Source organism: Palaemon carinicauda, chromosome 10 (genome assembly GCF_036898095.1).
Source record: "Palaemon carinicauda isolate YSFRI2023 chromosome 10, ASM3689809v2, whole genome shotgun sequence".
Taxonomy (NCBI): domain Eukaryota; kingdom Metazoa; phylum Arthropoda; class Malacostraca; order Decapoda; family Palaemonidae; genus Palaemon; species Palaemon carinicauda.
Window position 1 is genome coordinate 19,689,902 of NC_090734.1, and position 72,089 is coordinate 19,761,990.

At 45.0% G+C, this 72,089-nt stretch overlaps 1 protein-coding gene and 1 pseudogene across 3 annotated transcripts; both read left to right on the top strand.

Moving 5' to 3' along the window:
* Positions 1 to 2,284: 2,284 nt before the first annotated feature.
* On the top strand, positions 2,285 to 59,913 carry PTPMT1 (protein tyrosine phosphatase, mitochondrial 1). 3 transcript variants are annotated; one of them, XM_068381533.1, is made up of 6 exons: positions 2,286 to 2,493; positions 39,519 to 39,681; positions 39,871 to 39,951; positions 57,967 to 58,161; positions 59,621 to 59,779; positions 59,823 to 59,913. In XM_068381533.1, the coding sequence occupies exons 1-5, from the start codon at positions 2,471 to 2,473 to the stop codon at positions 59,747 to 59,749; spliced, it is 591 nt and encodes a 196-aa protein (XP_068237634.1). In that variant the 5' UTR covers positions 2,286 to 2,470; the 3' UTR covers positions 59,750 to 59,779; positions 59,823 to 59,913. The 3 variants fall into 3 exon arrangements, with proteins under 3 accessions (XP_068237635.1, XP_068237634.1, XP_068237633.1); XM_068381534.1 differs by having other exon boundaries at positions 2,285 to 2,432; positions 59,621 to 59,913; XM_068381532.1 differs by having other exon boundaries at positions 2,287 to 2,493; positions 59,621 to 59,913.
* On the top strand, positions 44,653 to 44,770 carry LOC137648936 (5S ribosomal RNA; annotated as a pseudogene).
* Positions 59,914 to 72,089: the final 12,176 nt, after the last annotated feature.

Sequence of the window (72,089 nt, forward strand, 5' to 3'; positions counted from 1 at the left end):
ATAGATTGCTCGTACATTTACTTATTGAATCCGATTAAATGTGATCGAAATGTTTATCATTATTCTTCATGTGATATAAAAATACGTAGGCTGTTTTTACATAGACTTGTCTGAAATAAATATTAATACAATATTTTCCTTCGGCTTCATCGTCGTTATTAAATTTTGAAAAAAAAGTCATACATTAAAATTGCATCTTCAAAGAATATTTTTCTAAAACATGCTTTATCATTTAGGTGTCTATAGATCATATAAGTTTTCTCATAGCATTGTTTTTTTTTCAACTTTTATGAGCCGTATCAATGAAATAGTTCCACTAAACTGAATTAGAGAAGTGGAGTTTCTTATCAATTAATACTTACAATTTACTTCACTCACATAACCAGCATCGATTCTACACTAATCAATACGTTAATATTCATCCGGTATGTACATGATTAAATAAATAATTCACACGCTAAATTGTTATGAATAATTAGCTTACTTGCTGTTGTGTCCTGACAGAAAACCAGGGGCGGTGAACTTGTATTTGTGTTGCTTTTACTGGTCAAAAGTACAATCTTATTAATAATGCCACATTAAATTTCTAAAATTGATTTAAGGGTAGAATGTGGTAAATTAAAACAAAAGATTTTCATTAATATATATATATATATAATATATATATATAAATATATATATGCGTAAAAATCACAGGAAAACGTGATGCTCAGATGCAGAAGAACCACAGGGAAAATGAAAATACGGAATATACACTTAAGTCCTGACTAGTTTCGTGATACTGCCTAGTCAGGACTTAAGTGTATATCCGTACTTTCATTTTCCCTGTGGTTCTTCTGCATATATATATATATATATATATGTGTGTGTGTGTGTATATATATATATATATATATGTGTGTGTGTGTATATATATATATATATATATATTATTACTTGCTAAGCCATAACCCTAGTTGGAAAAGCAAGATGCTATAAGCCCAGGGGCTCCAACAGGGGAAAATAGCTCAGTGAGGAAAGGAAATAAAAATAAAAATAAAATATTTTAAGAAGAGCAACAAGATTAAAATAAATATCTCCTATATAAACTATAAAAACTTCAACAAAACAAGAGGAGGAGAAATAAGATGGAATAGTGTGCCCGAGTGTACCCTCAAGCAAGAGAACTCTAACCCAAGACAGTGGTAGACCATGATACAGAGGCTATGTCACTACACAAGATTAGAGAACAATGGTTTGATTTTAGAGTGTCCTTCTCCCAGAAGAGCTGCTTACCATAGCTAGAGAGTTTCATCTACCTCAGTAACCTTACAAAGAGGAAAGTTGCCACTGAACAACTACAGTGCAGTAAGATATTGTTTGGTAATCTCAGTGTTGTCAGGTGTATGAAGACAGAGGAGAATATGTAAAGAATAGGCCAGACTATTCGGTGTGTGTGTAGGCAAAGGGAAAATGAACCGTAACCAGAGAGAAGGATCCAATGTACTACTGTCTGGTTAGTCAATATATATATATATATATATATATATATATATATATATATATATATATATATATATATATATTTGAATATGGGGCCCAGCCACCCATTGAGATACTACCGCTAGGGAATTGGGGTCCATTGACTGGCCAAACAGGACTACATTGGATCCTTCTCTCTGGTTACGGTTCAATTTCCCTTTACATACACCGAATAGTCTGCCCTAGTCTTTACAGATTTTCCCTGTCCTCATACACCTGACAACACTGAGATTACCAAACAATTCCTCTTAACCCAAGGGGCTAACTACTGTACTGTAATTGTTCAGTGGAAATTTTCCTCTTAGTAAGCTGCAAGTGACTCTTTAGCTATGATAAGCAGCTCATCTAGGAGAAAATCAAACCATTGTTCTCTAGTCTTGGGTAGTGTCATAGTTTCTATATCATGGTCTTCTACTGTGTCTAGGGTTAGAGTTCTCTTGCTTGAGGGTACACTATTCTATCTAATTTCTCTTCCTCTTGATTTGTTAAAGTTTCTATAGTTTATATATGAAATATTTATTTAAATGTTGTTACTGTTCTTGATATATCTTATTTGAATTGTTAATTAGTTCTCTTATTTCCTTTTCTTCATGGACTATTTTCCCTGTTGGAGCCCCTAGGCTTATAGCATCCTGCTTTTCCAAGGAAGTTATTATTATTATTATTATTATTATTATTATTATTATTATTATTATTTTTATTATTATTATTATTATTATTGTAGATATGTAGATTTGTTAAGTATCTAACACCCGAAGAATAAGACATTTTGGTTGACCGCTAACGCCAAATGTTATTGGCAATCAGCTGATTGTTACCGTCCGAGTGAAACCAAGTAACAATCTCTTGTCTGTCTGTCAGCGGAAATACCATAGACACCGGCTGTGCAATTTACCATTGTGATTTTAGTGGTAGTTAAAATCCTTTAACCTAAGTTATTATTGTCTGCATGATCTGGGACTGGATACAAGAGTAAGTCTTTAAGGTGGAAGCAATTTTTTTTTCTCGGTTTTCTTTTCCATTTTGCGGGTCTTTTCGGTTTGAGTGCCTATCGAATTTTAATGTTTTTTTTATTCCAATGTATGTATTTTGATGTGGAAAACCCAAAAATGATAACCATTTTGTGTAGAAATTATTTATTGATAGATGTGATAGGTAGTGGCTGTAAGGGGGGGGGGTCGCAGGGGCTAGGCCTAGGTAGGGGTACAGGGCCCTAGGTTAGGTGGTTGTATTAGGTTCGGTAGTGTCCCGAAAATCACTGTGGCCTTAAGGTGGGGTCGCAGGGGGGGCGGAGCCCCCCCCCCCCCGGTAGGCCTAGGTAGGGATACAGGGCCCCTATGCTAGGTTAGGTGGGTTTTCTTAGGTTCAGTAGTGCCCTGAAAATCAAGAAAGCGCACAGAGAAATCGCAGCATTTCAGTAAGATATTGATTGATATAAGCCAATTTAAGTGTTAATAAATAATTTCTCCACAAAATGGTTATCATTTTAGGGTTTTCCACATCAAAATACATACTTTGGAATAAAAAAAAACATTTAAATTCGATAGGCACTCAAACCGAAAAGATCCCATTTTGCTTTTAAAGGCGATGCACTGTGCTTTAAGGATGTATGCTTGGTTATTTGGGGATTTGGTTTCTGGGAGCGTTTGTAGGGTGACGGCCAGATCCCGTAGAAAACGGGAATATTCTGAACTGTGGCCGTCATTTTAAAAACGATTTTGGCGGTAGGAGCTAACTTAAAAAACCCACCTAACCTATGCTAAAAGCCATATCCTTATCCAGGGGGGCTTCTCCTCCCTGGACCCCCCCCCCACCCCCCACCCCCGTACACAACAGTTTCCTTACCCACGAGTACGACGGGAGAAGCTAACTTAAAAAACCCACCTAACCTATGCTAGAATCCGTATCCTTACCCAGGGGGGCTGCGCCCCCCGGACCCCCCCTTACACATCATATTTAAGATTCGTAGACCATTTCCAAACGTTTTTATTCTATACAAGATAACAGTCGGAGCGATAATAAGCAAATTAGGAAGCTTGGCCATAGCGCTACAAACTACCCCATAGTAAATTATGCCTAGATAAGTTCTCCTGGGTCTAAAATATTGAGTCTCACAATGTATTTATAGGGAAGTTCAATTATGGGTATATACTGGATATTATTGTAGTGTATTACAGGGCAATGTAACCTAGGAAAAAACTACTTTTTCTTATAGAAAAAAATTACGCTCTTTTCGAAAATGACACTGGGTCCCGTTGCAAATGAATAGTTTCAGAAATATATATATCTATATCCTACGATAATAAGGGACACCGAGTGATGTCATATCCATAACTATAATTTTACCAAGTATTCTTAATCTGTAATAATTTGGTTTAGGGAGTTGTTACACTTATATTTTTATCCATTTAATAGTCCCAATCCGTCAAGGAATTGCTGCAAGACCCCATACATTGATTTCTTTGTAGAAATGCCAAACAATAACTCACGTGGTACAAGAGAAGTGTTGCCTGAGGATTTGTGGGGCTGTTGTGTATGTTAGAAACTGCAAAAACATGGTGGTGGGAGTAATGCTGGTTTCACAAACTTTGGAGCCTTTGTATATCAGCAGTGAGTTCCTCCCATTTGCATAGAAATTGGGAATTTTCTTCCCATTTTCTAGTCCCTTTTTCTGGAATACCTCTACACAAGAACATCACCTAACCTAAGCTTCCCCCTCCTAACCTAACTTACAAGTCGTGTCTTTACCTACTTACCTAACGGGTGGCTAACACTCCCATTGACCACCCTTACACTGCCGTATTCTTAGCCGGTGTGACGGTCTGAACGATCCCCCGGTCTCAGAATTCTCCTTGATAATCTGCGCATGCGCGAACATTACCGTTTGCCAGTGCATACGAGGTTGATGTTTTATTTTCCCGTAATGTTAGCGTGCGCAGCTCAACATTACTGCTTGCCAGTACATACGAGCTTGATGTTTTATTTTCATGCGAGCGAAGCGAGCTAATGGCGGAAAATAACCATTATACAATGTCAAGGAGAATTCTGGGACCGGGGGATCGTTCAGACCGTCACACCGGGCATCATCTCACACACAGGTGGCCGCTATCATACATACACCACATTTTCTCTGCTGTCTTTCAGTCGTGTTTGTCTGTCCGGTTGGTTGCACCTGCTTGAATTTTACAAAATCAAAAGAAATAATGCAACCTATGGTGCCGCCCTAACTTTACCTACTATGGGGTGCCATGGTGACCGAACAGGTTAGCCCATATCAAGACAGTCGGCCCATGACGATTTTGCCCTGTTATTTTATTTCTTTTATTTTTTCTCTAAACATTCTGTGCACAATAAATGTGTACAGACTTTACATCATAATCTTTACTCAAGTAAACATAACATTTATTTACACCAGTAACGTTCAAATCAGAATTATTTACAAATAGGTGCGATAGTTTGTTATTATTATTATTATTATTATTATTATTATTATTATTATTACTAGCCAAACTAAAACCCTAGTTGGAAAAGCAGGATGCTATAAGCTCAAGGGCTTTAACATGGAAAAATAGCCCAGTGAAGAAAGGAAATAAGGCAGTAAATTAACTGTAGGAAAAGTAATGAAAAATTAAAATAAAGTATTTTAAGAATAGTAACAACTTTAAAACAATAAAATATTTTAAGAACAGTAACAACACGAAAAAATTTTTCATATATAAACTATAATGAGAGACTTATGTCAGCCTATTCAACCTAAATACGTTTGCTGCAAGTTTGAACTCTTGAAGTTCTACAGATTCATTATTACACTTGTACAGTATAATATAATGGTAGAAGCTAAAATATTTTCAAAGTTGACAAAGAATTAAGGTTTCATTAACAAAGAATTAAATGTTTAAACTGTTGTTTTGGTGAAATTACAGTTTCAACCATTATGGGGAAACTGGAATAAAAATATATTTGTTGCATCAGAAATAGTGTAGTTACAACGGATTTAACGTTTATTTTGACCGCAAACCATCCGATTTAGAGATTAACTATGTAATTGGAGTTAAAACAACAAGTTGTTCCAGCATGCAGAAAGACCCTACTTCATCCCAACAATTATGGGGGACACCAGGTGGGAACCGGGGTGGGGGGGGGGGTCAAATGATATTTGCAATAAATGAATACTTATCCTTCCACCACCCCTCCCCCTATACCCCTACCTAACCCTACCGGGGGGGGGGGGGCTGCGACCCCCCCCTGCGACCCCCCCCCCCTTAAGGCCACAGTGATTTTCAGGCCACTACTGAACCTAATAAACCCACCTAACCTAGCCTAGGGGCCCTATACCCCTACCTAGGTCTACCGGGGGAGGGGGGGTCTGCCCCCCCCCCTGCGATCCCCCCCTTAAGGCCACAGTGATTTTTGGGACACTACCGAACCTAATACAACCACCTAACCTAGGGCCCTGTACCCCTACCTAGGCCTAGCCCCTGCGACCCCCCCCTTACGGCCACTACCTAATACATCCATCAAACCAAATCCAAAGTGATGGTACTGCTGTATACATCGTTATACTATCACCATTATGATATACTCTATAAATTAATGAAGCTTACCTTAAACTGTTGGTTCATAAAGATGTGCTGGTGCTTTGAGGAAAACGTGAAGCCGTTGCGAAGGTTCCTTGACATGCAGAACAATTTTTATTTTGTAAAATTAAATTGTGTCTCTGCCACAAATCCACTGGTTTTTCAATATTCCCTGAATAAGTTACAACAAATTCATTGTAAGTTAGGAAACAGTCAGGACAAGAAGATGGAATTTCAACTTCTTGTGCAACATGAGATGACGTGCTTGCTATGGCCTCTATGTCTAAGAACGAAATGAAATGCCTGGGTAAGATAATGTATTGTCGCGCTATGATCGGCCAAACATGTATGACGTCATAGTGGATAGGCGCTGTGATTGGCAAAATGTGTAAGACTTCATAGTGGACGAGTTTGTCTGCGGATTATAGTGGTTACAGGGCTCATTTGAGCAAATACAAGACACAGTCAACAATAACAACAGACTTAGAAAAAATCTGGGAGGAAGACATGAGTAGCGTGAGTTTGATCGTCGATATATAAAGAACTAGGCATTTGCGACAGATAATATTATACAAAAATACTACAAAAGACTTGCTTTACTTGGGAAATATATTATTATAATAGATTTCCCATAATGGTTGAAACTGTAATAATACCGTTGTTTTTTATTTCGTAGAATGAATCAAAGTTATATTAGCAAAAAATTCAATTTTTAATTATAGCATTCTATTACTTGTACTAGGTATTCAGTTTTAGTTCAGTAACAGCTTCTAGGCAAATTGAAGTAACAGTAATGAATTACTGTACTAGTAAGTCACTAACGGGCAATTATGTTTTGATGTATCCCCAAGTGATGTTTTCTAAATGTAGGTCATAACTGATGGTGGTATATCATATTCAATGAAAGTATGAGGCCCAGCATAAAGGATATAAAGTCTGCATGTAGTCATTGTTAATAGACTGCCATTTTATTGTTATATACAGATTTATGTTTCTGATATTTAATTAAATGCTATAAAGTCTTAAAGCACAATGTTTACATATAGAAAATAGAATAACAAAATATATTGGTGGCAGACCAAGTTGTCTCATTGTGAGTCAATTTGTCTCAATGTGGTCGATTTGTGTAGGATTCGCGTTTATTAGTGGGGTAACACCTTCCTGCGATTCCTCATTTACCCCTACTAGGACTTTAAATACTTTATTCATCATTGTATAGTATTGTACATACTTGAGCTTTAGTTCAAGGGAAACCACAGGGATCTCTATGAAATAAGTACATATCAACGGCTGCCCTCCCCCTACCATATCAGAAAAGCAGTTTTTGAGGTTTGAAGTGAAATATTTAGGATTAGGTTGATAGGAAGTAGGCCATTTATTTTTCATATCATACATCAAACTAATTGAAATGTGTAACCTTTCTTGGATAAGTTATTCACTGTTTACCTCCACTTTCTGAAAGCGTAACATGTTAAAAAAAGGGCTGTATGTAGTGTCTTTTTTTTTTTTTTATTATGTACAGTGTTTTTACTTAATAATTCCCCCCTGAGTTTTAAATACAGTACAGCATTTTGATAGTGGGAAAAAATAGGGACTTGACCCTATAACAATGGTCAGAAATACATAAAAAACTAAGATAAGTTTGAGAAATACATTGTCTATGTGTATACTAAGATGTTGGCAAATTTTATTCAATGTGCATGTTTTGGAAATATCATTGTGTCAAGTCATTCACTTTCTGACATTTTAAAAAGATTGAATCTTTAGTGAATTATGTTACATGAATAGTGTCTTTAGGAGAAGCTTTGGCTAGTTTTATTTTGTAGCCCTAAATTTTTCGTTTAGTATTTTGTAGTCTATTTTTCATGCTGAAATTGGCTTTGACTTAGATTTGTAATGCCTGCGTACACCCACATTGCTTAATAGTCATGTAAGGACACCGATCCCTTCGTCGTCCAGAAAATCGACAAACTACTTATTTATTTGAATTCTCTTTTCGCCACACTGTGGTTTCTCATGTATATATATTCCGCTCTACCAGAGCTACATTTTGATATATGTATCATTTCATAACATGTTTCTGTTTACTCATAATTCATATATTTGTAAGTGTAAGAAAACACATATATTTTGGCGGCACTTCAATCTGATTTGGCGCCAGCGTCATCCTACCTTTCTGTCCGCACCTTGTAATATACTCCGTGCACATTCGAATAAAGTATCAGTTGATCTTGGTGACGCTTGTCTCACTGTCCTTACAACTGGTGACCCCGGAGTTGAAAGTAGCATCAGCGGTTTTGGCTTTGCCATTAACGGACTTATTACGGCCGTGCTACCTTCTCTATACTCCGTTACCTTAGGCACGAGCCTGCCTTTGGTTCTCCCGCACTTCGGTGAACATAAGGCAGTAGGATGAGCTTAACCGACATATTAACTTCCCACCTCTTACCCGACTCATCGTCTGGCCACGATGCAGGAAGCAACACGCCCATTGCACCCAACGGCCTCGCCGCCACGCCCAAAGTCAAACTGCCGCCCTTTTCTCAACACAACACCGCTTCTTGGTTCCTGAGAGTGGACGTACTCTTCTGCGTCGCTAGACTCAGCGACTCCTGTGCCAAGGCTGACATCGTTCTCACCTCCATACCTGAAGAGGTATTCGACAAGATTTCCCCATAGCTCGACGCCCAGGCCGACCAAGTTTCATACGACGACCTGAGAACGAAACTCATAGGTATCTACTCCCTTTCCGTCTCAGTAAGGGCACAGAAAGTACTGGACCTCGCCGGCAAGCCCATGGGTGACACCTCTCCTGTCGAGGCGTGGGACGAGCTAACCGGCCTGCTTATGCTCCCCGAAACAAACAGCAATGGCCGACGACGTGAGATTAGCTTATCTCGCGAAATCTTTCTTCGACGCTTACCACAGGACGTACGGGCCCAATTGACAGACGCCGACACGCTCCCGATGAACGAACTCCTGTCGAAGGCTCAGAAGCTCCATGAGGCCTCCAAAGCATCTCGCTTCGGAGCATCATCGTCAACACCGCCTCCGTTCTCCTCCTTCAGCAGCTGCTCTTCCATAGACTCCTCGGCAATGGCCCTTGAGGACGACGAGATCAACATTCTATCAAGAAAGAAACCATTGCAACCGACGCGACCGAATCCTAGGCCTAACCCAGCTTGGTGCTTCTACCACCAACAGTTCGGCAGTGACGCCAAGAAATGTAGAGCACCATGCAGTTTCCCTAGAAGATGACGCCAGAAGCATCCACCTGCCACCATCGCAGCCGCAGTTAACCAAAACAAGAATGGTTTCTATATCCTCGATACCATTTCCAACCGTAGACTCATGGTGGACACCGGCGCAATGCAGTCAACGTTCCCACCTTCCAAGTCCGACCTAGACCGTGGTCCCGACAAAAACGCTCCCTCACTCATCGCCGCCAACGGATCTCCCATACGGTGCTATGGGATCAAGACCCTCAAGATATCTATCATGGGCTGTTCGTACTCTTGGCCCTTCGCCATCGCTGACGTCAATCGCCCCCTCCTCGGTGCGGATTTCCTCGCCCACCATGGACTCCTCGTCGATGTCGCTAACAGACGTCTCATCGACACGGGAACCTGCCAGTCCCGCGCCCTAGAACACGGCCCTGCAACAATGTCCGTATCCGCCGTAACGACGCACCCCTACGCCGACCTCCTACGAGAATTTGCCGAGGTTTTCAAGCCCGAGCTCCGACACTCGCCAGGTTCCCCGTCCAAGCATGGTATCTACCACCACATCAGAACGACAGGACCTCCCACTCATGCCAAATTCCGCCGCCTCCCGCCCCAGAAACTGAAGGAAAAGCAAAAAAACTCGAGTGGGGTTTGCCCCAGCAACAGGCATTCGCTCGGAGGAAGGATGCCCTTGCGAATGCCACCACCCTGGCTCATTTCGACGACAACGCGCCCCTGCGACTAACGACCGACGCCAGCAACGTCGCCTGTGGGGCTGTGCTGGAGCAACTCGTCGATGGTTCTCCTCGATCGCTGGCATTCTTCAGCAAGAAATTGAAACCCGCCGAAAAAAGATACAGCACCTTCGATAGGGAACTCCTCGCCGTCTACCTCGCCGTCCGCCACTTCAGGCACATCTTGGAGGGTACCCCCTTCACAATCGCGACGGACCATCAACCCCTCGTACACATACATACATACATATACCAAAGGCACTTCCCCCAATTTTGGGGGGTAGCCGACATCAACTTCACGAAATCGACGGACGCATGGTCCTCCCGACAACAACGTCATCTCGCATCAATCGCCGAATTCGGGTGCACCATACGTTACGTCCCAGGAAAGAAAAACCCAGTCGCGGACGCCCTTTCAAGGATTGAAATTGACGCGATCCACCTGGGAATCGACTACGCCAATCTCGCAACCGAACAACGCACCGACCGAGAAGCACAGGATCACCTGACGGGGCCATCCGCGCTCAAGATAAGTGCGATTCCCCTCGGACCAGCAGGAGTAACTATTCTTTGCGACACCAGCACGGGCCGCCCACGTCCCTGGGTACCAGCCTCCTGCAGAAGGAAAATATTCGATATCATCCATGTACTTTCACACCCCTCAGGACGCAACACCGCTCGCCTTCTGTCTGAAAAGTTTGTCTGGCCAGGGATAAAAAAGGACGCCCGGGAATGGGCAAAGTCATGCATCAACTGCCAGTCAAGCAAGGTCAGCCGTCACACCGAATCGGGGGTAGGCGATTTTCCCCAGCCAAAAAGACGTTTCGGCCATATACACATCGACGTCGTGGGACCATTCCCCCCTTCTGGATCTGCTCGCTACCTACTTACGATCATCGATCTCTCCACGAGGTGGTTGGAGGCATCGCCGATGACCGAAGCTACGACTCAAGCATGCGCCGAAGCCCTCCTGTCAAGCTGGGTGAGCAGGTTTGGCGTTCCTGACGACATCACGACAGAGGCCCCGCTTTCCTCTCAGAAATATGGCTTGCTTTGGCGAACCTGATGGGGACGACGCTCTACAGCACCACAGCATACAACCCCGCGGCAAACGGCATGGTCGAAAGAACTCACCGCGCCCTCAAGGCATCCCTGATGGCGAGCTGCACCGACGGGGACTGGAAATCACGACTTCCTTGGGTACTCCTCGGCCTTCGCACCGCCCCTCGCGCAGACGGCGAACCTTCGCCCACCGAAAAGGTTTACGGGGAAGCGCTCGCAGTTCCTGGCGAATTCTTTCCCTCATCAACCGACGACACGCAGCTGGATCACCTAAGGGACATCGCCAGGAAGTTCAGGCCGTGTCTCTAAACTTACCAGGACAAAACCAAGCACTTCAAGCCAAAAAGCCTGGATGACTGTAGGTACGTTTTCGTCCGTGTCGACGCTCATCGACAACCACTGACTAGACTTTATCGAGGCCCCTACCGGGTAATTAAAAAGACAACGAAAGCCTTCCTTCTCGACGTCCATAGCCAAGAGGACTGGGTCTCAATAGACCGCGTGAAACCAGCGTTTCTCGAAGGAAGCGACACCGCCTCCGCCGGACCTGGTAGATCCAGAGTTCCACCTCAAAACAAGCCGCCCAATGAAAGAAAAATCATCAAACGACGACAAGAGGAAGAGATCCTTACACCGACCGCCAGCGCGCCCCTCCGTTCAAAAACAAGAGGAACCCTCCGACGCCCGAAAAGATACGAAGATTGATCATCAGCCCTCTACGCCGCCCGATGTCTTGGGGGGGGAGTACTTGTAAGGACACCGATCCCTTCGTCGTCCAGAAAATCGACAAGCTACTTATTTATTTGAATTCTCTTTTCGCCACACTGTGGTTTCTCATGTATATATATTCTGCTCTACCAGAGCTACATTTTGATATATGTATCATTTCATAACATGTTTCTGTTTACTCATAATTCATATATTTGTAAGTGTAAGAAAACACATATATTTTGGCGGCACTTCAATCTGATTTGGCGCCAGCGTCATCCTACCTTTCTGTCCGCACCTTGTAATATACTCCTGTGCACATTCGAATAAAGTATCAGTTGATCTTGGTGACGTTGTCTCACTGTCCTTACAGTCAAACCTGTACATTTGTAAGCTAGCAGGCCAAGCCATAGTCCTATGGCCTAGGCTGCTTTGTATCTTGATTTAGCCTTCATGTTTATTTCTGCTTAAAGCATATGGTTTTCACGATTGTTATTGAGAAGGAATTAATTTTTACATAAATTTATAATAGCCTAGATACTACAGTATTACAATTCGATTGGAACATAACTTATATTTAATTTCTTACCAGCAATATTATAATAATGAGTAGGGTCTTTCTTTTTTTTTTTTTTTACAAAATTTCTGGATGACTTCTGCAAAGTACACCCTAGGCTAGGACAAAGTTAAATTACGGATGACCGGGGGGATATCTGGAAATCTCAAGTGAAGGCTGCCTTTGTTTTGTTCCAGAATGCTTCCAGAACTTGTGATGAGTGGAAGGATTACATATTGTCCTTAAGTACAGTATGAGGTTTTTTAATATGTTTTACATTCTAGAAAAAGCTATGGTTTCAACTATTACACATCAAATTGCTCAGCCTACTGATTAACCTTTATTATTATAAACACAGAATCATTTACCTATTGAAGTGTAAAGTAGCTAGTTAAACCAAAATGCTACATTATATTTTTAGACTCCCAGAGATCTGTAGCAAAGAATTATGTCATGAATAGGAAGTTGTAGAGTTGGGTTAGGACATGGGTGTTCAATAAACTAAGGGAGAAGACACTGAGGGAATAGATGAAAAGCAAAGGGGTGAAAGCAAACGTTTCCTCACAATGGATTCTGTAGGCCATGCTACCTACAGTTCTTCTCACATTAGTCATAGTAGGTCATACACACTATAGTACTTATAATGAATGCTTTAGGCCATGCCTCTTACTTCATGCTTAATTATCTGATAATCCTTGAGAGTTGAGAAAGTTTGACTGGACCCTTGGGCATTTTATATTTGACCAAACGAATAGCTTGTCAATAGAACCTTTCTATAGACTTTAGACTGAATCCTTATCCAATGAAATTAATTTCTTCCTTCGCCGATAAAACTTCCAAGTCATGTAAATGGGTTACACTGTCTCATTTTCTACGACTAGACAAGATAAAATTGTTTGATTGCATCATAATACGGTTGCTAAGTAACCCCAGTTTATGACAGCGCGGGGTGCTATAGCATGATACACTTCACTACGGTACCTTTCTGGTCATCTTTTTAAGGGGACATATCCCTTCCTCTCTCTACAATGTTCATGGAATCACCATGGGAGTACTGTAGGGAGTTGTCATCCTCCCAGTGAGAGAGATATCGTTCTCTTCGCAAAAGACGAACTAAGCAAGATTGCTGTCCTTTTTTATCGTCATCCAACAATGGTAAGAATTGAAAGTTAGTTTCTGCGGAGAAAGTTATCCCCCAACCTGGTCCTTCATGTCGGGACCCCCGTCACGAATGACGATGGCTATAATTCTGTTAATGTTTCGTCATCCAGTGTTGATAATGTGTAGTATGAGCTTGAGCTGATACTTGTACCAGATCCTTTGGCTACAGCTAACGCACTCCCTGAGTCAAAATCCGATCTCTGAACCCTCAGTCCTTGATTATCATATGAATAGATCTCCCTCACCGCCCATGAGTGTTTTGAGTGTAAACTTTATATGGCTGATTATCCAGAGAAGATATCTCCCCTCTTGGAAGCATCTCCAATTCGAGCATTGAAAGTCTCTGTGTTCCTGTTCACGGACCCTTAGAGTAGAGCCTGCAATTTCCCCTCATACAGTGTCAGCCTTATTACCAGTTTCCAGTTCGTTCCATCGAGCCAGGCTTGCCTTGCACACCCAGGGGTCCTCGGCATTGATCTCTTCTAAAGAGTTCCCAGGAATCTCCATCCCTTTACCTGTATTACAAGGGTGGTCAGACTGTTTCGTCTGTGTCCACAACCCTAGGATAGGCAAGGCCAAGCTACTCTAAACAATTGTCTTCTTCTCTTTCTAAGCCTACTAATGCTAAGAAGTCAAGTGTGACAAAAGCCTCTTTTAAATATTTAACTTAGCCGGTGAATATATAATAGCTGAGCCTCCGGCGGCTCGACAGAAAAACACACAAAAAATCGCGAGCGATCGCTATGAAGGTTGCGGGTGTGCCCACTAGCGCCAACTATCGGCCAGATACCGCATATACATGTAAACAGACCCAATTTTTCTCTGTCGGCCTTAACGACAAGACGTATCAATACTCGCTGTATAACCTGGAGTTTTCTCAACATATTTGGTGAAGTACTTCCTTTTGGTTTGAGCTTTCGCAGTGCAGGTGTTTTATCTTCAACTTAAATCTTGAACTCGTTTTTGGATAGATTTAATTTTTGATGACTTTGGATTGTTTTTTGGACTTTCTTTGACTTTTAAATGGCCGACCCTTCCCTTAGTACGGAAGTGTGTTTTAGGCTTTTAGCAATTATCTTATCACGTTATAAATTGTTGTTGTTAATTATAGATTTTCCTCTATATATTTTATATCTCAACCGCCTTTATTAGGCCTCTTCGATTAGCTTTCCATTTATAATAAACATCAAGATAAATTTTAATGATTTGTTTATATGCGACCTTTCCTATTCCTCCTCTAATCCGAGAGTAGGCGGTCCTAACTTGGAAACCGAAGTTAAACAATGTTGAGCCCTTTCAATCGTAAATAACTTTTACAGAGCAAATGATTTAAAACTTACTAAATGAATATTTTTTAGTAGATATTTTATGAAAGATTTTCTTTGAATAGTCTTCGTACTGTTTCAAAGATGAACTAACGTTTAGTTTATTTATGCTACGCAGTTTGCGCTCTATCGTTACGATAGAGAGAGAGAGAATCACGGTTTCACTTTGCAGAAAGAGTAAATCGATTCTGACGTTTTGTTCATTCTTCTTTCAAACTTAAATGTTTTAAATACTATTTTAAAGGAACTTGTTAATTGAAAAACCTTTCAGTTTTTTCCTTTGGTCAAATAACCTGTTTATTGACGAAAGGTAAGTGGGCTCTTCTCTTCGGTGCGAAATCAAGAGAGAGAGAGAGAGAGAGAGAGAGAGAGAGAGAGAGAGGAAGAGAGAACGTTCCGATCTTTATTCTCATCCCAAGCGAGTAACGTTGTTCTCGAGTCAGTTTTTTACTCTCGTCCCTAGTCTCTGTACGGGGAGAAAGGATAAAACGTTTTTAGTTTTTATTCTCGTCCCAAGGCACTGTACGGTGAGAGATTGAAAACGTAGTTTTGAATGAACTAGTGTTTAGTCTCCTTCCCAGCCACTGATCTTTTTATCTTAATATATGTTTACTGTTTTTTGCTTGTATTAATGTGCTTACATTATACGACTGATTTTGCAATTATAACCTTTTGATGAGGGTAGAATAGTGTGCTTCAGGTAGAAATCAGTTTTATTCATACCTAATGTGAATTGTTGAAAAATTCGATTTCAGTGAAGTAAGTGCAAAACAGAAAATCGTAGTGATAAAGTGATAATTGCGCAAAGTGTTATCAGTGTTGCGACCGAGGGTTCGTCTGTTCGTGCCTGTCGTTCGCCTAGTCCGAGACCTCTTGCAAGCTCCCAAGCCCAGGGGAGAAGTAATGTCGTACGACTTATGGATTCGAGAGGACTTGATCAGCGAACAGACGTTCCCTCTATGGTTTCAGTTGTGTCTCATCAACACCGCCCCTACCATAAGACGAGCGAGACGATTTTCTCCTCGTCATCCGAAGGCTTTTCGCATAAGAAACCGTGGAACAAGGTTTCGAGGCCCTTTAAGCGAAAGTCAGTCCTTTCAGGACAGGTCCAGCGTCCTGGTTGTAACCATTAGGACAGCTCTGACCCTATGCAGTCATCGGAAGTCTGCTCGCCGCCTAAACAAAAGCGTAACACAGGCTCCGAGAGTCTTTTTGTAGGCAAGGTTTTGCAGTCACAGACGTTACCCTCGTCTCTTACCGCAACCATTCCCGTTGATCCTAAATGGGTTGTACGGCAAGACATGCAGAATAAGCTTGCCTCTCTTATGGAGGACTATTCTGTTGAGCAGGTTCACGATGATCCTCGCCGCTTAGCTGATCGAGATCTTGGCCGTCAGCCGCCCAAACGAGCCTTTGCTCGTCCTGTTGACATTGACGTTACAAAGTCACGTCAAACGTGTTTTGTAGAGCCTCACTCGATGCAGTCCCGTGTTGACTCTCAGCCGCTTGTGGACGTTCAGCCGCTGCCACTTGCTCTTGTTGACGTTCAGGACGTTCACCAACCAGCATAGTTGACTTGTTTTGACGTTGAGCGTCAAGCACCGCAGTCAAGAGTTGTTTTGACTGCTCAGTCTAAGCAGTCAAGGCAGTCTCGAGTTGACGTCGAACGTCCTCCCGCACCTGTTGTTGTTACTGGTTAGTCCTTTAAGCAGTTACATGACTTAGCGTCCTTGACTGCTACTGTTGCTCCTTTGCGTGTGGACTCTGCTTGTCAAGCATTGCCACCACGGCAGGTCTCTCCCTTGCTTGAGACTCGGCTATTGTCGGACAAGGTTCCTTCAGATGAGGAAGTTGCTGATCCCCCTCCTACTGATATTCCCTTGAGGACTCTGTCAGACGGAGAGGAGCCTAAAGCTGCTCAGCCCTCTATGGACTTTAAATAAATCATGCTGATTTTTAAGGATCTTTGTCCGGATCTTTTTGTAACTGCTGCTCCTCGTTCGCCTAAACGTCAGAGTTTACACTAGGCCTAGCTACTTCGAAGCCGTTGTTTTATAAGCTAGTGCTCTCTCGCTCTTCTAAGAGAGCTTTACGTTTGCTAGGCGACTGGTTAGTCACCAGGAGGAGTTTGGGGGAGACAGCCTTTGCTTTCCCTACTTTTAAGCTGGCTTATAGAGCGAGAGTCTGATATGACACGGGAGAAGTTCTCGGCTTGGGAGTTCCTGCCTCTGCCCAGATAGACTTCTCAAACCTCATAGACTCTCCCTGGCGCCTGGCCATGAGACGCTCCAAGATTTTATGGTCGACTTCAGAGCTAGACCATTTCCTGTTAGGAGTTTTTTCGAGCGTTTGAAGTTTTGCTGTACAATTATGTCATGCATAAACAAGGCTTTCAGGGATGGCTCCATGATCTGACAGCCACGTTCTCTGCAGGAACAAGTCCCTCAGGGATGGCTCCAATGATCTGGCAGCCATGTTCACTGCAGGAGTACGTAAGAGGCAAGTGGTGCTCAATGTGTTCATTGTCAAGACAAACTTCACAATGAAGTCTACCAGGCTGTCTTGACAGCATTAATGGAAGGCGACTGGATGGTCTCTCTCGACCTTCAGGAGGCATACTTCCACATTCCTATACACCCGGATTCCCAACCGTTTCTGAGGTTTGTTTACAGGAATGTGGGGTACCAGTTTCGAGCCCTGTGCTTTGGCCTCAGTCCTGCTCCTCTCGTGTTTACGAGGCTCATGAGGAATGTGGCAAAATCCCTCCATCTATCGGGGATCCGAGCCTCCCTGTACTTGGACGACTGGCTTCTCAGAGCATCGTCCAGTCTTCGCTGTCTGCAGGATCTACATTGGACGTTGAGTCTTGCCAGGGAGTTGGGACTTTTGGTCAACCTAAAAGTCCCAACTGATCCCATCCCAGATTATTCTATATTTGGGGATGGAGATTTGCAGTCCAGTTTTTTTTCGGGCTTTTCCGTCTGCCACCCGAATAGAACAAGCCCTGCTCGAAGTCCAACTAATGCTGAAAAGAGAACGTTTGTTCAGTCAGGAGTTGGAACAGTCTCGTAGGGACTCTCTCATCCCTGGAGCAGTTTGTCTCACTAGGGAGACTACACCTTCTGCCTCTCCGGTTCCATCTAGCCTCTCACTGGAACAAGGACAAGACGTTAGAGACGGTATCATTCCCAGTCTCCGAACCAGTAAAGGCATGCCTGAAATGGTGGGACAGCAATATCAGTCTGAGAGAGGGACTATCCCTAGCAGTCAAGAACCCAAACCACGTGTTGTTCTCAGACGCGTCGGATTTGGGTTGGGGTGCGACCCTGGACGGTCGGGAATGCTCGGGTCTGTGGACCTCAAGTCAGAAGAGCATGCACATCAACAGCAAGGAGCTATTAGCAGTCCACTTGGCCTTGATGATATTCGAAAGCTTCTTCGAAACTAAGTGGTAGAGGTCAACTCAGACAACACCACAGCTTTGGCGTACATCTCCAAGCAAGGAGGCACACACTCCTTCACGCTGCTCGAGATCGCAAGGGACCTTTTCTTATGGTCAAGAAATCGAGGCATCTCCCTGTTGACGAGATTCATCCAGGGGGACTTGAACGTCTTGGCAGACTGTCTCAGTCGGAGGGGTCAGGTGATACCCACGGAATGGACCCTCCACAAGGACGTGGGCAAGAGTCTTTGGGCTACTTGGGGTCAACCCACCATAGACCTCTTTGCCTCCTCGTTGACCAAAAGGTTACCAATCTATTGCTCTCCAGTCCTAGATACAGAAGCAATCCACATAGACGCGTTTCTACTGGATTGGTCTCTTCTGGACTTATATGCATTCCCACCATTCAAGATAGTCAACAAGGTACTGCAGAAGTTCGCCTCTCACGAAGGGACAAGGTTGACGTTGGTTGCTACCCTCTGGCCCGCGAGAGAGTGGTTCACCGAGGTACTTCAATGGCTGGTAGACTTTCCAAGAAGTCTTCCTCTAAGGGTAGATCTGTTACGTCAGCCCCACGTAAAGAATGTCCATCAAGGCCTCCCCGCTCTTCGTCTGACTTCCTTCAGACTATCGAAAGACTCTCAAGAGCTAAGCTCGAGGCTTTTCGAAGGAGGCAGCCAGTGCGATTGCAAGAGCGAGGAGAGCTTCCACCATTAGAGTATACCAGTCGAAGTGGGAAGTCTTTCGAGACTGGTGCAAGTCAGCATCTGTGTCCTCGTCCAGTACCTCTGTAGCCCAAATCGCAGATTTTCTTTTACATCTGAGAAAGGTTCGCTCCCTTTCAGCTCCCACGATTAAGGGCTACAGGAGCATGTTGGCTTCGGTCTTTCGACATAGAGGCTTAGATCTTTCCAACAATAAAGATCTCCAAGATCTCCTTAAGTCTTTCGAGACCTCTAAGGAACGTCGTTTGGCAACTCCTGGATGGAACTTAGACGTGGTCCTAAGGTTCCTCATGTCAGACAGGTTTGAGCCATTACATTCAGCCTCCCTGAAGGATCTCACCCTCAAGACACTTTTCCTAGTGTGCTTGGCTTCGGCTAAAAGGGGCAGTGAACTTCATGCCTTCAGTAAGAACATCGGCTTTTCTACAGAAAAAGCCACTTGTTCACTTCAACTTGGTTTCCTGGCCAAAAATGAACTGCCTTCTCGTCTTTGGCCTAAATCTTTTGATATTCCTTGCTTATCAGAGATCGTAGGCAACGAACTGGAAAGAGTATTATGTCCTGTTAGAGGTCTTAAGTTCTATTTAGCTCGTACTAAGTCATTACGAGGTAAATCTGAGGCATTATGGTGCTCAGTTTAGAAACCATCATTGCCTATGTCAAAGAATGCTTTGTCATATTTTATCAGATTTTTAATACGAGAAGCTCATTCTCACTTGAATGAGAAAGACCGATGTTTGCTTAAGGTTAAGACGCACGAAGTTAGAGCTATAGCAACCTCCGTGGCCTTCAAGCAAAATAAATCTCTGCAAAGTATTATGGACGCGACTTTTTGGAGAAGCAAGTCAGTGTTCGCGTCATTTTACTTAAAAGATGTCCAGACTCTTTACGAGGACTGCTACACACTGGGTCCATTCGTTGCAGCGAGTGCAGTAGTGGGTGAGGGTTCTACCACTACATTACCCTAATTCCAATATCCTTTTTAATCTGTCTCTTGAAATGTTTTTAATATTGTTTTTTGGGTTGTACGGAAGGCTAAGAAGCCTTTCGCATCCTGGTTGATTTGGCGGGTGGTCAAAGTCATTTCTTGAGAGCGCCCAGATTAGGGGTTTGATGAGGTCCTGTTGTATGGGTTGCAGCCCTTAATACTTCAGCTCCTGGGAGTCTTTCAGCATCCTAAGAGGATCGCTGGGCTTCGTGAGGAAGACAGACTAATAAGGCAGAGTAATCGTCTAAGTCAACTTCCTTACCAGGTACCTTTATATATTTGGGTTTGGTATGATATAACTGTCAAAAACTCTAAGCATATACGCTGTAAACTTAATTAACTCTGGTCTCTACCCACCACCATGGGTGTGAATCAGCTATTATATATTCACCGGCTAAGTTAAATATTTAAAAATGATATTTTAATTATAAAATAAATTTTTGAATATACTTACCCGGTGAATATATAAATTAAAGGCCCCCCCTTCCTCCCCGATAGAGACCCAGCGGGATGAGAAAAATTGGGTCTGTTTACATGTATATGCGGTATCTGGCCGATAGTTGGCGCTAGTGGGCACACCCGCAACCTTCATAGCGATCGCTCGCGAGTTTTTGTGTGTTTTTCTGTCGAGCCGCCGGAGGCTCAGCTATTATATATTCACCGGGTAAGTATATTCAAAAATTTATTTTATAATTAAAATATCATATTTATGCCCTGGGTATTGTCGTTTCACGGTTCAGCCAGGCCAAACGTTCAACTTAACAAAGTCCGTATGCACTGTTGTAGCTACACTGGATGTCATCACCCCACGCGCCACCATTCCTACGCGTGATGAAATTCATCCGCGTGTTGGTCAGGCCTACAAGTCCCCATGAGTTGTTAAGCCCACACGAGTTGTTAAGCCCACACGTGATTATGTCAGTCCACGCATTTTCATTTTGATGTGTGAGGATATTCCTCCGCAAAGCAGCCGTGTTTACACTCACCATGAGCTTGCTACCACTTCTCAAGCCCGTTTACAAACGACACACCCTAGAAGATGTGCTACATCGATACCTCATTATTTTATTTAAAGTTTGTGGAATTATATAAACCACTGGCTAGATCTTGTGATCCTAAAGCCATAAGTAATGCAAGAAACAGACTTGCTTTACCTGAGCAACCACAATAGTTCCTTGCCTAACGTGCGCAATGCTTCAAATGTTACGTATTCTTCGGAACTGCGACAATATTATCTTTCAAACGAATCTTCTTTTCAGGTACTGGGAGTGGAAAGGGTGTCGGAAGCTTTTCCCATTTCGCAAGAGTTACATCCCCATCCGATACAATTGATGTCACTTTTGTTAAGCATTGTGGGCGAGGTCCACATCGTAGACGCTTCAGATAGCAAGCCACGGAGAAGTCTGTTTAAAATAGATCAAGTTCATAAAAGGAATTCAATACTTCTGCCTTCCACTCTGCCTTTAGAGGTGAACACACTTTCAACAGGAGTGAGCTGGAGTCTCATCCGGTGTTTGAATGGCCTAGATTAGCCTCCTCACACAAATCGTTTGCAGACAGTGTGCTATTGATTCTATATATCTGCAATCACAAAGTCCTAGGCATAGGTTTGATGTGGCGCGCTCTAACCAAATTAAAGACAAGCTGGATTTGTCTAACACGCAAGTCTCAGTGCCTAATAATTCCCTTAAGGCCAGCAGGGCCCTAAAGGTACCGCCCTTAGCCCTTTCTAGAACACCAGAGAAGATTGTATGTTCACTCTGGCACTTTTCAGAGCCCACTCCCTATTGACACTGACGTTTCTAACCTGGTATCGTTTGTACTAGTTAATAGACTATCCAACCTCCCCTCCATCTTTTTGGGTTATGAAATAACAAACATGAAGGTATGGGCCATGTCCACAATCCAAGCTTGTTCTTGGCTTGATCACTGGTCTGGAGCAGTCTCCCACTATACAGTCACAGAAAACCTTAAAGGTGAACACACCCTTAAACAGTTTGAGGAACTGTCACAATCAAGGGCCAAAGCCCTAGAATTCCTATTGCATCGAACTGTTTCCCTTTGGGGAAATTGTATCGTAAAGAGACGCGATTCAGTCTTAGCCAGATACCCTAAGCAGCTGTCCCCCAGGGATGCGTTATACCCGAGAAACTTAGATTTGGCGAGTTCTCCTTCTTTGTTCCCTCCTTTGGATGTGGCTACGGCTATAGAAAAGGTCGAGAGGTTTGGGCAAACTTCTCCGATGAGGAGAGCAATGGCACCAATGATGCCTGCCCCTCAACAGCAGCAAAGACTCGCCTTTCAAACAAGTTCCTCTTGCCTCCAACAGAGTTGCGACAATCAGGGAGGCAAGCCACCAAACCCACCTCATGTAGAGGATATCCCTCTGGACCCAGAGGTCGCAATCGCAAAGGCACCCGCTGGAGAGGCATGTCCCCCAACTTAATATCTATGGGAAATGCCTACAAAGCTATTGGCTCAGGTGGCAGTCTTTCGGAGCCAATCCGGGACAGTAGAAGCCCTTCGTTCAGGATATTAAGTCCCTTTCATAGATTGTCTGCGGCCTCTGACCAGGACTCTGATGATCCACCCATTTTATTTGAAAGGCTCATTAAAGGACCTACTCTTTCTAGAGGAGGTATCCAAGATGTTGGCCGAAGGAGCTGTGGAAGAAGTCTTAAACGATTCACCAGGCTTCCTCAGCAATCTATTCTTTGTAGAAGAGCTGACGGGAAGTTGGAGACCTGTCATATACCTTTCCCATTTGAATCTGTTTGTTCTACTGCCTTGCAAGTCCTAGGTTAAGGTCAAAGTGGCAGCTTAGTGGATTTTAAAGTGGGTGGGGCTTACCACCACCACGTTGAAAATTTTAACAGCAGTTCCAGCTTTGTTGATATCATTCTCCTATTAAAAGCCTCATATCTGTATACTGTAGTTAGGAAAAATATAATTTTATGAATAGAACTTACCTGGCAGTTATATATACATAGCTAATTATCTCTATTTCGGCAGAATTTTTCTAAAACTAGGCAACCGCCTTGTGGTGGTTGGGTGGTAACACCCGTTAAAGGGTGGTAGGAGGAATCATTCCCGTTTTCTGTTCTTCAGTTCATCTATGCCCGACCTGTCTCCTGAGGGGAGGTGGGTGGGCCTTCGAATGTATATATAACTGCCAGGTAAGTATTCATAAAACTTTGTTTTATCATAAAAACTCCATTTTTATGAATAGAACTTACCTGGCAGTTATATATACATAGCTGATTAACACACTTGGAGGAGGGTGATAGACAGTAACATCGTTGGGGAAACAACCAAAAAAGTTGTAGGATAAATAAACACCTTGATTCCTTACCTGCTAAGGTAGCTGACTTCAATGGTTCCTGCCTCTTGAGTCGCTTTCCCTTAGGAGTGTCAGCCAGGATGTGACCTGCAGTGCTGAAAACACTCAATCGAGTCTGTCAACGGGGTGAGACCAACAATCTGACTAGACTTCAGGACTACCTATTGCCCAAAATAAAAAACCGCAACTTTTCCAAACCAACCACCTAACATTTGCAAAGTAGATAAAAATGATCTAACTAGACTAAGGTGACTGTACACAAGTCGAAGTCCTCAGACAACCAATAAAAAATACACCAACCTATGTACAAGTAGACAAAACTAAGGTTGAGGGGAGGTAGTAACTCCTTTGCCTAATACAGAAGCCGTAGCTACGTATGTTTTTCTTCGCTTTCCCTGCTTGGTGTACCAGTCTGCTTATTTGGTGAAGTACTCTGATTTGGGGTTTTGGCGATCGTTGTATTTTGTTTTCTCTTAGCTTTTTTTGCTGTTTTTCATTATGAGTGAAAAGAGTCATTACCGTATCTGTGCGAATGAGGAATGTAAGGTGAGACTACCGAAAATGGCGGTAGATCCTCACACCGTTTGTTCTAATTGTAGGGGTTTTGTTTGTGCCCTTGATAATAGGTGCGGGGAATGTAAGGTTTTGGATGAGAAAGATTGGTTAATTATGAAGCGCTATGTGCGTAAGCTAGAGCTCGATAGAGTTAGGAGAGCTTCTAGGTCTAAGTCTAAGTCTGTTAGTGGTAAGGAAGACGAACTTAGCGTAGATTTATCTATTGATCCTATTATTGATTCCTCTTTGGAAGTTGATCCTTCCCTTGAGGTAGTAACTCCTGCACCTCCTACAGGTTCCGTATCTACGGATGACCCTCGGTACGCTAGCCTGGCGGCCGAGTTGAAGGCCATTAAAGAACAACTGGAGGCCTTTAAAGGTAAGGAAAGTGAAAGTGCTTGTGTTAGTGCAGTGGAGGTGGCGACTGACCGAATCTGTCATACCCCTAGGCCTAGACCTCTACCAAGCTCCCAGGACCAAGGGAGAAGGTACGTCGATGACCGAAAGGGGGTGAGAGGTATGTACCCTCGGTCAGCCGTCGCCTCAGACAGTCCTGTTGTCGATTCCCAGGCTGCTCTTGACCGTCACGGGAAAGACATGTCGGATGTGTTGTTTTCTTCTCCGAATTCGTCCAGACGTAAATGGAAGTATGAAGCTTCAAGACCTACTAAGAGGAGATGGAACTGCGACGAACGGTCTCGTTCTTTCTCTCCCGGTTCTAGCAGTTATGAACCTTGTCCGTGGGAGGATGATTTCGACTCCGTGCCTGTGAAAAGGGCGAAGCCTGCTGCCGAAGATCCTCCCCCTTCTACGAGTGTTATTCGTCAGCCCCCCCCCCTTCGAGTCCGCAAGACCCAGCTGATGTTGCTAAATCCTTTATGTCTGTCATGCAGGAACAACTTTTGACTTTAGTACAAGCCTTTAGAAGCCCTCACGCCCAGTCTGACAGACGTTAAGACGACTCGTTGCCGATTAAGAAGTCTGCTTCTAAGAGAGAACGGAGTTCTTCTTTAAAGAAAACTTCTCCCTCTCTACGCCAGGATGAGGAATGTGTGCTTTCGCCAGGCGATACTTCTTCGCGATACCAGGGCGATACGTTTTCTCGTTCTCGATACCGGGACGATACCTTATCGAACGACGCTGCTTCTCGTTCTCGATACCAAGACGATACCGCCTCCCGTTCGCTTCGCCACGACGATACCTCCTCTCGTTCGCTTCGCCACGACGATACCTCCTCCCGTTCGGTTCGCCACGACGATACCTCCTCTCGTTCACGACGCCACGACGATACCGACCCTAGTTCTCGACGCCACGACGATACCGCCTCTCGTTCACGACGCCACGACGATACCGCCTCTCATTCTCGCCGCCACGACGATACCGCCTCTCGCTCTCGACGACAGAACGACTCTGCCTCTCGTTCTCGGTCCCAGGGCGATACCACCCTGCCTCTTCGGGACGATACTGCCTCTCGTCCCAAGGATTCTTCTAGCGCGGGACTCCAGGATGCAACCCGTCTTTTGCAGGATGATGCCTTTGATTTGCCCTTGTCGGGTTCTAAGGATCCTTCTTCTCTTTCGAAGGATATTGCAGATGTGGATCAGGACCTCGAGGATGTTTCTGATGACGATGATAATCCTGCCGACGCTGTGGGAGATTACAAAGTTCTCTCTCGCTCCCTTCTTGAACTTTTTGGAGAGGAATTCCAACCTGCTGCCCCTCAATCTCCTCAGTCCCAATTTAACAGAAAGAAGGCCAAGAAACAGTCGGCCTTCATCAAGATGAAGCTGTCTATCTCCGCAAAGAAGGCTCTCACGAAGATTGATGACTGGATGATGGAGCGGAGACAAACAGTTAAGACTTCCTTCTCGTTTCCACCAGCTCGTCTTGCTTCAAGAGCGGGTATGTGGTATGCAACTGGAGAACCTTTGGGTCTGGGAGTGCCTTCCTCCTCCAAGGGTGACTTCTCTGGTTTAGTGGACTCTGCTAGAAGGCATGCTCTCAACTCAGCCAAGGTCATGTGGTCGATGTCGGAGCTGGATCATCTCGTCAAAGGTATTTTTAGAGCCTTTGAGGTTTTTAGTTTCCTAGACTGGTTGCTTGGGACTCTCGCAAGGAAAACTGAACAGATGGAAGGATCTAGGGACCTTACCAGTATTATGTCCTGTATGGATAAGGCCCTCAGAGATGGGGCGAATGAGTTGGCTGCTCTGTTCTCAGCTGGGGTCCTAAAGAAGAGAGCTCTGCTTTGCTCTTTTGCTTCTAGGTCTGTTACCAATGCACAAAAGTCTGAGCTTCTTTACGCCCCCCTCTCTCAACATCTTTTTCCCGAGTCCCTGGTTAATGACATTACGCGTTCTCTGGCTCAAAAAGCCACCCAAGACCTATTATCTCGTTCTGCTCGTAAGCCCTTGGCAGCCCCTCCTTCTTCTTTGAAACGGGAGGAAAGGAGATTCCAGCAGCCCTTTCGGGGCAGGACTACTTCAAGACCAGATTTTAGAGGGAGAAGGCAAGATTCAGGACCAAGATCTACCAGGGGTTCTTTCAGACCTCGCTCCAGAAAATGAAGTTCGTCTCCTCCAGACAGTAGGCGCAAGACTGTCAGGTTTTTGGCAGTCTTGGAAGAGGAGAGGGGCGGACACCTGGTCCCTCTCAGTCATCAAGGAAGGATATAAGATCCCCTTTCTGAAAAAACCTCCTCTCGCAGATGCTCCGCTGGCCTTAGTAGCCCGGTACTCAGATCCGGGGAAACAGAAGGCCCTAGTAGACCTTGTCAACCAAATGCTAGACAAGGGGGCGGTAGAACCGGTTCGGGATCTATCCTCCCCAGGCTTTTACAATCGCCTGTTTCTGGTCCCCAAGAACTCGGGCGGATGGAGACCCGTCCTGGATGTCAGCGCTCTCAACGTATTTGTGGAGAAGACAAAGTTCTCCATGGAGACGACTCAGTCGGTGCTGGCGTCAGTACGTCCAGGGGACTGGATGGTGTCCCTCGACTTGCAGGACGCATATTTCCATGTCCCCATCCATCCGACTTCGAGGAAGTACCTGAGATTTGTAATGGAGGGCAAGTGCTTCCAATTCAGAGCTCTTTGCTTCGGTCTCAGCACGGCTCCTCAAGTCTTCACCAGGGTAATGGCGAATGTGTCAGGTTGGCTGCATCAGGAGGGGATAAGGATATCCTTCTATCTGGACGATTGGCTGATTCGTTCACGATCGAGGGAGAAATGTCTGGAGGATTTACGGAAGACTTTTATGATGGCTCAAGATCTAGGCCTGGTCATCAACAGGGAGAAGTCTCAGATCAGACCGAATCAGACTATTCTCTATTTGGGGATAGTTCTGAATTCAGTTCTTTTTCGGGCTTCTCCCTCAGGAAAGACAGACCAAGTGTCTCGTAAAAGTCAGAACTTTCCTGGACAAGAAGAGATGCACAGCGAAGGAGTGGATGAGTTTGCTGGGGACTCTATCCTCCCTCGAACAGTTTGTCTCTCTGGGGAGACTCCACCTAAGGCCTCTTCAGCACTTTCTTTCGAAGACATGGAACAGAAAGATGCAGGAAGACTCCTTTTCCTTCCCCATTCCAATAGAAGTCAAGACTCTTCTGAAGTGGTGGCTGGACCCAACCTTGTTAGGGGAAGGGATCTCCTTACACAAGAAGAACCCAGACCTAGTGTTGTTTTCAGACGCATCAGAGTCAGGCTGGGGGGCAACACTAGGAAGCAAGGAGGTCTCAGGCTATTGGGAAGGAATTCAGCTGGGATGGCACATCAACAACAAGGAGCTGATGGCCATTTTTCTGGGGCTAAAGGCCTTCAAGGACTTGGTGTCTGGGAAGATTGTGGAGGTCAACTCAGACAACACCACAGCTCTTGCTTACATCAGGAAGCAAGGAGGGACTCACTCTCTGTCTCTCTTCGAGACAGCAAGAGAGCTCCTCCTTTGGGCGAAGGAGAACAGGATAAACCTGCTGACGAGGTTTGTTCAGGGACAGAAGAATGTGAGGGCGGACATGCTCAGCAGGAAAGGGCAGGTCCTACCCACAGAATGGACCCTCAACCAACAGGTCTGTCAGAGTCTCTGGAGGCTGTGGGGGAGACCCCTCATCGATCTTTTTGCCTCCAACTTATCCAAGAGGATCCCCATCTATTGCTCCCTAGTTCCGGACAGAGAGGCAATAGCAGTAGACGCCTTTTTGATGGATTGGACGGGGATGGACACTTATGCTTTTCCCCCGTTCAAGATCATCAATCTGGTAGTCAGGAAATTCGCCCTCCTCGATTCGGGACGGATGATCCTGATAGCTCCGTTCTGGCCGATGAGGGAATGGTTCACGGAGGGGGTGGACTTGTTGATGGACTTTCCAAGAAGCCTCCCTGCAAGTCCAAATCTGCTCAGACAACCCCACTTCGAGAGATATCATCAAAACCCCCTCGCTCTCAATCTGACTGCCTTCAGACTATCGAGAAGCTCGTCAGATCGAGAGGCTTTTCAGCGCAAGCTGCGAAAGCTATCGCCAGAGCGAGGAGGGTCTCTTCGCAGAGGGTCTACCAGTCCAAGTGGGAGACTTTTAGGGCTTGGTGTAGGAAGCACAAGATTTCCTCATCCACTACCTCTGTGAGCCAGATTGCGGATTTCTTGTTGTACCTCAGACAGGACGCTAAGCTAGCTGTGTCCACTATCAAAGGGTACAAAAGTATGCTCTCTTCCGTCTGTCGGCATAGAGGCTTGGACTTGTCTCGCGATAAGGACTTACATGACCTCTTGAAGTCTTTTGAGACGACCAAGCAGACCCAGTTAAAGCCCCCTTCTTGGAACCTTGATGTGGTTCTTAAATTTCTGTGCACCAAGAGATTTGAGCCCATCTCACAGGCTCCCCTTAAGGAGGTTACCAAGAAGACCCTCTTTCTTTTGGCCTTAGCAACAGCTAAAAGAGTTAGTGAAGTCCATGCAATTGAAAAACAGGTAGGCTTCAATCTGAATGGGGCAGTTTGTGCCTTGAGATTAGACTTTCTCGCTAAGAAGGAGAACCCTTCTAAGCCCTGGCCGAGGACCTTTGAGGTTCCTAACTTGACCAACCTAGTGGGTCAAGAGCAAGAGAGGCTGCTCTGTCCAGTACGAGCCCTCAAGACCTACTTGTCTCGCACGAAAAGTGTGAGAGGCTCTTCTAGCTCCCTGTGGTGTTCTGTGAAAGATCCTCAAAAGCCCCTTTCCAAGAACGCTTTGTCCTTTTTCCTGAGGGAAGTGATAAGAGAAGCGCATCTCTTGTGTGAGGAGGAACACTTCGGACGTTTAAAAGTGCAAGCTCACGAAGTGAGGGCCATTGCGACCTCGCTTGCTTACCGCAAGAACATGTCGCTCCGTCAAATTATGGATGCGACATTCTGGAGGAGCAACTCTGTGTTCGCCTCTCATTACCTCAGAGAGGTGAGGGTGGATTATGAGAAATGTTATACCTTGGGACCATACGTAGCTACGGCTTCTGTATTAGGCAAAGGAGTTACTACCTCCCCTCAACCTTAGTTTTGTCTACTTGTACATAGGTTGGTGTATTTTTTATTGGTTGTCTGAGGACTTCGACTTGTGTACAGTCACCTTAGTCTAGTTAGATCATTTTTATCTACTTTGCAAATGTTAGGTGGTTGGTTTGGAAAAGTTGCGGTTTTTTATTTTGGGCAATAGGTAGTCCTGAAGTCTAGTCAGATTGTTGGTCTCACCCCGTTGACAGACTCGATTGAGTGTTTTCAGCACTGCAGGTCACATCCTGGCTGACACTCCTAAGGGAAAGCGACTCAAGAGGCAGGAACCATTGAAGTCAGCTACCTTAGCAGGTAAGGAATCAAGGTGTTTATTTATCCTACAACTTTTTTGGTTGTTTCCCCAACGATGTTACTGTCTATCACCCTCCTCCAAGTGTGTTAATCAGCTATGTATATATAACTGCCAGGTAAGTTCTATTCATAAAAATGGAGTTTTTATGATAAAACAAAGTTTTATGAATACTTACCTGGCAGTTATATATACATTCGAAGGCCCACCCACCTCCCCTCAGGAGACAGGTCGGGCATAGATGAACTGAAGAACAGAAAACGGGAATGATTCCTCCTACCACCCTTTAACGGGTGTTACCACCCAACCACCACAAGGCGGTTGCCTAGTTTTAGAAAAATTCTGCCGAAATAGAGATAATTAGCTATGTATATATAACTGCCAGGTAAGTATTCACAAAACTTTGTTTTATCATAAAAACTCCATATTACTTTTGAGAATATGATTTTGCTTATTCTGTACTGGGAGCTTCATGCTATTGTTCCTGACAGAACTAAGTTGAATGTATAGTAAATATGATAAATGCCTAAAATTCTATCCATGCTGGTCATCCATTAATCAAACATGGTGGTCTTTTTATAGTTGTGGGTTTCATTAACAATTTACACAGTTTGGTCTATCCTATATTAAACCTTTTTCATATAATTGAAAAGAATTGCTTATTTATAGAAGTACAGTAGTTAACTTGTAATGACTACCTATCTCCGTGGATCTTGCCTAAGTGTGCATGCAAGGGGAGGTTTAGTTGTTGATATAGAAGAATCCAGTTGAAAACTATTTGATCAATGCAGAGGTGAATATGTTGCATTCTCACCATGTGTAGAAATTCTGGGTGTAATCATAGGATTATGGGTAAAGAATTTACTTTTAGTTATAAGGAAGGATTTTTTTGTCATTACTATACCATTGATCTGGAAGAGTAAGGGACTATTCTTACAGTTATGATATTTTTTTTTCACAGCTGAAGTGATTTTTATCTTTCGTAGAAATTACTGTATTGTTCTTTTGAGTTTTTTTCTTGGACTCTAACATTACTTTTGTCTTTTCTTATCCTTTTTTTTTATTTTATTTTATTTTTTTTTATTCATGCATTTGGCCACTGTATTATGTACTATATAAGATCTGTAATTAGAGCATATGACATTTTGGCTTGGTCAATAAGAATTTTTTGTGAATGTATTTCATTTGGTGAGAGGTGCTTTCCTTTGAATTATTTTTTTGAGGGTGGAATCTTAATTTTTCAATATTAATCTTACCCGATGATCATGTAGCTGTCAACTCCGTTGCCCGACAGAAATCTACGGTCGGGATACGCCAGCGATCGCTATCCAGGTGGGGGTGTACTCAACAGCGCCATCTGTGGTCAGGTACTCAAGTACTTCTTGTCAACAAGAACTCAATTTTTCCTCTGTCGTGCCGCCGGCAAGACCTACTTGGATACGCTGTTGATTTTGGAGTCTTTTGTTCACGTTTTGGTGATGTATTTGCTCTAAAGTTTAGCCTTCGCTGTTCAGGAAGCTTTATCCTTAGCTTAGCAAGCTTTTGGTATTAATTTGATTTATTGGTTAACGAACTTTGCTTAATTTTGGAATTCCCCCTTGACTACTTCTAAATTCAAGATGTCTGACCATTCCCAAGTTCCTAAATACAGGCAGTGTAGTGTTAGGACTTGTACTAGGCGTCTTCCGAAGGCCTCTATAGATCCTCACACCGTATGTTCCAATTGTAGGGGTAAATCCTGTCAATTGGAAGATCGATGTGGGGAATGTGCTGGGCTTTCGGAATTCGATTTTAACGAATTCCTCAGATATGCACGTAGGTTAGAGAAGGAGAGAGATAGGAGGAGTTCTTCTCGCTCTGTGGATTTTTCCTCTCCCCATGCCCCTCAACCTTTTCCTTCCCCTGTGGTGGTGACTCCCGAACCTGCTACGAGTGCTCAGCCTGCAATGGCTGATATGTTGCGTGCCATTCAGGCTCTCGGTGATAAGGTGGAGTCGTTGGTTAGTGACCTCAATCAGCTCTTGGCAGATGTCAGAGAGCTGAAAGCGAAGAGTGCAGTGGGAAGTGTTAGTGCTAGTGATGTGCATAGTGTCAGTGTCAGTGTTGCGCATGAGGGTACATCTGTGCGTGCCAGTCGTCCTCCCAGTCCGGGACCTCTTGCAAGCTCCCAAGCCCAGGGGAGAAGCAATGTCGAAGGACCAAAGGGTTCGGCAGGCCTTGATCGGCGCACGGATGTATCCTCAGTGGTTGCGGACGTATCTGTTAAGGATCGTCCCATCCACATAGACGAATGAGCCCTTACATTCCTCGTCTGTGGAAGAAGTTTCCAGGAGGAAACGGTGGACCAAGGTCTCACGACCGCTCAAACGTAAGGTCCCTTCCGAGCTTGTCCAACGGCCCAGGTGTAGCCACTGGGTCAGTTCGGACTCGCCACAGTCATCTGATGACTGCACACCTCCCAAGAGAGGTAGAGTGGTCCCTCAACAGGCTACTGCTCCGTCTGTTGTTGCTCCAACCACAGTAGACCCTAAGTGGTCCATGCTGCAGACTATGCAGTCTCAGCTTGCGGCATTCATGCAGGAGTATCATGCCGAGAAGGTTAACACCTCTCCTGTTAGCCTACAACCCGCAGAGGTTGTGCGCTCAGCAGATACTGCGGCTGCCTGCTCCCACACCCCACCTGTGAGAGCTCCTCCACCGATGCGCAGTCCTCCCTGCCAGACGCATGTTCTTGCTGCACCATCTGCTAACATGCGTGAGCTGCCGCATCAGGAGTTGCCGGGTTCCAGCACTATGCGGCATTCTCCTCAGCCCATGCAGCATGCTCTGCAGACCTTACAGCATGCTCCGCATACCATGCAGCATGAGCCGCATACCTTACAGCATGCTCTGCATACCATACCGCATGCTCCTCAGCCCACCGCAGACCCTCCCTCACACCAGCCCTCTGCTTTTGTTGTTGCCAGCTCGCAGACTGTCCAGCAGAGGCATGATGTTGGATCCGCAGGTACGCATGCACCCGTTCTGCAGGATTCAGCCGGTCAGCTTGCTGCTCTGCCTTTGCCACTCACAACTCAACTTTCGGATGATGATGTATCGGATGATGAAGCTGCTCATCTGGATGAACCTCACTCTGATGTTGAAGGACACAAGTCTTCGCCACCCTCCTTAGACTTTCGCAAGGTCCTTGCTTTGTTCAGGGACTTGTATCCTGAACATTTTGTGTCTGCAACCCCTCGTTCTCCTCCCTCCGAGTTTGCTCTGGGCATGCAGTCTGCTGCGCCTGCCTTCACCAAGCTTGTTCTCGCCAGATCATCTAGGAGAGCTTTGAGGGTTATGGGGGACTGGTTGCATTCCAAGAAGCAACTGGGAAGGACCTCTTTTGTGTTTCCTCCTCCCAAGCTTGCTTCTAAGTCGAGCGTCTGGTATGCCACGGGAGAGGAACCTGGCTTGGGGGTTCCTGCCTCTGCCCAGGCCGACTTCTCAAGTCTGGTTGACTCTCCCCGCAGGTTGGCTATGAGACGTTCGAAGATCTGCTGGTCCTTTTCAGATCTAGATCATCTGTTGAAGGGAGTCTTTCGTGCCTTCGAGATATTCAACTTCCTCGATTGGTGTTTGGGAGCCTTAAGCAGGAAGACTTCCCCTTCTGATAAGGACTCGGCCATGCTGATCATGTCTAGCATGGACAAGGCAATTCGGGATGGGTCTGGTGAACTTGCGGCTTCATATGTATCAGGAGTCCTCAAGAAGAGAGAACATCTTTGCTCCTTCTTATCTGCTGGTATCACTCCTTGCCAGAAGTCAGAGTTGTTGTTTGCTCCTCTCTCCAAGTGTCTGTTTCCGGAGGAGTTGATTAAGGGGATGGCTGCCTCACTTATCCAGAAGGATACTCATGATCTGATGGCTTCTTCTGCACGTAAGGCTAAAACCTTACCTTCCGTGCCTAGACCCTTCCGCCCTGCAGCAGTTGATACACCTGCTTCTAGGTTCATCCCGCCCTTTCGTGGCAGAACCTCCAGCAGAGGAGGTACCCGTGCAGACAGTCACCGTGGCAAGTCCAAGAAGGGTTCCAAGTCCGCAAAAGGCAAGTTTTGACTGCCTTCCTCTCCAGACAGCAGTAGGAGCCAGACTCAAGACCTTCTGGCAAGCTTGGGAGAGCAGAGGTGCAGACGCTCAGTCTGTGAAGTGGCTAAGGGAGGGATACAGAATTCCGTTCTGCCGCAATCCCCCTCTAGCTACATCTCCCATCAACCTCTCTCCCAACTACAAGGAGAAGGACAAGAGGCTAGCGTTGCAACAAGAGGTGTCGCTCTTGCTACAAAAGGAAGCAGTGGTCATAGTCCGGGATCATCAATCCCCGGGCTTTTACAACCGTCTCTTCCTGGTAGCCAAGAAGACAGGAGGTTGGAGACCGGTGCTGGACGTCAGTGCTCTCAATGCTTTTGTCACCAAGCAGACGTTCACGATGGAGACGACGAAGTCGGTCCTAGCAGCGGTCAGGCAGGAGGACTGGATGGTCTCGTTAGACCTGAAAGACGCATACTTTCACGTCCCCATCCATCCAGACTCCCAACCTTTCCTGAGATTCGTCTTTGGAAAGGTTGTGTACCAGTTCCAAGCCCTGTGCTTTGGCCTAAGCACGGCACCTCTTGTGTTTACCAGACTGATGAGGAATATTGCGAAATTCCTTCACTTGGCAGACATCAGAGCCTCCCTCTATTTAGACGACTGGCTTTTAAGAGCTCCCACAAGTCGTCGCTGTCTGGAGAATCTCAGATGGACTATGGATCTGACCAAGGAACTGGGCCTCCTGGTCAATTTAGAGAAGTCCCAGCTCGTCCCATCCCAGACCATTGTCTACCTGGGTATGGAGATTCAGAGTCGAGCTTTTCGGGCTTTTCCGTCGGCCCCAAGGATCAACCAAGCCCTAGAATGCATCCAGAGCATGCTGAGAAGGAACCGATGCTCAGTCAGGCAGTGGATGAGTCTAACAGGGACACTTTCATCGCTGGCCCTGTTCATCGAGTTAGGGAGACTCCACCTCCGCCCCCTTCAGTATCATCTAGCTGCTCACTGGATAAAGGACATGACGCTAGAGACGGTCTCAGTTCCTGTTTCCGAAGAGATGAGGTCTACTCTAACGTGGTGGAAGAACAGCATTCTTCTCAAGGAAGGTCTACCTTTGGCTGTTCAGACCCCCGACCACCGTCTCTTCTCGGACGCATCAGACACGGGCTGGGGTGCGACATTGGACGGACAGGAATGCTCGGGAACATGGAATCAGGAGCAAAGGACACTTCACATCAATTGCAAGGAGTTGTTGGCGGTTCATCTGGCCTTGATAAACTTCAAGTCCCTCCAGCTAAACAAGGTGGTGGAGGTGAACTCCGACAACACCACAGCCTTGGCTTACATCTCCAAGCAGGGAGGGACTCATTCGAGGAAGTTGTTCGAGATCGCAAGGGACCTCCTCATCTGGTCAAAAGATCGAAAGCTCACGCTGGTAACGAGGTTCATTCAGGGCGATATGAATGTCATGGCAGATCGCCTCAGCCGGAAGGGTCAGGTCATCCCCACAGAGTGGACCCTTCACAAGAATGTTTGCAGCAGACTTTGGGCCCTGTGGGGTCAGCCAACCATAGATCTGTTCGCTACCTCGATGACCAAGAGGCTCCCGTTGTATTGTTCTCCGATTCCAGACCCAGCAGCAGTTCACGTGGATGCTTTTCTGCTGGATTGGTCCCATCTCGACCTGTATGCATTCCCGCCGTTCAAGATTGTCAACAGGGTACTTCAGAAGTTCGCCTCTCACAAAGGGACACGGCTGACGTTGGTTGCTCCCCTCTGGCCCGCGAGAGAATGGTTCACAGAGGTACTGCAATGGCTGGTCGACGTTCCCAGGACTCTTCCTCTAAGAGTGGACCTTCTACGTCAACCTCACGTAAAGAAGGTACACCCAAACCTCCACGCTCTTCGTCTGACTGCCTTCAGACTATCGAAAGACTCTCAAGAGCTAGAGGCTTTTCGAAGGAGGCAGCCAGAGCGATTGCCAGAGCAAGGAGGACATCCACTCTCAGAGTCTATCAGTCTAAATGGGAAGTCTTCCGAAGCTGGTGCAAGGCCAATGCAGTTTCCTCAACCAGTACCACTGTAACCCAGATTGCTGACTTCCTGTTACATCTAAGGAACGCAAGATCCCTTTCAGCTCCTACGATCAAGGGTTACAGAAGTATGTTGGCAGCGGTTTTCCGCCACAGAGGCTTGGATCTTTCCACCAACAAAGATCTACAGGACCTCCTTAGGTCTTTTGAGACCTCAAAGGAACGTCGGTTGTCCACTCCAGGCTGGAATCTAGACGTGGTCCTAAGGTTCCTTATGTCATCAAGATTTGAACCTCTCCAATCAGCCTCTTTTAAGGACCTCACATTAAAAACTCTTTTCCTCGTGTGCTTGGCAACAGCTAAAAGAGTAAGTGAGATCCACGCCTTCAGCAGGAACATAGGTTTCACATCTGAAACGGCTACATGTTCCTTGCAGCTCGGTTTTTTGGCTAAAAACGAGCTTCCTTCACGTCCTTGGCCTAAGTCGTTCGAGATCCCAAGCCTGTCCAACTTGGTGGGGAAAGAACTGGAGAGAGTACTTTGCCCAGTTAGAGCTCTTAGGTACTATCTAAGAAGGTCAAAACCTTTACGAGGACAATCAGAAGCCTTATGGTGTGCTATCAAGAAGCCTTGTCTACCAATGTCTAAGAACTCAGTTTCTTACTACATCAGGCTTCTGATTAGAGAAGCACATTCTCATCTGAAGGAAGAAGACCTTGCTTTGCTGAAGGTAAGGACACATGAAGTGAGAGCTGTGGCTACTTCAGTGGCCTTCAAACAGAACCGTTCTCTGCAGAGTGTTATGGATGCAACCTATTGGAGAAGCAAGTCAGTGTTCGCATCATTCTATCTCAAAGATGTCCAGTCTCTTTACGAGAACTGCTACACCCTGGGACCATTCGTAGCAGCGAGTGCAGTAGTAGGTGAGGGCTCAGCCACTACATTCCCATAATCCCATAACCTTTTTAACCTTTCTCTTGAATACTTTTTATTGTTGTTTTTGGGTTGTACGGTCGGCTAAGAAGCCTTCCGCATCCTTGTTGATTTGGCGGGTGGTCAATTCTTTCTTGAGAAGCGCCTAGGTTAGAGGTTGTGATGAGGTCCTTTAGTATGGGTTGCAGCCCTTTATACTTCAGCACCTAAGAGTCGTTCAGCATCCTAAGAGGACCGCTACGCTCAGTAAGGAAGACGTACTTAATAAAGGCAGAGTAATGGTTCAAGTCGACTTCCTTACCAGGTACTTATTTATTTTATGTTATTTTTGAATAACTAATAAAATGAAATACGGGATACTTAGCTTCTTTGTTAACATGTATGCTGGTCTCCACCCACCACCCTGGGTGTGAATCAGCTACATGATCATCGGGTAAGATTAATATTGAAAAATGTTATTTTCATTAGTAAAATAAATGTTCGAATATACTTACCCGATGATCATGAATTAAAGAACCCGCCCTTCCTCCCCATAGAGAACCAGTGGACCGAGGAGAAAATTGAGTTCTTGTTGACAAGAAGTACTTGAGTACCTGACCACAGATGGCGCTGTTGAGTACACCCCCACCTGGATAGCGATCGCTGGCGTATCCCGACCGTAGATTTCTGTCGGGCAACGGAGTTGACAGCTACATGATCATCGGGTAAGTATATTCAAAAATTTATTTTACTAATGAAAATAACATTTTCTTTTTCTACACAGTAGATACTGTAATTTAACAAGACACATTATAGGAAGTATAGTACTGCAAATTCTTGTTTTGTATTGAACAAGAAGGTGTGAATGGCAACAGGCAATTTTATCTCGAGTATTGATTGTGTTTTGCATGATGGAGCATGGCTTGATATACAATACTTTACAGGGAACAAGATTTTATTATGCTTTTGTCTCCGATTGCTTAGCTTTTACATTACCTTGAAATTTTTCTCTTTGGCTTAACTTCTCACAATTGATGTTATCATGATCTCTCTTGTAGAGGTAACTTTAATCAATATGTTCATGTGAATGCTTTGCAAAATATGTTTATAGTTAGTGTTCAAGAAAACTCACTTTTGTAGAGACTAGAAAAATATAATGAGGAAATCAAAAGAAGTGGCAGGAAATGGATTATTATAATGATATTGGGGAAGTGATACAAGGAACAATACATGATAAAAGGCAATTGATGAGAAAAAGAGAGCTTATAAGCTTCAACTGAGGAAATGCAAGAAAGATGACCGAGATCTCTACAGGGTGAAAGAGGGGAAAGTAAATGGAAGGTGGCCAAGATATAGAAATGGAATTGATGGAAATTAAATCCATCTCATTACAGTGGAGAGAGAACGAGAGAATAAGCTGGATAGCAAAAGGGCCAAGGAAACTTTGAAAAGTATTGAAAGAGAAATTAAAGAGGAGAAAATTTGAAAAAGATAAGATACTTTAATGATTCAGTAGTGTACATGAAGTTGTCTAATGGCTGTTGATGGTGTTTTAGATTAACTGACTATTACTTAAATGAAGCCTGTAGATGTAGTAGGATATTGAATGGCAGTGTTTGTATAGACCTCTGTACAATGCGTAACTAACCAAAAGGAAACATGGGAGTGAATATTAACTGGATGATTATTTCATAGTAGTGGTACCTATTGAGAGTCTAACATTTTGAAAGGTTGAAATAGAATTTGGAAAGATGAAAAGTAGAAAAATTCCTGGATTTTCAGGAATTCGGTAGGAAGCAGTTTGGTAATTAGCAGCTGGAGATCCATTCATTAATGAATTGATCAGATTATAGAATTACAGTATAGGAAATACTTACAAAAGAAGTTGCTAGTAAAAAAACATAGTAGTTATATAGAGAGAAAAATTGTTTTATAGTACATCACAGTACAAATTACGGAAGACTGAAATTGTGTGACAGCTATGAAAATATTGGAGCAAGTGTTAGTGGAGAGGATAAAGAAACTTTAGATTATATGTTGGTTAGCTTTGTTCCAGAAAGTTTAACATCAGTGGCAGCCACAGGAAGAATAACATGAAAAAAGAATGAGGTCTTATCGCATAAATTTCCAATGTCCATCAAAGAATGCTTCACTTTTTGTCATAGTAAAGTATGAAGCTACAAAGATTTACTTATAGGGAGGCCCATAGGAGCGGTCACATGTAGATGATATGATGTTATCGTTGATAGCAGAATCAGATAGAGGTTGTAGGAGTTTTAGTAAAATGAAAGATTGGAATGGAGAGGTTACTGTAATTGGCATATGCAAAGCAAAACTTTTAGTTACTGGAGAAATACAAGGGAAAGCTAACATTGGGGAAATAAACCGTGAAATCTTTTAAACCAGATCGGACTTAGTGCAGTGAGTGAATAAAACATAAATCAATTGAGAGTTCATTCATGTCCATCCCCAAAAAGCTTATAGAAATGTTAATAATGATGATTATTCTTCTAAAGTTTTGACAAAGTACAATTACACTGTATAACTTGAATAGCAATGCTGACTGCAGTTGTTCAGTCCTTCACTATATTTATCCTAGATAGCTATCACAATGCCATTGTATTTATCCAACTTGTATTCAATTTTCATACAATAGGGGGCTTGGTACACGTCTCAAGGCTGATTTTCATCTTTCATGCTATTTATATTGCGTACAGTATTTTACATGGTAAGCTAATGGCCATCTTATTCATTATAGTATGGTTAGTGGTACCATGGGCAAGATCTTTGCAAGAGTAACGTTTCTACCATCACTCGTCTTCACGGTTGCCATGGAGAAAATGACCACCAGGCGGTGGTATGATCCCATTGACAACCGTGTGATCTTGGGCGCTCTTCCCTTCAGAAGCATGACAAAACAGGTATAGTTTATCAAGTTCTTATTTTTTTTTTATTAAGACATCTTAATAAAGTGTTGTATACAAGTGTTGTCTTTCCTTGTGAATAGATACTGTAGTCTGCAGAAATAACACCTTGTTTTACTCTTGTATTGCTCATTATTTATTCTATGAATTACAATTCATTATTTTGATTTCATTAATTTTTTTCAGTTAGTTGAGAAGGAAGGTGTTCGTGGAGTGATTTCAATGAATGAAGACTATGAATTGAAGTTCCTGTCAAATATGAAAGAGGTAAGTTAGCCTGGATTCAGTAATTTACATTTCTGTAATGTTAAATAATGAATTCTGTTTGTGTTCATTTGCCAGTGAAATTGGGCTAAAGTTCCTGTTAAATGTTATTTGTTCCGTAACCGAAATACAAACCACGCTATTTACATTGGGTTTGCCTTTTAGCGTAGCTGAAATGGCGAGCCATTAGAATTTAACGAGGGTGTATTACCCCCACGCTAGTTAGCGGGGGGGGGGGGTGGTAGCTAGCTACCCCTCCCCCCTCACACACCGGTGAACTGCTTCACTTTCACTTATGGCTCGGACATGGACAGACGTCTCTGTCTTTGTCCTCGCTTGGCAGCCATTGTTGTTTTGTCTTTACTTAATCACTTACTTTTCTTTTACTCAATATATATGTAAACATTTTTTCGTGTTTATGTATATATTTGAGTATAGGAATCAGTAAGTTTCCTTTTCAGAGGTTGTGCTTGTGTGTGTAGTGTACGATATCTCCGTGGAGCCCTCGGCAGTTAGGCCACCATGGTGTAATTTCATGGGTCGCGATCGAGTTTGACTTCGGTCTTTCTCTCTCTCTCTCTTTGAGGTCGTTCACCCTTCTACTAGGTTACTTTTACTACGTCTGAGTAGCTTCCTTCCCGTAAGGGTGGGGTTGCTACGCCGTATGTTTTGTCTCAATTAGTTTATGAATCTAATTGTATTTGTTGATTTTTCAGCTTTGTAGAACGATTCCTTTCGGGGTTTTCGTTCTTTCTTTAGTGTTCATTCATTTTTAAATTACATAATTACATAGTTACATAATGTAAGTGGATGTGAGAGCACGTGCCTATTGTGTAATTCTTGTGTTCCTTTCCCTCGGGATTCCTCTTCGGAGCCTTCCCGGGGGAATGAATGTTAACTAATGATTTTTGTTTTTATTTTTCACAGTTACCGATCTAGTTCGTTTCTGTAATGTGACAACGGAGTGAGCTGTCTTGTTGAGGCCTGGGGATTCGGCTGTTGCTGCCTCCCCTATAGATCGTCAGGGGCTTGTCTCCTTCTCCTGGAAGTACTCCCGTGACGATTGACAGCTCTCCAGTTCATTTTAGAACACTCGGTAGCTTTCCTTCCGAGGGAAGTTTTCCGGTCCAGGCTTGAGTTTTTTCACCTTTGGGGGGTTCTTCTCTTGCCTTTTTTTCGTGCGACTATGCTCTTGGTGCTGAGCGGTCGCACCTGCAGTTACGCTCAAGGGGCTGGGCAACTGCAGGAGCCCCTCTTCGGAGGATTGCTCTTTTTAGGTCACTGGCTGACCCGTCTCTTCTACGAAGTGTTTCTCTTTCGTTCGCGAGAGAGTACACTCATAGAGACTCCTCTTCGGAGGACTCTTCTGCAGTTGTTGCTGTTGGTCGCCTTCGCCGTAAGGCTCACCATCCGCTACGTCGTAAGGGCCTCCCATCTCCCTATAAGGGTGCTAAGAGGCGCCCTTTTTGAATCTCCGTATGCAGCCTGCAACTCCTTCTTATTGACCTTCCGCCCCTGGTGCAGATGGACAGCAGTCTGACCTCGTCTTTCGACGGGCAACGGTCTTTCGACGGACAATGGTCTTTCGACGGACAACAGTCTTCCGACGGACAACGGTCTTCCGACGGACATTGGTCTTCCGACGGACATTGGTCTTTCGACGGACAACGGTCCCTTCGGGGCAAAGGGTTGCCTCCCACGGGGGTGCTTCCCTTGCGTATCAGGGTTCCCCTGCGCGCCCTTCTGCAGTGTTCTCTCCTGCTCAGTGTTAGTGCACAGGCGCTCTCCTGCTCAGTGTTAGCGCACAGGCGCTCTCCTGCTCATCAGCGTTTTCCGGATCGCCAGCGCTCTCCTGTTCGCCAGCGCTCTCCTGTTCGCCAGCGCTCTCCTGTTCGTCAGCGCTCTCCTGATGATCGTCGCTGCTGTTCCTGTTGGTTCCTGTTATGCGCCCACGTTCGCCCGCGCAATCTAGAACTTCGGTTCAGGTCTTGGACAAGGACTCTTCTTCTACGCACAGGATTCCACGCGTTGCCTTCTGCTCGCGAGCGATCACCAGCTCGCCAGCGACCACAGACGCGTCAATGTTCGCCTGCTCGTCAGCGATCTCCTGCGCGTCAACGATCGCCATTGATCTGCCACGCGTGTCAGGTCCCCTGGACACCATCAGTAGCGGTCTAGCCCTCGGTCTGCTGTGGACCACGATCTCCGGCAGCTGAGTCTTGCCGTAGATCTTCCTACTGCTCACCAGCGCTCACCTTTACTTCTGTCCATCTGTGCGCCAGCTTTCTTCAATCGCCAGCGCACATTTGCACGCCCTTTCCTGCCACGCACCAATGCGCGCCAACGGTTTTTCCTGACCGTCCAGGATCACCTGATTAACAGCTTGCTTCAGCGCTCACCTTCCTGATGCACCTGCGCGCCTTCTGTTTAGCGCGATGCGCGCTAACCATCCCTAGTCTCTTACGCGTTAGCGATCGCCTACGCGCCCGCGCAATTCTCGCCTGCGCGCTAGCGTTTTGTTAACGCACCACCGCTCGCCAACGCGCCGTTGCTTGCCAACACGCCATTGCTTGCCAACGCGCCGTCGCTTGCCAACGCGCCATCGCTTGCCAACGCGCCATCGCTTGCCAACGCGCCATCGCTTGCCAACGCGCCATCGCTTGCCAACGCGCCTTCACTCGCCTACGGGCCATCGCTCGCCAAGACGCGCCATCGCTCGTCAACGCGCCATCGGCCGCCTACGCGCCATCGGTCTCCCGACCGCCTGCGCTCACCCGCGCGCCCACGTGCCTGCGCGACCACACGCCCACGTGCCCGCGCACATGCGCTCCAATGTTCGCCCGCGCGCGGACCAACGGTATTCCGTTGTGCGACCCAACGGTGTTCCGTCGCGCGAACCGACGGTGTTCCATCACGCGAACCGACGGTGTTCCATCGCGCGAACCGACGGTGTTCCATCGCGCGAACGTCGGCTCGATTCCTGCAGTATCCATTGTGAACTTTCGGATTCCGACCACCAGCTCTCGCCCTTCCTACCACGCTCGCCCTCCTTCTGCGCTCCCTCGCGCACTTTCGTCTGCGCTCCTGCGTGCCCGCGCATGGGTGCTTCCACGTTCGGCCACGCACAAACCATTGATTTACCATCGCGCGAGCGCCAGGGCGATTGCGACCGCGATTCCCGTCGGGGTTTCGCAACATGGCCAGACTGGCGAGTCTTCTGGAGCGTATTTCCAGAACACGGTCTTCACCCCGTAAACGCAGAGCATGGCACATGCAAGAGCAGGAAGAATCTTCAGGGAGGTCTGAGCAACATTCTTCTTTCCAGAACCTGGGTTAGCCCTTCCTCGTCATTCCCTGGAAGGGTCTTGCCAGGGAGCTTTCCGTTCGAGATTTCTCCGTCGGGCAAGGGGTGTCTGGTTTACCCCCTCCTCTTCTCCATCTCGTGGAAGGGGCTTACCAGGTCCTTTCCCTCCTCGGTTGCGACCCGAGGTTTTGTACAAGGAAGCTCCAGGAAGATCATGGGTACTTTCCGCCTCTCGGGCTCAAGCACCTTGGCGTTTCGTCGCCAAGTTTCTAACTTGCGGGTAAGCTCGAGGTTGGACCATCTAGACGCAGTGACCGAGGGCTTCCTTTCGAGTGTCTCCTCCGTGGATGTCGACAAGCTCAGACACTCTTCCATCCTTGGGAAGAGCTTGTTTGTGCCCAAGGACAGGGACATGGACAGCGGTTGTGCGGAGGAAGTCGACTTCCGTTTTCACTCCTCCAAGGCGCTTTCTTCCAGACCCTGCAGGCCTCCAGCGCCTCTTCTTTCAGCCTTGTCGGCCTGAGTTATCGGACCGGCTACAGCAGATAAGACAAGGTGTCCAATAGCAGTCCCCTCCTGTCAGGGACAGGTAGCACGGGAAGCTCTCCTGGGGAGGCATAATCCTAGAGGGAGCGGCAGAGTTCACAAACTCTAGGATTGGCAACCCCCCCTTGCAGGTCTCACGCTGGGAGGATGCCTAAGGTTACTCATCCGGATAACAGCTTCCTGATGCCGATTCCTGCACGATCTCCGTGATCAGCCAAGGATATCGCGCCTCGCTCTTAAATTCAGTATCACTGAACCTCTATGCCATGGGGCTGGCAAGAGTTTTGCCCGTTTGGGCAGAATGATCCATGCCTTAGGAGAAGGTCCTCCATAGGATCGTCGACGGCTTCACCCCCCGGCTTCTTCAGTCGATCCTTTCTCGTAGGAAAGCATCTGAGACGGGAATTCCGTAGTTGACCTCTCAGCTCTGTTCAAGTTTGTCGAACAAACTTCGTCCAGAGTGGAACAGCAGAATCGATCAGACTGGTAACGAGGCGGCGGGACTCCTTAGGCCCTGGATCGGAAGGATGGGTACTTCCAGTTTCCATTCCATCCATCTTCCAGGAAGCTCTTGGAATTCAGCCTAGACTTAAGATGCGGTGTGGCGATCCTGCCGTGGCATCGCAGGTTTTTCCCCAAAGAACTCTCCCTGCTTTCCTCATGGCCGCTCAGGAACAGGCTTCCACCTCCTTTGCCTTTTGGAGGTCTGGTCAACTCCGGTAGGCTCGGGTTCGACCTTCTTCAACGCCGGGACAAGCTTCCGGGTCCTTACCATGAGTGAGGGATCATGGTAATTTGCTAGGAGCCTTCTCTACTTCTGCCTCAACATCTGGGGTATCTAGCCATGATATTGAGCCAACGGCCTTACCACGTTGGAAACACCGCTTCTCGTTCGATCAGCGAAGTTAAGCAACGTTGGGCTGGTCAGTACTTGGATGGGTGACCGCCTGGGTACGCCAGATGCTGTTGCCTCCTTCTCCGAGCCTTCCCTTCAGTTGACTGTGGCAAGGCTGAGGAGAGTCGCAGTACCTGTTCTCAGTCAAGCAGAGCTTTCAGCCCTACCTTGGAACGTTTCCTGGGTCTCTTTTCCTCATTGACCCGTCTAAAGTCCCGAACGGTCGCCTCAGGATAAGTTCCCTGTGGGGCGGCCCAAGTTCCGGTGGTATCAAAGCAACGATTAACCGGACTTTCTGGCCCCTAGGGGACCAGCGGAACGTTTAGACCTGCAACGGGTTTATGGAACCTCTTCTCGTCCTTTCCCCACATTTTGATGCTGTTCTCGGACTCGTCAAAGAAAAGGGGGGGGGGGCGCATGTTCTGGTTCAGACCTATGGTCAGGACCTGAAGGATACCTCCCCATCATTCAGGCAGGCTTAGGGGCCGTAGTCTGGCCCCTCTACAGATCCTACAGTTCCTGCCAAGTCGCTCCGTGCGCGACAACTTCATGGTACTGGCGTATTCCAACCAGCAAAGGACGCATTTTCATACCTTCGCATCTTGCAGTAGAGATACTAGGATGATCCGAGGTCCTCTCTATACCACTATCGGCTCGCTCACTCCGGGCAGAGGAATGTTCTCTCCGACTATCTGGGCAGAGCCTCGCAGATAAAGGGTACCTGGGGGTCTTTGGCCTTTAGTAGCCGGCAAGTCCTGGCCTGGGGGACCTGATCGCGACAGCCTGGAACTTCAAGCTTCCGCTGTTCTTCCCCCCAGTCTCAGACCCCAAGACTCTTTGGCAAGATGCTTTCTGGAGATGGTGGGACAACATCGACGCCTGCGTCTTGCCACCATTGTTGTCTGTTGAGAATGGGTCTCAACAAGACCAGGTTGTCTGTCAACCTTTCAATGGCCCTGAGAGCTCCACTGTGACTATACGCGGAACGGTTTCCGGACCCTCTGCTTCCCCTGACGGAATCCCGGGAGAGCTTCTCCCACGGCACAGGCTACTCTAAGAACCACACTACAACATCTTTCACGAGCCGTGGCATTGCTTCGGCTTCACGCCTGGAGACACTACGCCGCCGCCTCAAGAAGAGACAACCCGCTACAGTCGCGAAGCGGAGGTCGCATCACCTGCGATAGTCATCTGCAGGGATCTACCAGGCAAAGTGGAGAGTCTTCTGTGGTTGGTGTCGTGGGAGAGATACCTCTTCCCTTGAGGCCTCTTCTCCAGCAATAACGGACTTATTGCTTTTCGGCGGGAGGAAACTCCTTTCCGCTCTCGGCAATGAAGCCTGTCGCTCAGCCTTTCTCTGGCCTTCAGGCTGAAAGGAAGAGACTTTTTCCTTCCCGCTGGACCTTTCTTCACTCATGCGAAGCTGCGAACGTCCCTGCCCCCAGTCGGAGTGAAACCTCCTCCATGGAGCATGGTTCGGACTTTTAGTCCCTTAAGAGATCTTCTCAAGAACCATTACGTCAGGCCCCTGATCGTATTCCGTCTTGGGGGACGGTGCTCCTGCTCACTCTGGCCTCGGCCAGTGTGTAAGCAATCTTCTTGGTCTCGTACGACTCCGCCCTTCCTAAGGAATAGGGGAAGGCAACATTCAGGTTCGCTCCTGAGTTGTTAGCTAGACTCAGAATCTTGGGGTCCCGGCCCTTCGATCCAGCTCCTTCAAGATTTCGAGGCACCATTCTGTATCAGATGACCCAAACCTTCTCCTTCCTGCCAGTAAAGGAATCGAGGGGTTATCTTTGGGAACAGCTGCAGTTTGTCCTCACGTGCAGCCGGGTTGGGAGCACAGGAAGGACACAGGGGAGAGTCTCCAGTATTCCTCTTCAGCTTGGTCTCAAGGACATTCATCTCGACCTGAATCCAGACCCTCCTCCGTCACGTCGCCCTACAGCAAGATGTCGGGTACATCGCAACGTCCCTCGCCTTCGAGTAGTATTACTCTGTGACGCAGGTGCTACAAGCTGGAGTCTGGAAGCTTCTAATGACCTTCGCAGCCCGCTTCCTGCAGGACGTGACCCACAGGAGTATCGATACGTTTCTATCGCTCTGTGGTGGCTACACAACAGCTGGTCTAACCTCAGGCTCCTTTTTGGACAGGTAGCAGAAGGTTGAGGGCATTGTTATCAGGTTTTAGTCTGCATGAACGAAAGAAGTTTGTCTGGCCTTACTTCTTTCTTCATCGTCCCCTCTACTGGGGAAGCAGCATCCTGGTCTCTGCAAAGCTGACCTCAAACCTCTGCAGGTAAACCATGCTTCCTTGTGTTCCGAGTATTGAGTCAATACTGTCGCGTCCCCCATACCCTGACGAGGTGGTATTGGGAACGTCCTAACCCAGAGTTCCTTCTGGAACTCTAGGTCAACTGCCTAGGACGGGTCACAGAACAGTTTGAAAGTGTTGATGATGCCATAGACCTACTGAATGGAACTCTTCATACAGCAGGAGTCAATTCAATTCCCAAAACAACAGGGTTATTCAAACGACGACCAGTCCCGTGGTGGTCTTCAGAACTAACTGCACTCCACAGAGCCACAAGAAGATCTCTAACACGATTGCGTAGACGCAGAACTGATGAGAATTTAACTATGTACAAGAAATGTAGAGCACAGTTCCGTCGTGCCATGAAAGAAGCAAGGCGCCAGTCATGGATGTCTTTTGTTTCCTCCATTAACAGTAGAACACCACCATCTTCTGTGTGGAGGAAAGTAAAAAAGATAGCTGGCAAATTCACCCCCAACCCACCACCAGTGTTGAAGGTGAATGGCCAGTATGTAACTGAAGCAAGTGAAGTTAGCAATGCCCTGGCTAATCATTTTTTAAATGTATCCAGCAAGTGTGAAGGAGCCCCTGGTCACCAGTATAGGAGCACTGAAGAAAAGAAAATTTTAAATTTTGCAACAAGAAGGGAAGAGTCGTATAATTCTCCTTTCACTGAAAGAGAATTTGATTCCGCACTTGCTCATTGCAACGATACAGCCCCTGGACCCGATGGAATTCCATATGCAATGATTAAACATGTACATTTTAATACAAAGCTATTTATTTTAAGCATTATTAATAGAATATGGCATGATCATAGTTACCCAAGTGTTTGGGAACTAGCCATTATTTTAGCCTTTTTAAAACCCGGTAAAGACAAGTTTTTAGCAGCAAACTATCGTCCTATTGCATTGACATCTTGTTTATGTAAAATCATGGAGAAGATGGTCAATGCAAGGCTGATATGGTACCTTGAAAAGAAAGGTATTTTATCACCGATTCAATGTGGATTCCGAAAAATGCACTCAACGACTGATGTGTTGATACGACTTGAGTCTTCTATTTGTGAAGCCTTTGCTTCCAAACAGCACCATGTTACAGTATTTTTTTACCTTGAAAAGGCTTATGATACCACATGGAGATATGGTATTCTTAAAACCATTCATGAATTGGGATTGAGAGGAGAGCTGCCACTATTTATTCAGGCATTTCTTTCACGTAGAGTTTTTCAAGTGAGAGTGGGGGAAACTCTATCAGAGAGTAAGTGCCAGGAAGAAGGAGTTCCTCAGGGTAGTGTGCTGAGTGTAACCCTTTTTGCACTAGCAATTAATGGGATATCCTCAGCCATTCCCCAGGATGTTCTCTCAACATTATTTGTGGATGATTTCTCAATATCATTTGCTGGCACTAGAATGGCAATGGTTGAGAGAAAAATCCAACTCTCTATTGATAAAATTATCCAGTGGGCTGACATGAATGGATTTAAGTTCTCGACAAGTAAAACTACCATTGTCCATTTTTGTCGTATCCGGGGAGTACATCCAGACCCGGATATATACATTAAAGGTCAACGGATACCATGTGTATCGGAAACCAAATTTTTAGGTTTGATATTTGACTGTAGACTTACATGGGTTTCTCACCTAAAAGCGCTAAAAGCTAAATGTGTTGAAGCTCTGAATATCTTAAAAGTATTATCCCATATATCATGGGGGGCAGACCGCAATACTATTTTAAAATTATACAAGGCCTTGATTTTTTTCCAAAATTAGTTATGGTTGTGAGGTATATTCTTCAGCCACCCCAAGCCGGTTAGAAATATTAGACTCGATACATCATGCAGGTATTAGATTGTCTACTGGAGCTTTTAAAACCTCGCCTATCCCAAGTCTCCTTGTTGATGCTGGAGAGTTACCTCTAGACCTTTACCGAATGTCTTCCATTCTTCGGTATTGGTTTAGATTGCAAAGACTCCCTAACTCTCTAGCCTTTCAGACTGCAAGCCTTGTAAGACACGCATCATACTTTGAGTTGCACCCAAAATCTCCTCAACCTTATGGCTTTCGGGTGAAACTATCATTAAATAGTCTGGATATAATTAGAAATAAGGTACTTCCATTTAAGGTATCATCAACGCCTCCATGGAAGTTACCAGAGATATCTTTTTGTAAATATTTTATTGGAGATAAGAAGAATATGTCAGACCTAGAAGCCAGGTCTCTTTTTAATGAACATGTTAAAGAACATAGAGGATCAACTTTTATCTATACTGATGGCTCCAAATCTGATGCTGGCGTTGGATTTGGGAGTACATAGTACTGTAATGGTTTTAATTGTAGAGGTGCACTTCCTCTGACCGCTTCCATATTTTCTGCCGAACTGTATGGCATATTAACCGCTATTGAGAAAATAGCGTTGGAGAAGGAGGGTAATTTTACAATTTTTAGTGATGCAAGGAGTGTCCTTCAAGCTATGGAAGTTTTTAATTCTAATAACCCTCTAGTTTTAAAGATTTTAGAATGGCTCTTCCTTATTGGACGGAGAGGTATAACAGTTCAATTTTGTTGGGTTCCAGCACATGTAGGTGTGTCCGGGAATGAGAAGACAGATTCACTGGCTAAGGAGGCTGCATCCGAGTTGCTGCCAAGAAGGTATCCCATTCCCTGTAATGATTTCTTACCTGACATCAAGAAATTGGTTTGCAATAAATGGCAACAGCAATTGGATAGTCAAGATGGCAATAAAATGAGGGAAGTAACAAATGACATATATCCTTGGAGGTATAATATGATGCCCCGAAAATGGGAGACGTCTCTTTGTCGTCTCCGTATTGGTCACACTCGGTTGACACATGAGTTTCTGCTGAAGGGCCAACACCAACCGTATTGTGACAATTGTTTAGTACCTCTAACAGTAAGGCATTTGTTGACCGAATGCCCCAATTATAACAACTTGCGGAATAGATATTTGTTTGAGGCTCGAGGTGAGGGTGGCAGGTTCATCCTTGCCAAGATTCTTGGAAATGATGTGTCCTACATGCAAGTGGCATTTTTAGATTTCTTTCAGAAGCAGGTCTTCTGAAAAATATTTAACTTTTATGACATTCAATTTTTATGATTTTAATTGAATACTCTTTAATTTTTTATTTTATTTCATTTTTTATTTTTGTATACATAAGTTAAATGTTACCGGCGTCAATGACCTTAGATGTCAGGATGGCTGAAAACTTTAAATCATTCATTCATTCATTCTTCTTCCGTCTCCCGACCCTCCTCCGAAGCTCCTACTCATTCGGTCTCTTACGAGAGACCGTCGAGTAGTAGCGTAGACCAAGTTAATATCAGCCAACCCCGGTTCTCGAGAGATGATGTTGCTTCCCCTCCCCACCTCTCCCCCTGGGTGAGGCCTTGTCACTAACTCCCCTTTTACAGATTTGGTCTTCCTTGGGACTTACGGGTCCGCCTTCCAAGGAAGCTTTGCTACAGTTCATCTGCATGAGTGCTTCTGTTAAGCAATCATCGTCGCCGTCAGAGGTAGATCCCCTAACCCTTGTCGACGTTGTTGTGTCTGAGGTGTCTCATGCGGTATCATCCATCTCCTCTGCCACTCCAGACTCTACAGCGGTTGCTGCGACTTAGTTTCCCCCGTTCCTGAACATCCTTCGAGGAGGAAACTAAGTTCAACGTCTGTCTCTCCTGCAAGTGTTCTCCCCCTCGGGGGAGTTGACTTGTATAGACTCCTCTTTGGAGGACTGCTGCGGCGCACAGTCATCTTGCTGATCTAACGGCCCCCAGAGGGCACATTCATCAGAAGGCACGCCTTCCACTTCGCCTTAGAGGTCTCTCTTCACCAGCGGTGAAGAGGCGCCTCTTTGGTTCATCGCCGTTGCAGCCGTCCCCTGCAGAGGAGCCTCCGCTGCATTCTGACCTTCATTCATCGATCGTCACTGCTCCTGCAACTAGTCTTGTGACTTCGGTTCTGGACCTCTCTGCCGATCGTTCTCGATCTCCTTCGGTTGATGGTCGCCCTTACATTGGGCACCCCGACCATCCACCCTCCAGACCTGCCGACCTGCCATCACCTTTCCTGTCACCGGTAGAGCCTATTGTAGCTTTATCAAAGTGCGCAGCTGCGCGCCATCACCCTGCAGCTCGCAATCCGACAGAACTTCAGCGCTCATCAGCAGCTCGTCACGCTACAGCACTTTGGCGCGCCCCTTCACCTGCTCGCCCTCATGGAAGGCAGCAAATTCATGCGCCTGCGCACTAACGTTCTCCTGCGCGCCAAGCGCCCATGTTCACCTGCGCAGCAATCCAACAGAACTTCAGCGCTCATCAGCAGATCGTCACGCTACAGCGCTTTGGCGCGCCCCTTCACTTGCTCGCCCTCATAGAAGGCAGCAAATTCATGCACCTGTGCACCAACATTCTCTTGCGCGCCAAGTACCCACGTTCAACTGCGCTCACACGCCCAGGGTTGCCCACGCGCCAGCGTCCAACAGCACGCTTGCGCTCCTGCACTCCCATAATCTCCTGCACTAATGCGCCCACGATCTCCTACGCGCCAGCGCCCACCTGCACGCCAGCGCCCACCTGCACGCCAGGGGTCTCCTACGCGCCAGCCTGTGCACCATTTATCTCCCACGCACCAGCGCTCCCCCACGTGCCAACGAATGCCTGCGCGCCATTATTCTCCAGTGCTCAAACACACTGTAGGTGAGACAACAGGTACATTGCAGCCCTCACCTATGCGCCAACTCTTACCGGTGTGCCGGCATTCTCCTGGACATTCGCGCTTTCCTGTGCGCCAAATATCTCCCACGCGCGCTCTACCACGTGTCCGCGCGCCAACTCTCACCTGCACGCACGCGCCAATACTCTCCCGCGCACGGGGCTAAAATTCTCCTGTGCGCCCGCGCGCCAATATTCTCTCGCATACCAACAGGCACAGGCGCAGGATCTACATCCGGCAAGGTTGCCATCGCCTCATTCCCCTAGCCGCAAACGCATTCTAGCACGCCCTGCGGGAGAAGGGAAACAGGTACAAGAAGAGGAGTTCAGGATCCCTAAACTGCCTTGTAAGAAGGACCCACCTATTACGGTGACTCCTCGTAGGGAACCTTCGGTCCCTTTCCCTTCAGAGGATCTGTCTGACAGTGTATCAGTCAGTCAGCAGCCTGGGTTCAGTGCCTTAGATAGAGCTGTAACACAGGCATTCAAGCCCGTCCTGTGTGACCGCTCAACGGAGCAACCTATAGCTCTGGACTCAAGATACGGAACCATGGCTTCCTCTACCCCTTTAAAGAGAAAAAGAGGAGTTTCCGACGCGGTCACTTCACCGAGGGTGAAGCTGACTCCGTGCAGACCATCAAGGCTAGTCCCTCCAGTTTTTCCCCAGGGATACTCTCCCTCCCTGTCGGATGAAGACCATCCGTCACCAAGGGAACTGCGCGAGGAGAGAGACTCTTCCATCGCACCAATGGAGGAAACCTCCCTTCATGCGGAGAGTTCCCCTCAATCTGAGATCAGGAGGGACATGACACTCAGACCTTCGATGTTGGAGTCTTACCTCCTTCCCCGGAAGGAGTCCAAAGACTACAAAACTCTGCCAAAGCCTCCACTAGGGCTAGAACGGAGACAGCCAGCCACTCAAGGAATGTCCACGACTCACCCCAAGAAGAGCTCTTGGGGATAGAAGGAGACTTCGCTGCGAATCCTACATCAGGAGGAGACCAACAAGAATCAAAACATGCAGTCTGGCAGGTTCTGACTCTAATGAGGGTTCTCAATGGGTTTTCCGACCCAGAGATACCCCCTCGAGAGGGCAAAGTCACTGTCTTAGACTGCGTCTTCAGCGCTCAGAAACCCTCAAAGACCAATGCAGCCCTGCCTCGGTATCAAGGGTTGAAGAGTACCAGGGACAAGATCTCCCAACAGCTCTCCGAGTTTGCCTCTTCCAACCGTGCCGGCTCTACGAACAAGCTCCTCCCACCTCCTCACGTACAGCAAAGGAGGTACTTTTGAGATACTGGAGGAACCCAGTTCAGCTCTTCCTCTTCACCACTCTCTGGAAGAGCTAACCAGGGGAGTCCCTCTTGAGAGTCTCTCCAGCCGGCAGGTCTCGTTCTCGGCAACCGAAGTCCTTAACCAGGAAAAGGTCACTAAGTATGCTATGCAAGCTACTTCGTGGCTGGACATCTGGTTAGGGACCTTAGGTATCCTGATATGATCCGAGGATTTTTCCAAGGAGCGTACCAGGAAGGCAATGGAGACCTTTTTACTCTCAGGCACTCGCACGATCGAGTTTCTTGCCCACCAGGCCTCGAACTTGTGGGCAAACACTATCTTGAAACGTTGAGATGCAGTGTCTGAGAGGTTCCACCAACAGGTCCTAAGCGTCGAGATAAATAGGCTCAGACATTCCTCCCTAGAGGGGGCCCATCTGTTTGAGCCTAAGGATTTGGAACTTGCTGCTGAAAGGTGGAGGAAGTCTCATCGAGACTCCCTCCTCCATAGGGCTTTAACAACAAAGCCCAATTAACCTCCAGCACCGCGGCAGTCCCGTCCAACCAAGACCATAGTGTCTGAAACCAGCAGCGAAGACAGTGGTGTCTAATAAGCCCTTTCTTGTCAAGGACAGGAAAGGCAAAAAGTCCTCCAGGGGAGGAAAGAATCCTAGAGGGAGCAGCCGAGGCTGCAAACGCTAGGACAGGCACTCCCCCTGCGTTTCCACCAGTGGGGGGATGCCTACAAAGTTTCTCAGACAGGTGAAAGCAACTCGGGGCCGATTCCTGGACAATCTCCGTGATCCGTCTAGGATATCACGTCCTATTCATAACATCTCTACCTCCCCTGACGACGAATCCAGTGTCAATAGATTCCCTTGCCATGGGATCGGCAAGGGGAGTAGGCCCTTTAGGCAGAAATCCAGACCCTGTTAAAGAAGGACGCTCTCCAGGAGGTCCTCGACGAGTCCCCAGGCTTCTTCAGTCGACTTTTTTTTGTAAGAAAGACGTCTTGAGGCTGGAGATCAGTCATCGACCTCTCAGTCCTGAACAAGTTTGTCAAGCAAACTCCGTTCAGCATGGAGACGGCAGACACGGTCAGACTAGCAGTAAGACCTCAGGACTTCATGTGTACACTGGACCTAAAGGACGCATACTTCCAGATCCCAGTCTATCCGTCTTCAAGGCAGTACTTAAGATTCAGCCTAGACAACAGGAAGTACCAGTTCAAGGTGCTGTGCTTCGTTCTTTCCACCGCACCCCAAGTTTTCACCAGAGTGTTTGCCCTAGTGTCATCTTGGGCACACAGGATTGGCATCCGTCTCCTCCGTTGTCTGGACGACTGGCTAATCCTAGCAGACTGGGTGTCAACCCTTCTTCAACACTTGAGACAAACTTCTGAGACTTTGCCAAGATCTGGGGATCATGGTAAATCTCAAGAAGTCTTCTCTGCTTCCTACACAGAGACTGGTATGCTTAAGCATGATCATAGACACCAATCTCCATAAAGCCTTCCCATCAGACGACAGGATAACAAGGCTGAGAGAGGTCGCAAGACCCTTTCTTTGACAAGAAGAACTCACTGTCTAAACGTGGTTACGTCTTCTTGGTCACCTTTCATCGCTGGCCCGTCTAATTCCCAATGGTTGCCTCAGGATGAGATCCCTCCAGTGGCAACTCTAGTCCCTGTGGAATCAAAGTCGTGATTCCCCGGACATCCGGATCCCCATGGGATCTGCTGAACTGACAGACCTCCAGTGGTGGGTGATAGACGAGAACCTACGAAAAGGAGTGGACCTTCTCGTCCTCCCCCGGGATTTGATACTGTTCTCAGACGCTTCAAAGAAAGGGTGGGGGCCCCACATGCTGCACCACACGACCTCAGGCCTCTGGTCAGAGTCAGAAAAGTACCTCCACTTGAAGAGATGAAGGGCATCTTTCTGGCCCTTCAACAGTTCCAACAGTTCCTGGCAGGCCACTTAGTGGTGGTGACGAGCGACAACACCAGAGTAGTGGCTTACATCAACAAGCAAGGAGGTACTTTTTCACAGCAGCTATCCTATCTAGTAGTAGAGATACTGAGATGGGCCGAAATCCACTCGATACCACTATCGGCACGCTTCATTCCGGGCAAAAGGAATGTGCTCGCCGACAACCTGAGCAGAGCATCTCAGATAGTGAGTACTGAGTGGTCTTTGGATCATGTAGTAGCCAACAAAGTCCTGACTTTGTGGGGTTCTCCGACTGTGGACCTCTTCGCAACGGCCCTGAACTTCAGACTCCCGATGCATTGTTCCCCAGTCCCAGACCCCAAGGCTCTCTGGCAAGATGCTTTCCAACAATGGTGGGACAACATCGACGTTTACGCCTTTCCCCCGTTCTGTCTGATGAGGATGGTACTCAACAAGACCAGAACATCGGTCAATCTTTCAATGACCCTCATAGCTCCACTATGGCATCACGCAGAATGGTTTCCAGACCTTCTGCAGCTCTTAACGGAGCCCCCAAGAGAACTCCCTCCACAACACAATCTACTCAAACCACCACACGCCAACATATTCCACAAAGCCGTAGCTTCACTACGACTTCACACCTGGAGACTATCCAGCATCTCCTCTCTCAGAGAGGATTTTTGCAACAAGTTGAGACTAGGATGGCTGGATATCTGCGTAAGTCATCAACAGCTGTCTACCAGGCAAGGTGGAAAGTCTTCTGTGGTTGGTGTTGTGGAGGGGGTATCTCTCCACTCGATGCCGCTATTCCAGCAATAGCAGAGTTCCTCGTGTATTTGCGTAAAGAAATGGGCCTGTCAGTCTTGGCAGTAAAAGGCTATCGCTCAGCCTTAAGCCTCGCCTTCAGACTGAAAAGAATGGACATTTCTTCATCGCTAGAATTTTCCTTACTCATACGGAGTTATGAACTTACCTGCTCTCTGTCAGAAGTGAGACCTCCCCCATGGAACATGGTTCGAGTTCTCAGGTCTCTTAAGAGACCTCCCTATGAACCATTACGCCAGGCAACCGATCGCCACCTGACTTGGAAGACGGTGTTCCTACTAGCTTTGGCTTCGGCCAAGCGAATCTGTGAACTACATGGACTCTCATACGAAATCACCCATTCAAGGGGATGGCAATAGGTAACGTTCAGCTTCGTCTCTGAGTTTATTGCTACGACTCAGAACCTGGGAGTAGCGGATCCACGATTCGACTCGTTCCAGATTTCTAGTCTCCATACTGTAACAGATGACCCAGACCATCTCTTACTATGCCCAGTGAGGAGTTTGAGGCTGTACCTTAAGAGAACAGCCGCAGCCTGTCCTCGTGTGCCTGCACTATTTGTCAGTACAGAAAGGACCAAAAGGAGGGTCGCCAAGAACACCATCTCAGCTTGGATTCGCAAGGTCATAGACCATGCACTGAATCCAGACCCCCCTCTGTCATGTCACCCCAGAGCTCATGATGTCTGGGGCGTAGCTACGTCCCTGGCATTCAAGAGAAACTTCTCAGTGACGCAGGTTCTTCAAGCTGGGGTGTGGAATCGTCTGATCACATTCACATCTCAATATACCTGCAATACGTGACCCACAGGAGACTCGATACGTTCTCTATCGGTCCTGTGGTGGCTGCACAACAGCTGGTTTAAAACCTCAAGCTCCTTATTGGACAAGTAGCAGAAGGTTGAGGGCATTGTTACCCGGTTTTAGTCTGCATGAATGAAAAGGTTTGACTGGCCCTTATTCTTTTCTGCATTCTCCCCTCTCTTGGGGAAAGCAGCATCCTGGGTTCTCTGCATAGCTGACCTCAAACCACTGCAGGTAAACCATGCTCCCTTGTGTACCTAGTATTAAGACTAATACTGTTGCATCCCCATACCCTGATGAGGTAGTATTGGGAAAGTCCTAGTTACACAGTTTTTCCTTCTAAAGAACTCGGAATAACTTTACCAGGACAGTCACACTTCTACATACCTCAACACACAGCTTGCGTAGGCCGCGGACCTTATGTAGCAAGGTTTTAGCAAGGTGCAGGAACTCCTTATTTCTTGAGTACTGATACACTCAGATAAGAAGCCCCCGGGTAAAACCCAAAAGCCCGATTGGCTGGGACATCCATCCTTCCTAATGGGTGAGTCACCCCTATTAAATAGCGTTGTTTGTATTCTAGTTACGGAGCAAATGACAAATTCGTAGATAATTTGTATTTTTCCTAACTATACAAACCTTAGCTATTTAAGCAAACTTACCCGCCAGCCCTATCCCCCTTGAAGTCTTACCACCAAGCAAAGTGAGCTCAATCATAGGTGTGTGAGGGTGAGCGGTAGCAAGCTACCCTCCCCCACCCCTGCTAACCAGCAGTATAGTTAACCCTCGTTAAAAATTAATGGCTTGTCATTTCAGCTACGCCGAAAGTAATACCCCTATTAAATAGGTAAGGTTTGTATAGTAAGGAAAAATACAATTATCTACGAATTTGTCATATTGAATAGGAATACTGTACCATAGTTTTCATAGTCAGTCTATCAAAGAGCTTCTCTCATATAATAATCAGGGTACAGTACATAGTTGTTCAGTCACAGGGAGAGGATGTACAGTAGATCGTAATCTCCAGAATTACCCTCCAAGTTATGAGCAACTGGAAGATTTGAAGAGTTCAGTATGAAATTTTAACAAGTCCATTATTTCTTGGGCAGGATGTGTTACACTATGCTAGCAGTATTTTTCAATTTATTTCACAAGCAGGTCTTCTGAAAGCTGTTTAGATTTTATATGGACATCTTTGCTTTTATTGTTTTGAATTGAATATTCTTTTATTCTTTATCTATAGCAAACAATATCGGCGTCAGTGACATTAAATGTCAGGATGCCAGAGAACTCTTTGAATCAATCAATCCCAGTTTTGTGTGAGGAATTTTGAGTTCTGTATGGCAAATGAAATTTGACCTCTTTGGCTTTACAGGAGTGGGCAGCTGTAGGAGTAAAATTTCTTCAGCTTAGTACGACAGATATATTCCAAGCTCCTAGTTTGGACAAGCTTCAGCAAGGAGTCGACTTCATCAAAGATTTTGACAGTCGGGGAAACGGTCTTGTGTACGTACACTGCAAGGCAGGAAGAACTAGGAGTACCACTCTGGTTGCTTGTTATTTGATGGCTGTAAGTAAAGTTTTGCCTTTTTGCTCATTGTTTTCTAGTTTGTGGGTATAGAAATTTGATATAGATTTAGTTTCAAAATATACAGAAAAAGAATTATGGATATGACAATAAAGTTCTCTATATTTGAGAAAGCAAGGAAATGGTTTCCATTTTAATGATTTTGTCTTCCAATTTTATGTTGCTGTCATCTAAGGTGTACAGGGCTTTAATTTTATTAACATTTCTTTGTTGTAGTTTTTGAAGGGTTTAGTAAAAGACTAGGTAGACATAAATGCAAGACAGGTTATTATTTCTGTGAACCTCCCCTAGCATTCGTATTGCTCCTTTCTCGTCTACCCTAAAATTTTAATTATTTTCCCATCACTATCCCACCTCCATCGCAATGTGAGTCAGTAATATAAATGCTAGGCGAGTATACAAATAAGACATTCTTTTATTTTAATTCTGTTTTTCTCACATGCTGTTCATTTACTCCATGGTTAAATCAGGTTATGTCATGCTATGCTAGAAAGTGGTACATTACACCATTATCTTAAGTCATTATGCAACCAATATTATATGTTTTCTTTTCCTTGCTGTTTATATATGCATCATTTTTTGTGGTATACAGTATAGTAGACACGGGAGAGGCTGAATAATGTAGGTTCTCAGAAAAAAAAAATTCTTCACCAAAAGAAACTTCATTAATTCTATACAGCACAGAATCATCCTACTGAGGTTTGACTTTCATTATAAAAGCACAAGGACACCTCTTCCTTGGTACTCGTGAAGTCTCTCTAAATGATTCACTTTATCAGTGTTTTCTTGCATACAGCACTATTATGATTCATTCACATATACCACAATGATAATGACCTTATGTTATCCTACCATCATATTGTATGTGATTTTCTAGCAGTCAACATTTTCACGCATGATTTATTACATTTTAGGTTAATAACGTCTATGAAGATATTGTTTTTTTTACACTGATTTCATGTAGGTTGCCATATACTATACATTAGTGTAAAGAAATATGATTAAGAGTACAGAGCTGTAACATTAAAGTACTAGCTTTTAACCCTTTTACCCCCAGGCTATTTGGAAATTTCCAACCCTTAACCCCCAAGGGGTTATTTTTTTCCCAGCACATTTTGCAGTATATTTTTTTTAAATTGCTCTAAAAGCCTTAATTTTTGTCATAGAGAGGTCAGGTTGGTCTCATTCTTTTGGAAAATGCCTTAATTTTCTCAAAAAATTATAAAAAATATGAAAAAAAAAAATTTTTATAGCATTTTTTTGCAAGGACGTACCGGTACGTCCATGGGGGTAAAGGGATGGCTTTTGTGAAACGTACCAGTACGTCCTTTGGGGGTAAAAGGGTTAAGTTACAGGCATGTTATAAGGATTGTGATTTTATCACGAGACAAGAAATACTGTGACAGGAAATTGCCATAACTCAATTTGTTCCTTTTTACAGAAGAATCAATGGACCCCTGAAGCTGCAATCCACCACATAAAAGCAGCACGACCTCACATCTGGTTGGGACCCAAGCAGTACGAAGCTTTGAATCTCTTTCACAGAAGATTGCAAGATGATGTGATATAACTTCAAAGTACTGTGTTTGAACATAACATTAGTAAAGGATAGGCAATATATTTTATCATTTTTCAAAACATTATTTAAGGATAGGTAATATATTTTATTATTTTTCAATCAAATGAAAGTACTCCTTGATATACTTTAACTTTTTAATAAATCTTTGATTATAGTGTTATCTTTCAATTTCCTGTCAGTAAAATTAAAATTTGCAAAGTGAACACAATAATTGGTAAGTTTTGTGAAGTTGTATGGTACTTAATATTCTATTCTTATTAATGGATGTGATGCTTATGAAAGACATTGCATACAATGTTTGTAATATACAAATCTATATCTGTGAAAGAAGGAATGATTTAAATACTGATATTCAATATTCAGTATTCAATCATTTCCCATTCTGCTTGCCTTTCTATTATATTTTTGTAAAGTGACTTTTTTTTTATTTATTTGATTCAAGTACAGTAACCATATCTAGGGTGAGACTTCTTTAGAATAAATGTACTGTATGTGTAATCTATGGTAGGAATTTCTTTAAGTTGCAAGGCTTCTAATGAAAACACCAATTAGAAGAAAAAGCAAAGTTTGGGAAAATAATGTATCAGGAAGTAGGGATACTTTAACAGGGTGAAAGGGTTTGTTTATCACCATGATCAGCAAAGGTGTTTTTTTATGAATTGAACTTACCTGGCAGTTTTATATACATAGCTAATAATCGCTATTTCGGCAGAATTTTTCTAAACGTGGCAACCGCCTTGTGGTGGTTGGGTGGTAACACCCGTTAAAGGGTGGTAGGAGGAATCATTCCCGCCAGACAGTACTGCTTTGTATCCTCTCTGGTTACGATTCTTTTCCTTTGTCCACACAGACACCGAAAAATCTGGCCTATTCTTTACAGATTCTCCTCTGTCCTCATACACCTGACAACACTGAGATTACCAAACAATTCTTCTTCACCTAAGGGGTTAACTACTACAATGTAATTGTTCAGTGGCCACATTCCTCTAGGTAAGGGTAGAAGAGACTCTTTAGCTATGGTAAGCAGCTCTTCTAGGAGAAGGATAGGGATACTTTAACAGGGTGAAAGGGTTTGTTTATCACCATGATCAGCAAAGGTGTTTTTTTATGAATTGAACTTACCTGGCAGTTATATATACATAGCTAATAATCGCTATTTCGGCAGAATTTTTCTAAACGTGGCAACCGCCTTGTGGTGGTTGGGTGGTAACACCCGTTAAAGGGTGGTAGGAGGAATCATTCCCGCCAGACAGTACTGCTTTGTATCCTCTCTGGTTACGATTCTTTTCCTTTGTCCACACAGACACCGAAAAATCTGGCCTATTCTTTACAGATTCTCCTCTGTCCTCATACACCTGACAACACTGAGATTACCAAACAATTCTTCTTCACCTAAGGGGTTAACTACTACAATGTAATTGTTCAGTGGCCACATTCCTCTAGGTAAGGGTAGAAGAGACTTTAGCTATGGTAAGCAGCTCTTCTAGGAGAAGGATAGGGATACTTTAACAGGGTGAAAGGGTTTGTTTATCACCATAATCAGCAAAGCTGTTTTTTTATGAATTGAACTTACCTGGCAGTTATATATACATAGCTAATAATCGCTATTTCGGCAGAATTTTTCTAAACGTGGCAACCGCCTTGTGGTGGTTGGGTGGTAACACCCGTTAAAGGGTGGTAGGAGGAATCATTCCCGCCAGACAGTACTGCTTTGTATCCTCTCTGGTTACGATTCTTTTCCTTTGTCCACACAGACACCGAAAAATCTGGCCTATTCTTTACAGATTCTCCTCTGTCCTCATACACCTGACAACACTGAGATTACCAAACAATTCTTCTTCACCTAAGGGGTTAACTACTACTATGTAATTGTTCAGTGGCCACATTCCTCTAGGTAAGGGTAGAAGAGACTCTTTAGCTATGGTAAGCAGCTCTTCTAGGAGAAGGATAGGGATACTTTAACAGGGTGAGAGGGTTTGTTTATCACCATGATCAGCAAAGCTGTTTTTTTATGAATTGAACTTACTCGGCAGTTATATATACATAGCTAATAATCGCTATTTCGGCAGAATTTTTCTAAACGTGGCAACCGCCTTGTGGTGGTTGGGTGGTAACACCCGTTAAAGGGTGGTAGGAGGAATCATTCCCGCCAGACAGTACTGCTTTGTATCCTCTCTGGTTACGATTCTTTTCCTTTGTCCACACAGACACCGAAAAATCTGGCCTATTCTTTACAGATTCTCCTCTGTCCTCATACACCTGACAACACTGAGATTACCAAACAATTCTTCTTCACCTAAGGGGTTAACTACTACAATGTAATTGTTCAGTGGCCACATTCTTCTAGGTAAGGGTAGAAGAGACTCTTTAGCTATGGTAAGCAGCTCTCCTAGGAGAAGGATAGGGATACTTTAACAGGGTGAAAGGGTTTGTTTATCACCATGACAAGCAAAGCTGTTTTTTTATGAATTGAACTTACCTGGCAGTTATATATACATAGCTAATAATCGCTATTTCGGCAGAATTTTTCTAAACGTGGCAACCGCCTTGTGGTGGTTGGATGGTAACACCCGTTAAAGGGTGGTAGGAGGAATCATTCCCGCCAGACAGTACTGCTTTGTATCCTCTCTAGTTACGATTCTTTTCCTTTGTCCACACAGACACCGAAAAATCTGGCCTATTCTTTACAGATTCTCCTCTGTCCTCATACACCTGACAACACTGAGATTACCAAACAATTCTTCTTCACCTAAGGGGTTAACTACTACAATGTAATTGTTCAGTGGCCACATTCCTCTAGGTAAGGGTAGAAGAGACTCTTTAGCTATGGTAAGCAGCTCTTCTAGGAGAAGGATAGGGATACTTTAACAGGGTGAAAGGGTTTGTTTATCACCATGATCAGCAAAGCTGTTTTTTTATGAATTGAACTTACCTGGCAGTTATATATACATAGCTAATAATCGCTATTTCGGCAGAATTTTTCTAAACGTGGCAACCGCCTTGTGGTGGTTGGGTGGTAACACCCGTTAAAGGGTGGTAGGAGGAATCATTCCCGCCAGACAGTACTGCTTTGTATCCTCTCTGGTTACGATTCTTTTCCTTTGTCCACACAGACACCGAAAAATCTGGCCTATTCTTTACAGATTCTCCTCTGTCCTCATACACCTGACAACACTGAGATTACCAAACAATTCTTCTTCACCTAAGGGGTTAACTACTACAATGTAATTGTTCAGTGGCCACATTCTTCTAGGTAAGGGTAGAAGAGACTCTTTAGCTATGGTAAGCAGCTCTCCTAGGAGAAGGATAGGGATACTTTAACAGGGTGAAAGGGTTTGTTTATCACCATGACAAGCAAAGCTGTTTTTTTATGAATTGAACTTACCTGGCAGTTATATATACATAGCTAATAATCGCTATTTCGGCAGAATTTTTCTAAACGTGGCAACCGCCTTGTGGTGGTTGGATGGTAACACCCGTTAAAGGGTGGTAGGAGGAATCATTCCCGCCAGACAGTACTGCTTTGTATCCTCTCTAGTTACGATTCTTTTCCTTTGTCCACACAGACACCGAAAAATCTGGCCTATTCTTTACAGATTCTCCTCTGTCCTCATACACCTGACAACACTGAGATTACCAAACAATTCTTCTTCACCTAAGGGGTTAACTACTACAATGTAATTGTTCAGTGGCCACATTCCTCTAGGTAAGGGTAGAAGAGACTCTTTAGCTATGGTAAGCAGCTCTTCTAGGAGAAGGATAGGGATACTTTAACAGGGTGAAAGGGTTTGTTTATCACCATGATCAGCAAAGGTGTTTTTTTATGAATTGAACTTACCTGGCAGTTATATATACATAGCTAATAATCGCTATTTCGGCAGAATTTTTCTAAACGTGGCAACCGCCTTGTGGTGGTTGGGTGGTAACACCCGTTAAAGGGTGGTAGGAGGAATCATTCCCGCCAGACAGTACTGCTTTGTATCCTCTCTGGTTACGATTCTTTTCCTTTGTCCACACAGACACCGAAAAATCTGGCCTATTCTTTACAGATTCTCCTCTGTCCTCATACACCTGACAACACTGAGATTACCAAACAATTCTTCTTCACCTAAGGGGTTAACTACTACAATGTAATTGTTCAGTGGCCACATTCCTCTAGGTAAGGGTAGAAGAGACTCTTTAGCTATGGTAAGCAGCTCTTCTAGGAGAAGGATAGGGATACTTTAACAGGGTGAGAGGGTTTGTTTATCACCATGATCAGCAAAGGTGTTTTTTTATGAATTGAACTTACCTGGCAGTTATATATACATAGCTAATAATCGCTATTTCGGCAGAATTTTTCTAAACGTGGCAACAGCCTTGTGGTGGTTGGGTGGTAACACCCGTTAAAGGGTGGTAGGAGGAATCATTCCCGCCAGACAGTACTGCTTTGTATCCTCTCTGGTTACGATTCTTTTCCTTTGTCCACACAGACACCGAAAAATCTGGCCTATTCTTTACAGATTCTCCTCTGTCCTCATACACCTGACAACACTGAGATTACCAAACAATTCTTCTTCACCTAAGGGGTTAACTACTACAATGTAATTGTTCAGTGGCCACATTCCTCTAGGTAAGGGTAGAAGAGACTCTTTAGCTATGGTAAGCAGCTCTCCTAGGAGAAGGATAGGGATACTTTAACAGGGTGAAAGGGTTTGTTTATCACCATGACAAGCAAAGCTGTTTTTTTATGAATTGAACTTACCTGGCAGTTATATATACATAGCTAATAATCGCTATTTCGGCAGAATTTTTCTAAACGTGGCAACCGCCTTGTGGTGGTTGGGTGGTAACACCCATTAAAGGGTGGTAGGAGGAATCATTCCCGCCAGACAGTACTGCTTTGTATCCTCTCTGGTTACGATTCTTTTCCTTTGTCCACACAGACACCGAAAAATCTGGCCCATTCTTTACAGATTCTCCTCTGTCCTCATACACCTGACAACACTGAGATTACCAAACAATTCTTCTTCACCTAAGGGGTTAACTACTACAATGTAATTGTTCAGTGGCCACATTCCTCTAGGTAAGGGTAGAAGAGACTCTTTAGCTATGGTAAGCAGCTCTCCTAGGAGAAGGATAGGGATACTTTAACAGGGTGAAAGGGTTTGTTTATCACCATGACAAGCAAAGCTGTTTTTTTATGAATTGAACTTACCTGGCAGTTATATATACATAGCTAATAATCGCTATTTCGGCAGAATTTTTCTAAACGTGGCAACCGCCTTGTGGTGGTTGGGTGGTAACACCCGTTAAAGGGTGGTAGGAGGAATCATTCCCGCCAGACAGTACTGCTTTGTATCCTCTCTGGTTACGATTCTTTTCCTTTGTCCACACAGACACCGAAAAATCTGGCCTATTCTTTACAGATTCTCCTCTGTCCTCATACACCTGACAACACTGAGATTACCAAACAATTCTTCTTCACCTAAGGGGTTAACTACTACAATGTAATTGTTCAGTGGCCACATTCCTCTAGGTAAGGGTAGAAGAGACTTTAGCTATGGTAAGCAGCTCTTCTAGGAGAAGGATAGGGATACTTTAACAGGGTGAAAGGGTTTGTTTATCACCATGATCAGCAAAGCTGTTTTTTTATGAATTGAACTTACCTGGCAGTTATATATACATAGCTAATAATCGCTATTTCGGCAGAATTTTTCTAAACGTGGCAACCGCCTTGTGGTGGTTGGGTGGTAACACCCGTTAAAGGGTGGTAGGAGGAATCATTCCCGTCAGACAGTACTGCTTTGTATCCTCTCTGGTTACGATTCTTTTCCTTTGTCCACACAGACACCGAAAAATCTGGCCTATTCTTTACAGATTCTCCTCTGTCCTCATACACCTGACAACACTGAGATTACCAAACAATTCTTCTTCACCTAAGGGGTTAATTACTACTATGTAATTGTTCAGTGGCCACATTCCTCTAGGTAAGGGTAGAAGAGACTCTTTAGCTATGGTAAGCAGCTCTTCTAGGAGAAGGATAGGGATACTTTAACAGGGTGAGAGGGTTTGTTTATCACCATGATCAGCAAAGCGGTTTTTTTATGAATTGAACTTACTCGGCAGTTATATATACATAGCTAATAATCACTATTTCGGCAGAATTTTTCTAAACGTGGCAACCGCCTTGTGGTGGTTGGGTGGTAACACCCGTTAAAGGGTGGTAGGAGGAATCATTCCCGCCAGACAGTACTGCTTTGTATCCTCTCTGGTTACGATTCTTTTCCTTTGTCCACACAGACACCGAAAAATCTGGCCTATTCTTTACAGATTCTCCTCTGTCCTCATACACCTGACAACACTGAGATTACCAAACAATTCTTCTTCACCTAAGGGGTTAACTACTACAATGTAATTGTTCAGTGGCCACATTCCTCTAGGTAAGGGTAGAAGAGACTCTTTAGCTATGGTAAGCAGCTCTCCTAGGAGAAGGATAGGGATACTTTAACAGGGTGAAAGGGTTTGTTTATCACCATGATCAGCAAAGCTGTTTTTTTATGAATTGAACTTACCTGGCAGTTATATATACATAGCTAATAATCGCTATTTCGGCAGAATTTTTCTAAACGTGGCAACCGCCTTGTGGTGGTTGGGTGGTAACACCCGTTAAAGGGTGGTAGGAGGAATCATTCCCGCCTGACAGTACTGCTTTGTATCCTCTCTGGTTACGATTCTTTTCCTTTGTCCACACAGACACCGAAAAATCTGGCCTATTCTTTACAGATTCTCCTCTGTCCTCATACACCTGACAACACTGAGATTACCAAACAATTCTTCTTCACCTAAGGGGTTAACTACTACAATGTAATTGTTCAGTGGCCACATTCCTCTAGGTAAGGGTAGAAGAGACTCTTTAGCTATGGTAAGCAGCTCTTCTAGGAGAAGGATAGGGATACTTTAACAGGATGAGAGGGTTTGTTTATCACCATGATCAGCAAAGCTGTTTTTTTATGAATTGAACTTACCTGGCAGTTATATATACATAGCTAATAATCGCTATTTCGGCAGAATTTTTCTAAACGTGGCAACCGCCTTGTGGTGGTTGGGTGGTAACACCCGTTAAAGGGTGGTAGGATGAATCATTCCCGCCAGACAGTACTGCTTTGTATCCTCTCTGGTTACGATTCTTTTCCTTTGTCCACACAGACACCGAAAAATCTGGCCTATTCTTTACAGATTCTCCTCTGTCCTCATACACCTGACAACACTGAGATTACCAAACAATTCTTCTTCACCTAAGGGGTTAACTACTACAATGTAATTGTTCAGTGGCCACATTCCTCTAGGTAAGGGTAGAAGAGACTCTTTAGCTATGGTAAGCAGCTCTCCTAGGAGAAGGATAGGGATACTTTAACAGGGTGAAAGGGTTTGTTTATCACCATGACAAGCAAAGCTGTTTTTTTATGAATTGAACTTACCTGGCAGTTATATATACATAGCTAATAATCGCTATTTCGGCAGAATTTTTCTAAACGTGGCAACCGCTTTGTGGTGGTTGGGTGGTAACACCCGTTAAAGGGTGGTAGGAGGAATCATTCCCGCCAGACAGTACTGCTTTGTATCCTCTCTGGTTACGATTCTTTTCCTTTGTCCACACAGACACCGAAAAATCTGGCCCATTCTTTACAGATTCTCCTCTGTCCTCATACACCTGACAACACTGAGATTACCAAACAATTCTTCTTCACCTAAGGGGTTAACTACTACAATGTAATTGTTCAGTGGCCACATTCCTCTAGGTAAGGGTAGAAGAGACTCTTTAGCTATGGTAAGCAGCTCTTCTAGGAGAAGGATAGGGATACTTTAACAGGGTGAAAGGGTTTGTTTATCACCATGATCAGCAAAGGTGTTTTTTTATGAATTGAACTTACCTGGCAGTTATATATACATAGCTAATAATCGCTATTTCGGCAGAATTTTTCTAAACGTGGCAACCGCCTTGTGGTGGTTGGGTGGTAACACCCGTTAAAGGGTTGTAGGAGGAATCATTCCCGTCAGACAGTACTGCTTTGTATCCTCTCTGGTTACGATTCTTTTCCTTTGTCCACACAGACACCGAAAAATCTGGCCTATTCTTTACAGATTCTCCTCTGTCCTCATACACCTGACAACACTGAGATTACCAAACAATTCTTCTTCACCTAAGGGGTTAATTACTACTATGTAATTGTTCAGTGGCCACATTCCTCTAGGTAAGGGTAGAAGAGACTCTTTAGCTATGGTAAGCAGCTCTTCTAGGAGAAGGATAGGGATACTTTAACAGGGTCAGAGGGTTTGTTTATCACCATGATCAGCAAAGCTGTTTTTTTATGAATTGAACTTACTCGGCAGTTATATATACATAGCTAATAATCACTATTTCGGCAGAATTTTTCTAAACGTGGCAACCGCCTTGTGGTGGTTGGGTGGTAACACCCGTTAAAGGGTGGTAGGAGGAATCATTCCCGCCAGACAGTACTGCTTTGTATCCTCTCTGGTTACGATTCTTTTCCTTTGTCCACACAGACACCGAAAAATCTGGCCTATTCTTTACAGATTCTCCTCTGTCCTCATACACCTGACAACACTGAGATTACCAAACAATTCTTCTTCACCTAAGGGGTTAACTACTACAATGTAATTGTTCAGTGGCCACATTCCTCTAGGTAAGGGTAGAAGAGACTCTTTAGCTATGGTAAGCAGCTCTCCTAGGAGAAGGATAGGGATACTTTAACAGGGTGAAAGGGTTTGTTTATCACCATGATCAGCAAAGCTGTTTTTTTATGAATTGAACTTACCTGGCAGTTATATATACATAGCTAATAATCGCTATTTCGGCAGAATTTTTCTAAACGTGGCAACCGCCTTGTGGTGGTTGGGTGGTAACACCCGTTAAAGGGTGGTAGGAGGAATCATTCCCGCCAGACAGTACTGCTTTGTATCCCTCTCTGGTTACGATTCTTTTCCTTTGTCCACACAGACTTCGAAAAATCTGGCCTATTCTTTACAGATTCTCCTCTGTCCTCATACACCTGACAACACTGAGATTACCAAACAATTCTTCTTCACCTAAGGGGTTAACTACTACAATGTAATTGTTCAGTGGCCACATTCCTCTAGGTAAGGGTAGAAGAGACTCTTTAGCTATGGTAAGCAGCTCTTCTAGGAGAAGGATAGGGATACTTTAACAGGGTGAAAGGGTTTGTTTATCACCATGATCAGCAAAGGTGTTTTTTTATGAATTGAACTTACCTGGCAGTTATATATACATAGCTAATAATCGCTATTTCGGCAGAATTTTTCTAAACGTGGCAACCGCCTTGTGGTGGTTGGGTGGTAACACCCGTTAAAGGGTGGTAGGAGGAATCATTCCCGCCAGACAGTACTGCTTTGTATCCTCTCTGGTTACGATTCTTTTCCTTTGTCCACACAGACACCGAAAAATCTGGCCTATTCTTTACAGATTCTCCTCTGTCCTCATACACCTGACAACACTGAGATTACCAAACGATTCTTCTTCACCTAAGGGGTTAACTACTACAATGTAATTGTTCAGTGGCCACATTCCTCTAGGTAAGGGTAGAAGAGACTCTTTAGCTATGGTAAGCAGCTCTTCTAGGAGAAGGATAGGGATACTTTAACAGGGTGAAAGGGTTTGTTTATCACCATGATCAGCAAAGGTGTTTTTTTATGAATTGAACTTACCTGGCAGTTATATATACATAGCTAATAATCGCTATTTCGGCAGAATTTTTCTAAACGTGGCAACCGCCTTGTGGTGGTTGGGTGGTAACACCCGTTAAAGGGTGGTAGGAGGAATCATTCCCGCCAGACAGTACTGCTTTGTATCCTCTCTGGTTACGATTCTTTTCCTTTGTCCACACAGACACCGAAAAATCTGGCCTATTCTTTACAGATTCTCCTCTGTTCTCATACACCTGACAACACTGAGATTACCAAACAATTCTTCTTCACCTAAGGGGTTAACTACTACAATGTAATTGTTCAGTGGCCACATTCCTCTAGGTAAGGGTAGAAGAGACTCTTTAGCTATGGTAAGCAGCTCTTCTAGGAGAAGGATAGGGATACTTTAACAGGGTGAAAGGGTTTGTTTATCACCATGATCAGCAAAGGTGTTTTTTTATGAATTGAACTTACCTGGCAGTTATATATACATAGCTAATAATCGCTATTTCGGCAGAATTTTTCTAAACGTGGCAACCGCCTTGTGGTGGTTGGGTGGTAACACCCGTTAAAGGGTGGTAGGAGGAATCATTCCCGCCAGACAATACTGCTTTGTATCCTCTCTGGTTACGATGCTTTTCCTTTGTCCACACAGACACCGAAAAATCTGGCCTATTCTTTACAGATTCTCCTCTGTCCTCATACACCTGACAACACTGAGATTACCAAACAATTCTTCTTCACCTAAGGGGTTAACTACTACTATGTAATTGTTCAGTGGCCACATTCCTCTAGGTAAGGGTAGAAGAGACTCTTTAGCTATGGTAAGCAGCTCTTCTAGGAGAAGGATAGGGATACTTTAACAGGGTGAGAGGGTTTGTTTATCACCATGATCAGCAAAGCTGTTTTTTTATGAATTGAACTTACTCGGCAGTTATATATACATAGCTAATAATCGCTATTTCGGCAGAATTTTTCTAAACGTGGCAACCGCCTTGTGGTGGTTGGGTGGTAACACCCGTTAAAGGGTGGTAGGAGGAATCATTCCCGCCAGACAGTACTGCTTTGTATCCTCTCTGGTTACGATTCTTTTCCTTTGTCCACACAGACACCGAAAAATCTGGCCTATTCTTTACAGATTCTCCTCTGTCCTCATACACCTGACAACACTGAGATTACCAAACAATTCTTCTTCACCTAAGGGGTTAACTACTACTATGTAATTGTTCAGTGGCCACATTCCTCTAGGTAAGGGTAGAAGAGACTCTTTAGCTATGGTAAGCAGCTCTTCTAGGAGAAGGATAGGGATACTTTAACAGGGTGAAAGGGTTTGTTTATCACCATGATCAGCAAAGGTGTTTTTAAATGAATTGAACTTACCTGGCAGTTATATATACATAGCTAATAATCGCTATTTCGGCAGAATTTTTCTAAACGTGGCAACCGCCTTGTGGTGGTTGGGTGGTAACACCCGTTAAAGGGTGGTATGAGGAATCATTCCCGCCAGACAGTACTGCTTTGTATCCTCTCTGGTTACGATTCTTTTCCTTTGTCCACACAGACACCGAAAAATCTGGCCTATTCTTTACAGATTCTCCTCTGTCCTCATACACCTGTCAACACTGAGATTACCAAACAATTCTTCTTCACCTAAGGGGTTAACTACTACTATGTAATTATTCAGTGGCCACATTCCTCTAGGTAAGGGTAGAAGAGACTCTTTAGCTATGGTAAGCAGCTCTTCTAGGAGAAGGATAGGGATTCTTTAACAGGGTGAGAGGGTTTGTTTATCACCATGATCAGCAAAGGTGTTTTTTTATGAATTGAACTTACTCGGCAGTTATATATACATAGCTAATAATCGCTATTTCGGCAGAATTTTTCTAAACGTGGCAACCGCCTTGTGGTGGTTGGGTGGTAACACCCGTTAAAGGGTGGTAGGAGGAATCATTCCCGCCAGACAGTACTGCTTTGTATCATCTCTGGTTACGATTCTTTTCCTTTGTCCACACAGACACCGAAAAATCTGGCCTATTCTTTACAGATTCTCCTCTGTCCTCATACACCTGACAACACTGAGATTACCAAACAATTCTTCTTCACCTAAGGGGTTAACTACTACAATGTAATTGTTCAGTGGCCACATTCCTCTAGGTAAGGGTAGAAGAGACTCTTTAGCTATGGTAAGCAGCTCTTCTAGGAGAAGGATAGGGATACTTTAACAGGGTGAAAGGGTTTGTTTATCACCATGATCAGCAAAGGTGTTTTTTTATGAATTGAACTTACCTGGCAGTTATATATACATAGCTAATAATCGCTATTTCGGCAGGATTTTTCCAAACGTGGCAACCGCCTTGTGGTGGTTGGGTGGTAACACCCGTTAAAGGGTGGTAGGAGGAATCATTCCCGCCAGACAGTACTGCTTTGTATCCTCTCTGGTTACGATTCTTTTCCTTTGTCCACACAGACACCGAAAAATCTGGCCTATTCTTTACAGATTCTCCTCTGTCCTCATACACCTGACAACACTGAGATCACCAAACAATTCTTCACCTAAGGGGTTAACTACTACAATGTAATTGTTCAGTGGCCACATTCCTCTAGGTAAGGGTAGAAGAGACTCTTT

Excerpts from the sequence above, each read along its gene's own strand:
- PTPMT1 (XM_068381533.1), top strand. The coding sequence starts at position 2,471 with ATGATCTGGGACTGGATACAAGA. Across the intron at positions 39,952-57,966 it reads TCCTGTCAAATATGAAAGAG|GAGTGGGCAGCTGTAGGAGT; the intron begins GTAAGTTAGCCT and ends TTGGCTTTACAG. Across the intron at positions 58,162-59,620 it reads TTGCTTGTTATTTGATGGCT|AAGAATCAATGGACCCCTGA; the intron begins GTAAGTAAAGTT and ends TCCTTTTTACAG.